The 53908-nt window shown below is 34.6% G+C and overlaps 6 protein-coding genes across 13 annotated transcripts; 4 read left to right on the forward strand and 2 right to left on the reverse strand.

The window, feature by feature from the left end:
* The first annotated feature begins 2353 nt into the window (after positions 1–2353).
* LOC107947304 (methyl-CpG-binding domain-containing protein 13) lies at positions 2354–6538 on the forward strand. Of its 2 annotated transcripts, none has more exons than XM_016881908.2 (6): positions 2354–2908; positions 3853–3978; positions 4096–4191; positions 4271–4417; positions 4669–4849; positions 5054–6538. In XM_016881908.2, exons 1-6 carry the CDS (start codon positions 2825–2827, stop codon positions 6220–6222), a joined length of 1803 nt encoding a protein of 600 aa, XP_016737397.1. In that variant the 5' UTR covers positions 2354–2824; the 3' UTR covers positions 6223–6538. The 2 variants fall into 2 exon arrangements, with proteins under 2 accessions (XP_016737397.1, XP_016737399.1); XM_016881910.2 differs by having other exon boundaries at positions 2360–2908; positions 4316–4417.
* A 1325-nt stretch (positions 6539–7863) lies between these two features.
* Positions 7864–10702, forward strand: LOC107947303 (ADP-ribosylation factor-related protein 1). Its single transcript, XM_016881907.2, has 7 exons — positions 7864–8017; positions 8679–8875; positions 8966–9106; positions 9371–9479; positions 9595–9656; positions 10229–10332; positions 10418–10702. Exons 2-7 carry the CDS (start codon positions 8783–8785, stop codon positions 10518–10520), a joined length of 612 nt encoding a protein of 203 aa, XP_016737396.1. The 5' UTR covers positions 7864–8017; positions 8679–8782; the 3' UTR covers positions 10521–10702.
* A 657-nt stretch (positions 10703–11359) lies between these two features.
* On the reverse strand, positions 11360–13252 carry LOC107936873 (F-box protein SKIP23). Its single transcript, XM_016869650.2, has one exon. It carries the CDS (start codon positions 13250–13252, stop codon positions 11897–11899), a length of 1356 nt encoding a protein of 451 aa, XP_016725139.2. The 3' UTR covers positions 11360–11896.
* A 705-nt stretch (positions 13253–13957) lies between these two features.
* LOC107947302 (3-hexulose-6-phosphate isomerase) lies at positions 13958–17769 on the forward strand. Of its 7 annotated transcripts, none has more exons than XR_001697080.2 (4): positions 14003–14712; positions 16789–17129; positions 17209–17428; positions 17499–17769. XR_001697080.2 is itself a non-coding variant. In XM_016881905.2 (2 exons), exon 1 carries the CDS (start codon positions 14102–14104, stop codon positions 14699–14701), a length of 600 nt encoding a protein of 199 aa, XP_016737394.1. In that variant the 5' UTR covers positions 13958–14101; the 3' UTR covers positions 14702–14712; positions 17499–17769. The 7 variants fall into 7 exon arrangements, 1 of the variants encoding a protein (XP_016737394.1); XR_005921998.1 differs by having other exon boundaries at positions 16855–17129; XR_005921997.1 differs by having other exon boundaries at positions 16444–17428.
* A 544-nt stretch (positions 17770–18313) lies between these two features.
* Positions 18314–20093, reverse strand: LOC107947685 (berberine bridge enzyme-like 28). The gene has a single exon (XM_016882259.2). It carries the CDS (start codon positions 20077–20079, stop codon positions 18433–18435), a length of 1647 nt encoding a protein of 548 aa, XP_016737748.1. The 5' UTR covers positions 20080–20093; the 3' UTR covers positions 18314–18432.
* A 3024-nt stretch (positions 20094–23117) lies between these two features.
* LOC107947301 (cannabidiolic acid synthase-like 1) lies at positions 23118–24885 on the forward strand. The gene has a single exon (XM_016881904.2). The coding sequence runs from the start codon at positions 23141–23143 to the stop codon at positions 24743–24745; it is 1605 nt and encodes a 534-aa protein (XP_016737393.1). The 5' UTR covers positions 23118–23140; the 3' UTR covers positions 24746–24885.
* The last annotated feature ends 29023 nt before the right edge of the window (positions 24886–53908 follow it).

The raw sequence follows: 53908 nt of genomic DNA on the forward strand, positions 1-53908 counted from the left end.
GTATAAGGGTAGAGTAATTAAGGTCCTTTATTGGTACCAAAAATAATACAAAATTACATCTTAAGTTAATAAAGTTTTAGTTCGATTGGCATAGATATTGTTGTTAATGTAAGAGAACGTGGATTTGAGTGTGCTAAAGCATTATTTATGGGTTAGGGAGGAACTATAGATAGTTCTAAATAATGTGCCAAAAAGAACAGATATAATTAGAAAAAATACATGTTAATATCTATATTTGTATCCAAAATATATATTTATTTCATTAGCATAAAAATAAGGAAAATGATAAAATTGTACTTTGATTCTTAAAAAAAATCCTATTTAATCCCTTAAAAAATTATAAAATCATAAAATAATATATCAAATTGTATTTTAATTTCCCAAAAAATTATAATTAAAAAATTAGCTGGTTTCAATATGATAAACCAATTAGAAAATGACATATTGAGTAGGAAATTGTGAAGCTCAAATGCCACATCAAACCGTTGACATTTACGACATAAATAGAAGATGTGAGTCCAACAAATGTATTCTTTGGAAACAAATTCTAAATATTTTATTTATTTATTTCACCAGAAGTCAGCTGAAATCCTTCGTATATATAGGCATTTTCCAACACAAAAAACAAACCTTCTTCCACCATTTTCACCCTTTCACCCTTTCAAGCCTTTTCTTTTTACCATCACCATGAGAACTAAAGAAAACACTTTAGTTATGTTCCTTGTTTTTCTGATCATCCTAGGATTAATGGGTGTTACAAGTTGTCGACATATCAAGCAAGAAACAAGCAGCAACAGAGAGTTAATTGATCAAAGATTAAGGGACAGGTATTCTCCCATGTTCTTAAGAAGCTTCACTGTTATCCATGGTAGGGGCCCTATAGGGAAGCCTAAAACCAGTTCATCAGTCCATGTAGTTTCACATAGACTTGTCCCTGGGGGACCAAACCCACTTCATAATCGATTTGTACCCTTCGGCTGTGTAATAAAAGTTCCATTTATGAAGATGAAGAAGAAGGTGCTCTTTATTGCATTGTTTTTAGTAGTTATGGATGTTTGAGACAGTAAAGATGAATATATTGGATTTCTTTTTTCTTCTTAGGGTTATGTTCTTGTATTAATACGACGCGTATCGTCTTTTGGACTCTTTTAAATCAGGGGTTATTGTTTAAAGTTTTTAACTCATAATTAGGGTTAATTGAATAATTTGAGTCTGTTTTGATTATTTTAATTTTTTGAATAAATTATATTTAAGATTATTGAATTATTAATATATCTTTAAAAAGTACAAAATAATTATTAAACTATTCGAAATTCTTCATTTAGGTTGTTGGACTGTTAATTGTCACTGTATACCTTCTCTGTTCCCATCTCCGACCACTCGTATTCTATAATTTAGTTTTTTTTTCTTATGAAACAATTTTAAACGTCACAATTTAAAATTCAAACAATTTTCTTCTCTGTTCTTCTTCTTGTCTATGGGTATTATTCTGTTGTACCGATTATCGAATCGCTCACCAACCAGATTTAAAAAAAAATTAATAGTCAAATAGCATAAATCAAAATATTCGAATAGTTTAATAACTATTTTTTTTAACTTTTTAAAATTAAATAACTGAAATATAAATTTACTAATAATTTATTGAATGAAATAACTTTCCTTTAAATTATAAACTATAAAGAAATTTATTTTCCTAACTCTTATGTCCATATCTCTTTTAACTAAAAATACTTTTCTTTTTTATATATATAATTAATTATGTAATTCTTGATCAATGAGACGACCTTTCACATAAAATCTACTTTTTATCCAACCTTTATATTTTATTTTATATATATATATAATAAGTAAAAAAAACGATTGAATAAGTAAAAGGGTTGTATTTCTGTAAATAAAAAGAATTTAAGGACTAAACTTGAAAGAGTACAGGGACCAGATAAAATTAAACCATTTCATGAATGGTAAACTAGTGGCCCTATGTAATCGTTTTTGCAATCATAAGAGTTTATTGGGCCAAAGAGGTCCATTCTAAAGACAAAAGCAATAATGAAATTGCGAAACATATAATATGATCACTTGAACAAATAACCACCACACGCTTTAAATAAAATTTTATACTCATTTTTTAAAATGAAAAAAAACCCCTTAGATTTAACTCAAATTCGAATTTAATCCAAAATTCAATATAAATTATACAGTTTTTAAAAGAAATTATAAAATCACAAAATAATATATTGGTAAAGTTACGCTTTAGATCCAAAAATTTATTATTCATTCACGATCAGCATTTTTCTATGAGGAAAACACCGTTTGGTCCAAATATTACATCAACGCACTGTTAGTCCAAAAATTACAACGCACCGAAACCGAAGCCAAGCTGAGCCAAGCACATGTCACGTAAATTTTACCTTCACCTCTTCACTGTTTCTTTTCTTTTTTAAATTTTCTGCAATCAAAGCTAAAGAATTTAATACTAATAAACAACAAAAAGGGAAGTGGCGAAGCAGAATATGCTGTTTATTATTTACTTTCTTATACGAAAACCCAAACCCAAACCCAAAGTGTAGTGCTGTGAAGAACGGGACTCGTCGTTTTTAGTGTATAATAATAATTATTATTATCTTGAATTGGAGCACTGTAAGTTTTATGGCTACACGTGGTTTCTGAAGAAAACCCTCTGTTTGAATTTACACTTTCCCTTTTTTTTTGGGGTTCAACTTGTTAGTGTTACTTCGAGGCTTTGAAACAACACTACTCCTTTTTTCTGTCGCCGGAAAGTTCTTTTTCTTTTTTTATTCCGTCAAGGAGGGTTGAAAAAAAAATAATGGAGGACCAAACAAGTGATGATTGGTTACCACCTGGTTGGAAAGTAGAGGTGAGGCAAAGAAGGAATGGTAAAAAAGATAAGGTATGAGTTAAATTTGATTAATTTTTTCTGTCGATAAAGAACACTTTTTTTTAATTATAAATTTGTAGCTATTTTGTTTGATTTTTCAAGGTTTTAGGTTTAGAAAATGTAAGATCCTTGGTTTGTTTTTACCTAATTTTACTTGTTGGGAATTCAATTTTTTGAGTTTTGACCTAATGTTCTAAGTTTGTATCATGTTAAAGATAAGATCTTTGAACTTCAACTATTATAACTTCTGTATTTAGCTCTTTTATATTTACTGTTTTTTAATATTTATTTATTTTTTCCTCTTTTAGTTGAGTGCTTGTAGGATGTAAGAACTACTCTATCCATTTAGTTTTATAGTTGTTGGAAGGTTGATGATGATGTAGTGACTGAATTGTTTAATGGATAGGTTTTAGTGCATGGTAACTTGTTTAATGTTTGAAGGGAACAAATGGTTCTTATGTAAAGCTGTAGTTGAACTGCGAAATTCTCGAAATTATTTGGTATAAAATTTGTGAGAAATAAGGTTGTGTGTGTTCTCGTAGGGAAGGAAACCATTAGAAAAATTTTCATTTCATACAACTTACATAATATGCATGCCTGAGGGTACGTCTCCATTAACAATTCTAGCAGTGTACTTTCTAATTTTTGGATCTGTTCCGTTTATCTTTGACTTTGTTTGGAGTGGATGCGATGCTGCTTAAGAAGAGGATGCTTTTTTAACTTGTACCCTCACTTTTTCTTCTAAACCGGAGATCGAATAATATTGTCTTTGAATGAGGGAAACACTTGTAGTGGTTGTCTTTGTTTTGGTAATCTTTACTTATAGGTGGTTTGTTATGTATGTTAGACCACTAGCATCGGACCAAACAAATAAAAATGGTCTTGTTGGCAACAACCAATGAATGCTAGATGATTTGTTTTTGAAGCTTACATGACATGTTGGACTTATATTGCAGTGTTACTATGCTCCATGTGGTGAACATAGATTCATTTCCAGGGCAGAAGTGGTTCGTTATCTCAAAAAATGTGGTTCTAAAACAGAAGAGAAGGAAAAAGTTCCGAGCAAACAATCTTCGAAAAATGTCTGTTGATGAAATCTGTTCTTTCCTTTTTTGTTTATAACTTTAAATATATGCTGATTTTTACCATAATTTGTTTGACTAAACAAAAACCTTTTTTTGATTGTTCAAGCAATATAGGTTACAGTCGAGAAGGCCGAGGCAGAAGGGTTACCTCCGGGATGGACTAAGGAAGTTAAGATAACAAAGAAGGGAAATAAAGTTAGAAGAGATCCGGTATTGCAAGTATCCTAGTTTTTGTTGCATTTATGGATGTTGGCTATTTCTACTTTAATTGATATGTATATTTCTGCAGTTTTACACTGATCCTGTGAGTGGATATGTGTTTCGTTCCATGAAGGATGCTCTTCGTTATGTTGAAACCGGGAAGCTTGGAAAGCTTGCTTTCAAGCCTAAGGAGAATGAAAGCAATGAAGAGGATTTGGAAGAAGATGATATCTGTGTATGTATAATTATGTTCGGTTTCTCCAAGCTTCTGTATTTGTATTTCTCGGTTGCTTAGTGTTAGGTTCTCTCATCTCATTTAGTTTCCCTGGTTATGATTATCAGTCATTGGTACCGACGTGCTCACTTTGGGTTTAGAAATCTATGTATCTGATTTATGGTATCCCTAAGTGCTTGAAACAGCATTATCTTGATACGAATTACCCTAAACTTGAACTTGGTTCTTGATTTTTGTTTGCTGTCCCTTAGGAGCCTGTAATTGTCGAGAGCCAGAAGGTAGCTGTGAAAGGAATGACTGATGAAGTAGAGAAACAGACTGCTGAACATGTTTCAAATTCGAGTGGGATAACAAAGGAAGAAGAGATGCTTAATTCTGCCAGTACTGGAGAACAGATGTCCCTTTCTGAACATACTCCAAATCAGCATAAAGGTTTAAAGTTGCAATCCCCCAAAACTTCGGTTAATGTTGTTGTTCTATGGTATTATTAATTATTATAATGAGATATTATAATGTTTAATCCTTGGTAATGGACTGTTTGATGCTGAAAGTTGGGGTGTTGGATTCCGATGTGATGTTCATTGATGGCACGAGATAGGGTAATGGATTTGATTCAATTTATCTTCTGTACCTCAGCTGGAGTAGATGCTGAATCGAGCAGCTTGAACCTGTCAGAAGCTAAGGACTCGGAACAGATGGGACAAAAAGAAGAAAGTGCACATGCTTTGGGTGATGCAGTTGGGATCGGCTTAGATGAACATTGTAGAGACGATGGGATGATGAATGATGAAACTGAAAAAACCCAACAAGGAAGGAGCAAGACCAAGCTTAAGAAAGATGTTAGTGCCCCTCGACGAGCTTCAAAACGACTTGCTGGAGTTGCACTTGATCCAACACCGGAAATAAAAACTAGAGCTCGCCGATCTTCAATTAAGCAATTAAGTGAAGTACTTGATGGAGAGGAGAATTCTTCCCCTGGTAACCTTATCAATAGGGCTTCCAAGCAGCTGGATTTACTTGAGTCTTCTTTGGAAACAAGCTGTGCCCTTGATGCTTCTAAGAGTAAAGAACCAATACTGGGTATGAGTAACACGGTTTCTTCCGTGGACATGCTGGTCGTGAATGGTCATGTTGGAAATTTAGAAACAAAAACTAATGCAGGCGAAGATAAAAGTGTTTTGCCTCTCGGTTCCAGGAAGCTTGAAAGTGATGATAAAGCTAGTGGCGTGCCAGGGTCTCTCATTGATATGCCTATTGCAGATTTATGGACAGATCCATGCATTGCATTTGCCATTCAAACTCTCACCGGAATTCCCTGCGATACTCCAACGATATCAGAGTCAAATAGTGGAAAAAATCCAGTGACTCAAGCTACTCCGGAAGCTCGTGCCGAGAGGGAAGGATGCGGTCTCGATATGCCTCTGACAGACTCAGCTATTTGGAAAGAACATACCGGAAAGGTCGAAAAAGGCCACGATATGCCTGAATCATCCCTCGAAATGCCTTTGGCAGATATCTGGGCAGACCCTTGCATTGAGTTCGCAATAAAAACTCTTACAGGGGCAATTCCGGTTGAATACGGTCTGGACAATCAACATTGCTTTCAGCAGCAACCGAGCTCTGTCCCGAACCAATCTGTTAACCACTTGACATTGCCAGACGTCGGTCTTGATAAATTCTCGCAAACCGAATTCATACGCCGGCAATACGATGTTACAGGTAAGTCAATGTCTAAAGAACACGGTATTAGAAATCCTATATATAATTACAGTCACCATCATCATCGGAGTGGAGAGAGGCCGTGATTGCCGAAGGCTATATCGTCTTTCTAATTTGTATAGTGCAGGAAACTAGCCAGAATTTAGGAAAAAAAAAAAAGAAAGAAAAGAAGACTAGTAACCATGTTGTAACATTTCTCTCTTTTAATGTTTTTTATTTGTTTGACATTTTAAGTATGATTATTGTTTCCCAGTTGGGCACGCATAATGTTAGGATGTGGTTTGCATCATTAAATCCCACCAGTTGTGTTTGGCACTGTTGACACTTTTGTGGAATTTGTAATCAAATCCTTTCTAACTTTATTGTTGGTAGAAATATTAGATAAGATACGATTATATTTTATTGTTGGTAGTATATAATTACATATTACATTTTCGAAAATTGATAACAGCATTTAAACTGAATTTTTTGGTAGCATTATTATCAATTACTTATTTAAATGGTATCACGAATGTACAGAATAATTCTTTTTACACACTCATTAAATACATTAACCTTATGAAAGCAATCTAGATTGCTACTTGCCGCAAATTCCACCCATGTAGATTCATTTGAAAGCCGTCTCCACTTGAAGTGTTGTCCACTTTTATCGTGTAGAGGAATTCAAGCAATTTATTACTCGATAATTCTCATTAAAACAGAATGCAGATCCATTGGACCAGTTAGGCAGCGCTTAAAAAGTATTTTGGCTTCAAAGAAAAGTTATGTAAACAAGCTATTTTTGGCTTGTGGATAGGAGAAATTAAAATTTTTAGCTTTTTCTCTCCCAAGTACTTTTAGTGCTTAATTATTTTTTCACTCATCTAATAATATAGTATTTTTTTTCCTTTTTGGTGCTTAAATACAAATGTGTTAAAATCATTAATTAAAAATAAAAAATTATTTTTTTTAAAATACTAATTACGAATATTTAATGGTTATATTTAAATATTTAAAATATAATTCATATATTCTAATTAAATTTTATAAATAATTAATATTTATTACTTAAAAATATTTAAAATTTATATTTCATATATTAAAATATTAACAAGTTATAATAATTTTTTTATATTCTTACTAAAATATAATAATTGTTACTTACTAATAACATGCCCAAAATACATATTTTATTTCTCAAAAGTGCTTTTTGATAGCAATGCTAAATACTCAAATTTTAAACCAAACTTTTCAAAAGCAATGCCAAACTAATCCTTACAATGAAAAAGTTAAAATTATATTTTATCATTTTTTACTCAAAAAAATAAATAAAATAAATTTTTAATATTAAATCCAAAAATTATTAATACCATATTTAATTATACTTGATTGATGAATTTCGAAATTGACAATATCGAAATTGTGAGCAACAGAGAAGTCTTTTATCAATTATTTATATTTAAGAAACCTAAATATATTAATTTTCTTTCATTTTATAATATAAAAATTTCTAAAATATTCATATGATATTTTTTACTTTTAAATTATTACTTTTTCCTTATTCCGCCCTTCTCTACATTTCCAATTACCGGTTGAATCCGGACGCAATGGTTGCCGTCACCTTCGATTTGTTTGACTATTACGTCCACCCAGAATCTTAAATTTTAACGAACCTCTAGGATTTTGCCACGTAAGCAACTTGGTGTCCACTGACGTGGCCCAAGTGCAGCACTGGAATATAAATAGTTAGGCGCACCGGGGAACCTAGAAAAAAAATGGCAAAAGAATACAGAAAAGAAGATTTCTTTGGAAATTAAAAGCAGTAGCTCTTAATTAATTAATTTTTTTTACAAGGCTCAACGGCAGGAGTAAGCAGAATCCTGCAATCAAATTCCATCCATAGTAAGTATTTCTTTTCAAATTTTTCTTGTTTGATAATGTTTTTTCGTTGGATCTAAGTTTTCGTTATTTTTAATTTTCTTCCTTAAATTTGTGATAGCTTTTCTCACTCTCGATCTGGCAGTTCTTGTCATGGATTCTTTTTTAGTTTTCTTTTTGATCTTGCGAAGCTGTTAGTGTTTTTCTATTTTTATCGCTTCTTCTAATCTGGATTCAGAGTTACTTTTTTAGTTCTGTGAGATGAGATCTCAACCGTATCTTTCCACCGCTTGATTGGATCTATTGTTTTTTCATCGTTTTTGTCAAATTTGATTTGATCTCCTTATTGATTGAAAGTTTGGATTTGAAGCGATACATTCGTGGTTTATGTTCCATTTTATTTGTTAATTTGAGTAAATTTGGCTCGTTAATTTTTTGGTAGGAAATAATGAATGTTGAATGTTTGCATCTTGAGATGTTAGATTGAATCGTAGGAAGAGCTAAAATAGAAGCAAGAGCTGTTTTATTACGGATAATTTGCTGAATAACAGGCTTCTGAAATGATTTTACTGAAATAACTTGAGCGATGAACACTAGGACTTTGAACACTTGACTGGGCTGAGTTATTTGTATTTGACTCGCTCTGTTTGATCTTTTATTTAATTTGACTCACTTCTGATTTTAGGAATCTGGAGTCGGGACTGTAAATTATGAGAACAGTTGACATTCAATTGTATTGGTGAAGACCGGAAGGAACGTGTAATTTATTAGAGAGTAAACAAGACAGAGATGTTCTCACTCTTTTATGGACTTTATAAGTACCTATTTAGCAAGACAGAGTTTCATGTACTCATTCTTGGAATCGACAAGGCTGGGAAAACAGTGATTACAATAAACTCATTTCTCTCATAGATTTCATTTATATTGAAATATTAATTTCAGTGCTGATCATTTTTGTTTTTTCTGGACTAGACTTTGTTGGAGAAATTGAAATCCGTATACTCAAACTTGGAAGGTCTACCACCTGATCGAATTGTTCCAACTGTTGGGCTTAATATTGGTCGCGTCGAAGTTCTAAATACAAAACTTGTGTTCTGGGACTTGGGAGGCCAGGTAAGTGGATGCTGAATCAAAAGCTTTGGGTCTATTCACTCATTTTGCTGCAATGTGTTCGATATAACTTCTCAGAGCACTCTGCTCGGTTTTTATTGAAATGTATATAAGGGAGATAGACTGGAAATATGTAGTTGCAGTGTTTGAACTTTGATGGCAAAAGCTTGGCATTTTTTTATAATATATTTTCTGTCGTGCATGGTGTAATGTCCAAAGCAAGTTCAGTGTGTGACACTAATTTATCCCCCTTGTTACCTTTATCAGCCTGGTCTTCGCTCAATTTGGGAGAAATACTATGAAGAGGCACATGCTGTGGTATTCGTAATTGATGCTGCTTGCCCTTCACGTTTTGAAGATTCAAAATCGGCACTTGGTAAGTAATTTCCAATTGTTTAATGAAATGGGTTTCTACTAGTACAGTACTAGGGTATTGTATACAGTTGTATAACTTTACCATAGTTTACTAATATCTTTTACTTTTTGTCCAGAGAAAGTTCTTAGACATGAGGATCTTCAGGGAGCCCCTCTCTTGATATTAGCAAACAAACAGGTATCCTTAGTCCTTACCAAAATCCTAACTATTTGTATTAAAAGTGGACAATGAAAATTCTATCATTTCTTCTTTAAAGCTTCTATGAGCGATCCTTGTTCTATATCATATCTCTCTTAGTACTGCCCTAATTTGTCTGCATCTAATGCTGTATTTTTGGCAGTTTGGACTTGGAAGCATTTGGTTTCATATGAACCTTAGGATGTGTTAAGTTGAGTGAAAAAACAATAGAATGGATAAAAGAAGTTGGAGAAGTGAAAAGAAAATATTTAGTATGCTTAGTAAGAGATAGTAGTGAGAGGAAAGAAAATAGAAAAATGACCATTTTAACTCGTATATACAAACACAAATCATTCCAAATTGGAACAATAAAAGAAGAGAAAATGATAGATGTAACTTAGGCATGCATATTTACAAAGATTATCCATCATTTTTAAAATCGTCTTAATTTACAAAGGATGTAATGGTAAATTAATATGATTTTCATTTTTCTTGAGCTTAGTAATTGTTATATGTTTTCCTTTTGTTCTTTATGATAAACAGTGAGGTCAACATTTGTGGCTTTGATGCAGGATCTTTCTGAAGCTGTAACAGCTGAAGAACTCGCCCGATATCTAGACCTTAAAAAATTGGATGAAAGGGTTTACATGTTTGAGGCTGTTTCTGGTTTTGATGGGTAAGTTCTGTTTATTCATAAAAATCTTGTCTCCTTGACTTAAATTTAGAGAAGATATAAACATTAAAGTCTACTTTTACCGCAGAACGGGGATTAAAGAAGGCGCGGAGTGGTTAGTGGAGGTAATGGAGAGAAGCAAGAGAACCGAAATGTTGAGAAATCGTGCAGGTATGACCGGTCCTACTTAGACCCTAGAGGGAGGAAAGATACCTTGTTAAAGTTGCTTTTACCCTGCTTTTGTAGCTCTCCTGTAAATAAATTCAGGGTTTTCACATTAGATTTTCATATTGATTAACAGTTGATCAAGTTTTGTTCTTTTCTTGTTTTGATCGTGTGTGAAATTTAGATGATACTAATGTCTTGCAAGTTATCACCCTTCGAAATGGTTTCTCAATTTCCATTCAAACTAATAATTGTAAAAGATGCTCTTTTATATGAGAAAGAATTCAAATTTGATAGTTCTTATAAAATTATACAGTCCAAGGTTCGTACTTGGTATTTGTTCAATTAAAATGGTTTTATTGTTCAAGTTGATTTAATTATGCCCCAGTCCTTGTACTCTTAGGATTTTTGAACATGTCCCTTCTAAATTTCAAGAATTTAATCCCTCTATTGTTTAATATATAAAGTAAAGTTCCATTGAGGGATTAGAAAAAAGAAGAAGACTATTTTTGAAAGTCTGAAGAATACACAGATTTGGAGCACTTTTGGGATTAGCATTTCCTTGGAAGACATCAAATTTAGACTTCAAACACTATTATCCAAAAAAAATTCCTAGTGTCTGACTGATTAAATAATTAGATAAATGTGTTTCATAATTAATTTTAATTAGTATAATAATAATTTTAATTATTGATGTTTATATATTCTCTTTAAATGCTGTAGACTATATTTGTTTAATAAAGAATAATTTGATAGAATGTATAATTTTTAGTTAATTTTTTTGTTAAATTCACTAGAGTGACATTTTGAAAGAAAAAAATACTCATTTAATAATCATATAACAAATAAATAGTATTATAATGAACCTTCATTAATATAAATAATAATACTAGTAATTGAGCTTCTATTTTTAATTCTTCCAAATTGTTATACTATTTGTCGATAATGGTAATAATAATGATCGCAAAGCAGTAAAAAAAATGCATATTTTACATGAAAAATCTTTATCAAGAAAAACCACGGATATGAGAGAAGAAATTCACTAATGTTAAAAAATAATTATACAAGAGTTAAACAACCCTATTATAATTAATATCTAATAGAAAAAATACATTCCTATGGTGCATGAATTGGATCAAACAGGATTCATATAACACAAACAATGAAAGTAAAAAGATTATACATTATGTTATATTCTTATCATCGTAATTAATGTTATTATTCTAACGAGAACATGGCAGAGACATCAACCAACAAGAAAAGCAGCCAAAATTAAAATCATACAAATATAAACAAAAATAGAATCAAAGGAATTTATATATTCACATCTAATGAAAAAAAATTACATTCAAAACAAAAATAGAATAAAAAGAATTTATATTCATATCTGATGAAAAAAAAATTAGTTACAGCCCGGCAAGCTTGCAACACATTGTCCAAGCTGGGATTCTAGCATAGCTGATGGGATGATCCAACAAGGTGGTGGTTGAATCTTGTCTGAAGAAAACTCATAAATTGGCTTGAAACTTTCATCTTTAATGTTATATATGCCCGTATCATGACCACCATAATTATAATCTTCTTCCATTTTCTCCCAACAATCATCGGTGAAGTAAATAGAATTTGTTTCGCAGTTTGGAAAAGATTGAACGGAGACAGAGACAGATTGATTCCCGCCCAAGAACAAAGCTCGATCGTTTAAAGATTCGACTTCCACCCATTTTAGTTCATCGAAATCCAGTTTATAAACATGGAAGAAACATGTTCTGTAAGGACAAATTTTGGGTTGGGTGCAGGTTTCAGTTAAAAGATCCCACTCAGTAAGTAATGTTCCATCAAAATCCACATAATCTCCAATGAATCTCACAATAAGGAGAAGATCATCACATGATTCGACCAAATAGAACTTGCTGGTACCAAAACCTCTTACAGAATTTCCTTTGGTATGTGACTTGTCGGGAAAGGGAAGAACGATATCGGACTTATTGACGATCCGGCCAACGTAGTCCCTGCCGCCTAAATCCCATACTTCGATACTGTTGTTATCACTCAATGCGTAGAGATGGTTTTTATGGCAGATTATGTCTCGGTAAGGTGGATGGCTAACATCAATGACGGTCCAAGAATTGTATCCACGTTGATGATAAGCAATCTCTTCACGATTGTTACATAACAAAACCACACCGAAGTTTTCATTACAATCTGGTTTTCCAGACAGGATTGCCTTCTGAATAAAACATTCTCGTACTTGTTGTTTCCCGCAGACCTTGAAAAAGAACCTTTGATTCTTTTTAAGATAATCAAGTTCATACTCACCATCTTCGTTTCTTTCCATCTTTTTTAACCCTAAAAGATAATCAACAGAAGGGAGGTGTATTTTGATTTGCTTGAAAGGGTTGAATAAAAAGGGGACTGCCTTGTGTTCCAAGAAAACTAACCATCCATTCGATGAACCAATACAGCAGCTTTCCCTGAATTCCATTGGCGTGGTTTTCAAGTTATAAACCCTGTTTTCACACAGATTGAAAAACCCATTGTAGCCATTGTTGTTAACAAAAGCACCGTCTCCTTCTTCAACTTCTTTCTTCGAAGGAAGCATTAGCCATGGCATCTTTGAAACGAACTCTTCTGCGGCTAAATTCCAAGACGAACAAACAGCTTTGGCTTGAAGCAGATCTATGAAACTTAACTTGTTGAAGATAGACCAAAAGATTTCAGTGGGAACTTGGTCAGCAAGGCTTTTTCTTCTTTTCGCCATTACGAGAGTAGCAATAGAGAACGGATTATGGACGCTTATATCGGCAAAAAGAAAAAAAACTTTTTTATCTATGTCGGCTATTAATTCAGCTATTTTTCTTATTTTTGGCCTTTTTATGGTGAGAATCGTAAAACTGGCCAAAACTGTTAAATAGTCTCTTTGACCCAACAAAGCTATTAAATTAAAAAATTTTAAAAAATTTAAATTATTAAAAAAACATAAAATTTAATTGATTTTTTAATCTATTTCAACTTTTTTTTTCTTTCCGAGAAACAATCTATGTAGTATGAATTTAATAAGATTAGATTGAATTTAACTGAACAAGGTTTTGAAATTATTTTTTATAATAATGTAGATTTTTAATTAAATTTAAATATTATAATAATTAAATGATTTATTGTAATATTGTCTCTACTTTTAAATTTTTATTTCAGTTTCAATAGTATATTTAATTGCAAAAATAGCAATAAACTTAAAAAATTATTTTTAAACAATTTTAAAATTTACAGTTTACATATAAGTTGGAAATTATTGGATATAAATACATTAAAAAAAGTAAAAATGCAAAATAAAATATCAAATTAAAAGCTGTAAGTAAAAAAAATAATTATTTTATAATTTTTATAATTGGATAATTATTTATCTAATTTTTAAAAAAGGTTAATGAGTAAAATTATTATTGTATTAATTTGTAATTTCACATTTTGGCAACTTCACACCCCTTATCCAAATTCCAAATCCTCCACCGATAAAATAAACCGCTCGAGGACCCGTCAGCAAATATATATGCCAGAGATAGTCTTCTCAACTCGGCTGACTCCAGTTCAATAGCCCTGAAACTCGGTTACCATGGACACGGGTAACGCTTCAATGGCAAGCTTAGCCTCACAAATATGCAACCATATAGCCTCCATCTTCTCCAAACCCAGTATCCACCCACCAGCTTTGGACCTAATGGTAGCAGAATTGGCCTCCACAGTGTCCCAAAAGGGTCGCGTTTTTCTCTATGGTGTAGGCCGAGAGGGTTTAATGTTGAAGGCCCTCTGTATGCGCCTTGCTCATTTGGGTCTCTCTGCTCACTTCGTCTTCGACATGACTACTCCACCAATTACTTCCAAAGACCTTCTCGTAGCATCAGCTGGCCCTGGAGGGTTCTCCACTGTCGATGCTATTTGCTCGGTGGCACGGTCCCATGGTGGTAGAGTTTTGTTGCTGACTGCCCAGCCTGAAACGGGATCCAGTGTGAGGCATGCAAATGTGGTAGCGTATGTTGCAGCCCAGACTATGGCTGATGATGGCGGTGGGGAGAAATCAAGGACATTGCTGCCTATGGGGAGTGTCTATGAGGGGGCCATGTTTGTGTTGTTTGAGATGGTGGTTTACAAATTGGGTGAGGTTTTGGGAGAGAGTCCTGAGGCCATCCGAGCTCGACATACCAATCTTGAGTGACAAAATCCCTGGTAGGTTCCGTATCTCCAATATATATATATTCCTTTTGAAGATCTGGTAGCTTTAGTTCTTGCTGTTGTTGGTTTTGTTGTAATGGTCCTAGGTTGTTCTGCATTTTTCTGCAAAACTTAAATCAATTGAAGGTGTATATCTATATATAATCATATAAGATTGTACTTTAATTTAGTATATACATTGCCTGGTATAAAACTTGAAACAATTAAGACTATTGCAACTTGCTTTCATGAGTTATGGGTAGCTATTGTGATGGAACCTTGTATTTTGGATAATAAATGATATATAAGCTTTCTGAAGACCCTCAAAAATACATTAGAAGTCTTCTCTCAGTCACCAGTTACTGATTCATTTACAAATATTCTGTGAACAAGTTTCGATGCTCTAAATCCTATGTTACTTGGACTTGAGTGTGAATATCGGATATATGCATATGTTCAATATTTTTTTTAATATATTGGGAATGTACTTGGAGGGTCATATCCAGATATGTATTGTGCAGCATGGGTACTTTAGGGAGAACCATAGTTCAAGTCAATTATCCTGATCTTAATCATGTTTAATAAAAAAAGAAACCTATGCTCTAACGAAATAGGTCATTTTGGGAATTTTTATAGTAGGTAGCAGAGTAAGATCTAGCCTAAGATCAGACTTGACTGTTCATCAGCCATCTCAAATTCCTAACACTTGCCAATAGTATATTTCTTCCTAAGAAAAAACTTTTAATCATGGTTGATTACCAATGTTCTTGAGGTTACTGAAATTCACACTTTCATCAGCAATTGAAGTCTAATAAAAAGCTTTGTAGATACATTGATTACTTTAATGCTGTCCTAATTGACTTCTTACTAATTCAGGCATTAATAGCTGTCTCACCCCCAAGAAACTCCAGGAGGCTTCTGTTAGGCCATTAGATAGGGATCTTAAGAGTGCTTGTGTTGAGCTTTGGATGTTGAAGGTTTATAATTTGACATGAATTTTACATGTAGGCATAATGGACCTATCATGTGGCATAAATCTTGCATCGTAACCATAAAACAACCTATCACAAATAGATGAACAAATAGGACAGCTTGCTTTGATACCATGTTTGAAGATTAAGAGAATAAGAACAATGAATCCTCAATATATTACAAGCTGGTAATATGTATAGCCACAACCGATTCTTCAGTAATGAAAGAGTCAAATGCAAGTTAAATAATAAAAACTATCCCTTTTTTTATTTTTTTTGTGCTAGCATCTATTAATTGCTTTTGAGTTGGGATATACGGAAAAGATTTACGCCCTTCTTCTAGCTTTTCTTAGATGAAGTGCCGGTCTACTTCAATGTGCTTTGTCCTGTCATGTTGAACCAGGTTAAGCTATACTGATAGCAGCCTTTAGGTCTGAGCAATTTCTCAAACCATAGCAATCATCTACCAGGTATTCCCTTCAAGTATTTAAGGATCCCATGAGTGACTGACCCTTGAGCACATGAGTTGACTGAAACTATGATAGTTCAACATGATAACTCATAATTATTTTTTAGAGTTTAGACTTCAATTTTGTTTCTTTGGTATTGAACTATATTTGTCATCAATTAGTCAAATATTGGATTAGATTAAAAGGAAAAAGGAAACCTTGGTTGAAACTATGAGAGTTTAGCTTTAATATAGTCGATCATTCATCAATAGAGAACTTGCCAAAAAAATCTATATTTGATCTTACAAGTTTCCATTATGATTAAGGTTGCTCTAGTATGCTCCCTTCTTTAACAATCACAAAAGAGGAGGGATGCTCTGTTCGTGCCTGAAGAAGTTTTGGGACCAAGTTTTGTCGTTATATGCACCGACCTGTTGAAGTTGTTCTTAAAATATTTAAGACCCCAAATCCTAGCTTGTGCATAGTTTCCTTTGTGGTTGTTAAATTTATTAACCCCAATATCAAGATCTCTGTAATTAATATATATTTCTCGTGGAGATTTTGTGATGAATGGAGTCATGTAATTGTAAACTGTCCTCATCCAACTCATGAACTTTTCAGAGTTTATATTTTCTTTTTCTTCCAAATCCACCATGTATAAAATGACGAAGATGTTACCAGCTCTGTGAGGATGAGGAGTTTCAGTCTCAGGAATTTCATTCATTTTCCCTCCTTAGGCTACAAATACCATAGCCGTGGATTTGCTTCTCTGGAATAGGCTGTTTTACAAAGTCAGATTTTGCTTTGAAGAAAGATTTCGAAAGAGCAGACTTGTGATTCCTACCAAGTAAAGTTTCCAATGGTGCCCCGATTGGAAACTGTTCAAAGTAGAGATCAGATTCGGCCCAACTCATTTCCAAGCAATCTTCTTTCATTAGTCCAAGTTGAGGGAATTTCTCTTCCATCAATTGAAGAAGCTTGTCGGTGCCTCCAAGAAACATGGAACTAAAACGTGCTTGAATTGTCATCTTATCCTCATCTTTACTTGATTTCACCCTTTCTCATGTGGATGCTCATGTGTATTTCTTTAGGAAACTTGTGTGCAACATACTGCCACTGATGAATTAGTTGCGTTTTGATCCAACATTCTGTGAACTCTGAAAACGGTGACATTAGCTGGAACTGGCACCGAGTTTGTTTTCCAAGCTAAGACTACCCCAAAGCTACCTCCACCACCTCCTCGAATGGCCCAAAACATATCTTCTCCAATGGATTTTTATCAAGAATTCTTCCATTAACATCAATTGAGCTGTATGAAACCAAAAATAATATACTTCACAGGTTTCAGTTCACTAATCACTAATGTGCACTTTTCCTGCAGGTTTCGAGTTTGAGTGGATTTACGCGCGCAGGTATATTTAGTCAAACAGCATGGTAGTTGTTTGAAGAGATTCGATATTGTTGTTGAGACTTGAAAATTAGAATAGAGTTAGCGAGGGGATGTTGCAAGCTTGTTGTATTAGATATCACCTTTGATCCAATTGGAGAACCGCTAGCAAATGTCACAATCTGTACTTAGCTGTTGGCTATTGCAGCTGAAATCATACAAAACGTAAATAGTAACACCAGGTACTCAAATGTTTTTGATTCTACTTTCATTCCATTAGCATTTTCTTATAACGATATACGTACCAGTGTATACGCGTTGGTTAAATGTATTGTCCTTTTTGAATATCCATAAATGGTTACTTGAACTTTATACAAAATCAGGTGGAAAGTCCATGAATAATTTTATGTCTCCTCGAAGAAGACATTATTAACCTATAGATGCTAAATGAGGCCATACAAAATAAAATAAAGAAAGCAGTATGAAGGGTGAATCATCAAAATAAGTGCGAGTCTTATTATTTAAGATTAGGAGAAAAAAAAATCAGTAATTTATTTATTTATACCTCTCTTCAATCATTCACCAAAAGTCTTTGTTTATGGAGATTTTTGAAACAATGTTCGAAAATTAGTATACTAATGAACTCAAAGAACAAATCATAGGCCATGTGACCTGTTGTTTAACTTATCTTATTGGAAGCAGCGGGCAGCGATTAAAATTTTAAATTACAAATTACATTATTTTAATTTTCGAATCACTTTGAAAGTTAAATAATTTAATTTATAATTTCAAAATGTTCCTGAATATATGACAATAGCTGTTTTTATTTTTATTTTTAGTATTGTAATATGATATCAACAAGGATTTAAGCAATACAAGTATAATTCATCAACAAAAAACCTTGGCCGAGAAACAATATGATCTGATCTTACAAGCTTCCCAAGCTGTTCGAGTTTGCTTCCTTCTTCAACAAACATGGAAGAGGAGGGACACTTTGTTCATGCCTAAAGAAATTTTCAGGATCAATCATTGTTTTTACATGCACTAACCTGTCAAAATTGTTTTTAAAGTATTTAATACCCCAAATCTTGGCTTGTTCGTGGCTATTTTCTTTGTCATTAATTTCATTAGTCCCAATATCAAGGTCTCTGAAATTAACATACACTTCTCGCGGAGATTTTGAAACATATGGCGTCATGTAATTGTGGATTCTCCTTATCCAACTCATGAACTTCTCAGAGTTTTTATTTTCCTCTTCTTCCCAATCCACCACGTATGATATGCTGTAGAGGTTGCCAGCTCTGTGAGGAAATGGAGTTTCAGTCTCGAGAATCTCATCCATCTTCCCTCCATAAGCCACAAATACCATAATTGCTGATTTCGCTTCTTCCTTGTAAAACTTGGGCCACCATCCTTCAAATGTTGTTTCAGGAATAGGCTGTTTTACATAATCAGATTTTGCTTTAAAGAACAATTTTGAAAGAATTGACTTACGGTTCCTATTGAGTAAAGTTTCCAATGGTACTCCGATTGGAAATTGGGTAGAGTAAAGATTAGATTCAGCCCAACCCATTTCAAAGCAATCTTCTTTCACTATTCCGAGTTGAGGGAATTTCTCTTCCATCAATGGAAGAAGCTCATCAATTCTTCCAAGAAATACAGCTCTAAAACTTGCTTGAATTGTCGTCTTCTCATTTTCATTTGATTTCACCCTTGATATACCGATGCTCATGTGGATTTCTTTGGGAAGCTTGTGCGCAATATACTGCCATCGATGAACAAGTTTGGTCGCATTTTGCTCTAACGTTTTGCTCACTGTAAAAACAGTAACAATAGCTGGAACTGCGACTAATTTCAATTTCCAAGCAAGGACTACCCCAAAGCTACCCCCACCACCACCTCGAATGGCCCAAAACAAATCTTCTCCCATTGATTTTCTATCAAGAATTCTCTCTTTAACATCAATGAAACGAGCATCGATTACATTATCAGCAGCAAGACCATATTTTCGAAATAATAAGCCAAAGCCACCTCCACTCAAATGCCCACCAACACCCACGGTGTGTCCAATACCAGCAGGAAAGGCAAGCGTTCTACTTCTCTTAGCAATTTCATAGTACAATTCACCAACTGTTGCACCGGATTCAACCCATGCTGTACCTTTTTCAACATTAATCCGAACGGATCGAAGGTTCAACAAATCGATCACCACAAACGGAACTTCATAAGTTGTAGTATAAGAAAGACCCTCAAAATCATGACCCCCACTTCGAATACTGAGTTGCAGTCCATGTTTTTTGCAACAATGAACTGTTGCTTGGATGTGGGATGCGTGGAGTGGTGTTATGATGACCAAAGGTGTAGGCGTAGATGGTGTTGATAACCTGAAATTTTGAGCTGATGACTTCAAAACAGAGGAGTATGATGAATTATGTTGTGTGTAAACGAGTTCTGATATGGAAGAAGAGTTGTGAAAATGAAGGGAAAGGCAATGAAGAAATTCCTCAGCTGGCTGAGTTGAATCACTAATTTTCCATGACAAGGAAAATAAAACAACAATAAGAACTGGGAACATGTTATTAGTAACCAAGTAAGATAAACTAAAGTTGGTTTCTGGGTCTAGTTATGTTTAGAGTGTAATGAAATGTGTAATTTAATAATGCCATAATACATACTTTTTTTAAATTATAAAACTAAGAATCACCATAAAGACAATTCCAATACAAACAACAAACTTAAATTAAATTAGGAGATTAAACAACATATAAATACATGCAATATGATAGCATCAAACACTAAATTTTCCACAATTTTCAAGTAATTAAATAACATGTTAACAACGTTTATATAAAATAATAAAGGATTGGCCGTGCGAGCCAACTGTGTTTCAGGCTGCCCCTCCCTTAGCTGTAGGGGTCACGGAGGGTCTTTTGCTATCTTTATTTCAAGCTCTTTTGTTTAATCTAAACTTAATTATAGGTTGGGCCACTTGTCTAGACTTAAGGATCCGTTAAAAAATAAAAAAATTTTGAACAAAAATATAAGTCCAAAAAATGAGTTTAGATAAGAAAATAAAACCCGTTTTCTAAACGAGCCGGACCTTAAGTTAGAGTTTTTCGTTCGGGCCTAACTTGGTCTGAATTTGCCTAAATTTTGTTCATTGTTGCTATTTTGTTATTATATTAGTACTATTTTATTGTTATTATTTGAATATTGTATAACTCTTATTTTATTATTAATTTTGCTATTACCTTAGAGGCATTTGTTTGTTAACTTGCAACTATATTAGTGTTATTTAAGTATAAAGATTTTTTTATTGTATTTTTAATTTGTTGAGAAACATTTATTTTAATTTTTTTAGTGTATTTTATGTATTATATTTTTTAAAATTATTTTTATAAAAGTATAATATAAAAAATTAATATAGATAAACTAGGCTCAAATTTAACATCTTTTATCTGAATTAAGCTTAGATAAAATTTTAAGTCCATTTTTTGTATGCACTTGGCCGAGCCTAGAAAATAGTGATGAAATATATATATAATATATTTATAATGACTTACATTACTGTTGGATGTTTTGACTTACATTACTAGGGTAGAAAAATGTTTTGATAGATGAAAGTCCACTTTTGACTTTTTTCTTAAAGGAATGATCATATCATGGACAAGTGTTAAATAACATCTTTATTACATTATTTCTAATGAAAGTAGAGTTTATGACATGTTTTGATGTCATAATTCATACATAATGGATGTAGAAATTTATTTCATGACTTGAAATATTTTTTTTCTAAAAAAACAAAAATATTCCAAAGCTACAAAGATATTTTTCCATGAAAGAGAAAGCTCAGGAGCAAAAAGTGTTTAGAAAACATATTTAGATTACAACAAAAAATAATTAAAGGAGTATATAGATCGAGTTATAATAATGTAACACTTTAAGCTTATAATTAATGTATTTTTAATATTAAATTAATATATTTTTGTTTATTATGATTGTATATGCACATACATTTTTTAAATTTATTTACAATAAGAAGATCTTTATAAGATATTATTGTGACCATGATGTAATACGTATGTTACTTAAAAATCTATCATATTGAGTTATAATGTTATTGCAGTATATGAATTAAACTATATACAACCGCCATAACTCACATTTGCAATTCACGATGGTATTGTAATCTTGATGAATATTATATTTTATTACGTACCCCAATGTTTATTTTATCAAATTAAGTTAAATGGGAAAGTGTAAAATTTTAGCGTGGTTAAATTATAACTAAAATAAAGTCATCTAGTGATTAATTGCCTAATTTAAAGTAATTAAATCATTTACTTTAGTAGAAATTAAGTCACATCAATTCATTTAGTTGTTTGATGAACCTACCAAATTACAAGTTGATCATATACATAAAATGCACTATAAACAAATTGTCATATATTGATGGCTAAAATTTCATCGCTAAAAAAATTATTCATAAATTTAGATATGATATAGCAGTCAAAAAAGCTATTCCGATGGAAAATAATCGACGGCACATGTAACGCTACTGACGAAAAATGTAGCTGTCGGAATAGGTTTAAAAACAATGGAAAAGAAAAAGATGTTAATTATAATTAAATTTTAAAACTTGGATCTATGAAATTAACTTTTTTTTTAAAGAGAGGGTGAAAAAAATATTTTATAACTTAATTGAAAATTGAGCTTTAAAAGAAAAGAAAGAGAATCAATTTTCCTTACTTCCTCCTGCCTTAGTTAAAAATTCAACACAAACAAAAGGAAAGGATTAGAGATGATAATGGAGTGGGGCAGGGACAGATAACTCTTCATCTCTTGTCTCGCTCTACTATCGACGTATTATTTTGAAAATTATTATCACCTCTATAGATGTTAGATGCATCCATCATCATCCCATACCATCTCTCTTCGCTTCAATTTAATTTTTGCTATTATCTTTAATACTTTTAATCTTTTTAAAGTCAAGTAAATATGTAATCATAATTCTTTAAAAAATATTTTTTTTAAATTATGTTAATATATTTTTATTTTTTAATAGTTTATATATACAATGATAAAAAGATAATTTCATATACTGAAGCAGGTCGGGACATAGTAAATAATTACCATAATCGTTTCATATTTATTATCCAAAAGAAAAAAAATCAACTTAACCTGTCTCACACATCCACTTTTCAAAAAAAAAAAACTCTATTAAAACCAAATTGAAGGATTCGGATTTCACCTTAGAAAAACAATCTTTTTCCTTTCCTTTCCCCTTCCGTAGTCCAATCTAAACGCAGAGTAAGATTTTTAGTTGCCGACTTGCTTGTCCACTTAGAAAATGAAGGTTTTGGTGGAGGCAGGCACGGTCCATTTTACAAGAAATTATATTTTATCTTGCCCAGCTTTAACATAATTACTTCAACTTAGTTTCTAGTCAACCATTTTCAAGTGTAAAGGAAGAAATGATTTCATTCTATCAGAAATGTTAGTGGCTAAGTGCTAGTGGAGTCTCTCATTTGTGCCAGATGACTTTGTTGACCAAATTAGCATTATAAATAATGTAACACATTTGATAAATATCCACAAACGAAATTAGTCAAATTTCTCACTTCATCACTAACAATATGTTCCCTTCTCTTTTTGTTATTCTCCTTTCTGTGTCATGGAAAAGTAGTACTTTAGCTTATCCTTCTGAGGGGTTTCTTCATTGCCTTTCCCTTCATTTCGCTAACTCCACTTCCATTTCAAAGCTCGTTTACACACAACGTAATTCTTCATTCTCCTCTGTTTTGAAGTCATCTGCTCAAAATTTCAGGTTCACAACACCATCTACTCCCGCACCTTTGTTCATTATAACACCACTGCAGCCATCCCACATCCAAGCAGCAATTTATTGCTCCAGGATACATGGACTGCATGTCAGAACTCGAAGTGGGGGTCATGACTTTGAGGGTCTTTCTTATACTACAGCAAATTATATAGTTCCATTTGTTGTGATTGATTTGGTGAATCTTCGATCGGTTCAGGTTGACGTTGAAAAAGCTACAGCCTGGGTTGAATCTGGTGCAACTATTGGTGAATTGTACTATGGAATTGCTCAGAAAAGTAGAACTCTTGCCTTTCCGGCTGGTCTTTTCTACACTGTGGGTGTTGGTGGACAATTCAGTGGGGGTGGCTATGGACCATTGTTTCGAAAATATGGTCTTGCAGCAGATAATGTAATTGATGCTCGTTTAATTGACGCCAAAGGGAGAATTCTTGATAGAAAATCCATGGGAGAAGATTTGTTTTGGGCCATTCGAGGAGGTGGTGGGGGTAGCTTTGGGATAGTCCTTGCTTGGAAATTGAAATTGGTCGCAGTTCCAGCTATTGTTACTGTTTTTACAGTGAGCAAAACGTTAGAGCAAAATGCGACCAAACTTGTTCATCGGTGGCAGTCTATTGCGCACAAGTTTCCCAAAGAATTACTCATGTCCATTTTCATATCAAGTGTGAAATCAAGTGAAGCTGATAAGAAGATCACAATTAAGGCTAATTTTAGTTCCATGTTTCTTGGAAGCATTGATGAGCTTGTTCCATTGATGGAAGAAAGATTCCCTGAATTTGGACTAGTGAGAGACGATTGCTTGGAAATGAGTTGGGTTGAAGCCATCCTTTCAACCCAAGGAGGAGTACAGTTGGAAACTTTACTTGAAAGACATCAAAAAACGGGTGTTTCTCAGACATTCTTTAAGGCAAAATTTGATTGTGTAAAACAGCCTATTCCTGAAATGGGGTTGGAAGGATTGTGGCCTATGTTTTATGAGGAAGAAGCAAAGATGGCAAATATATTCCTTGTGGCTTATGGAGGGAAAATGGATGAGATTCCCGAGACTGAAATTCCATTTCCTCATAGGGCTGGCATCATCTACAGCATCATATACGTGGTGGATTGGGATGAAAATGAAAATAAAAATTCCAAAAGGTTCTTGAATTGGATAAGGAGAGTTTATGATTATATGACACCCTACGTGTCAAATTCTCCAAGAGAAGCATATGTTAATTACAAAGATCTCCAAATTGGATCAAATAATATGTTCAGTTGTAAAGGGAGCTATGCACAAGCCAAGATTTGGGGTCGTAAATATTTCAAAAACAACTTCGATAGGTTGGTATATGTAAAGACGAAGGTTGATCCAGAAAACTTCTTTAGGCATGAACAGAGCATTCCCCCTCTTTCATGTTTCTGATACAATTTCTTTGTCAAGCTTTCTAGTGATGAATAATGAGTTAGTGATAAAACAATTATAATCATGTACAACACCTCAATATAAATTTAGAATGATGAATAAGCTCATAGTCAAACTTCAATAAATATTAAAACCATGCATGAGCTTTGATCCAATGTGTAGTGTCATATATGAACTTCGATTTTGGGTCATTTTACATATGAAAATCACTAATAATATTATCGAATTAGTATAATTTTATGTTAATATATTACATCACAAATAACTATATTAATCTAATATGAAAATAAATGTATATGCATTTCTTTAAATATATATAATTGGATCAAAATCAAAGTTTCATTTATACATATGGACCACGATTTAAGTTTCATGAATATAATTGCACCAAATAAAAAAAAATTTATGAGTATAATTGCACCAAATCAAAGTTCTGGTATCAAATTTTATATTTATTTCAAAATTTTAAAGTATTCATTAAAAAAATCATTATCAAGTCTCGGTCTTCTAATAAATTAGGAGATTAAACAACATGCCTATCATCATTACCAACAGTAAGTACTATTAAAATTGTTATAACCCACTTGAGCTAGACACGTGGCACTCCCAAAAGGCACCATGTGGATGCCTAAAGACGATTCTCCTCCCGTCAATTGAGTTGTCCTTGATTGCCCATCGACCTTTAAAAATGTGACCTTCAACCTTTAAAAATGTGACCTTTAACCTTTAAAAAATATGCTATGTCAACATGAAGTACATATGAACTGCCAAGCGGGTTGCCACACCAATATCGTTAAAAATTAATGTTTTAGTCATCATTTTCATTAAAAAAAGTAATCTGGCTCTTTTTGAAAGGTTAATAGTTAAATTTAACTAAAAAAAGAATAATTATAACACCTCTAACCCGTATCCGTCGCCAGAACAGGGTTACAGAGCATTACCGAAATATATAGATTAAATACAGACATTTCAGATTGTTTAATATTCATGTCAGCAATTATTCATAAAGTCACTTATATGAGCCCTTGAGACTCAAAACATGTATTAGAATCAAGTCAGGACTAAACTGGGTACTCAGAAAATTTTAACTAGGTACAAGGGACACGCGGCCGTGTGGTCAGGCCATGTGGCTCATACAGTCAAGAACATGTTTTAGCTTGTATTGATTGCTTGGTTGGGATATATCAGTGTATGTGAATGTTGAGTACAGGTTAATGCATGTCAAAATGGGTGAGAAAAGTGGCCTTAAAATGACCTATTTTCGTTCACACGGGTAGAGACACGGGCATGTGTCCCTACTTCTAAGAATTTTTTTGAAGTTTTGGGAAAAATTCCCTGAGTACCCGGTTTAGTCCCGATTCACTTCTAAGGTGAATACTGGGCCTCGAAGGTCCATCTAAAGGACAATATGAGTGTTATATAATTCATTCTTAATATGTGTAACAAAAGTTGGAAAATGTTCGTATTTAATTCGTAAAGTTTGGTAATGCTCCGTAACCCTGTTCCAGTAATGGATAAGGGTTAGGAGTGTTACAATCACAATCGATCGGGATGCTCTGAAGAGTTATTAACGGGAAGCTCGAGAGGGCCAAATATCAGGATGCTCATGAGAGCTAATAACAGGACTTGTTCATTTTGTTGTGTTAGGTATGTTATTAGGTAAAGACTTGTTCATTTTGTTGTTGTTATCTATTATATGTAATGGCATTATGCCTTCTGGATTTGTTAATGAAAATATCAGCTCTTTTCATTCAAAATACTCTCTCTCAATTTCTTTTGTTTTTCCATTCGCATGTGTTTCTGTTCTTGCTTCTGAGTTTGTTTCTTCAGCAAGGCTCGAGGCTTGCTATACAAGCAAGATTGAAAACAGTCTGTTGTTGCCTCTTGCACCAACAATTGGTATCTAGAGCTTCATTCTTAGTGGACCTGTTTTATCAAACTAAGAAAGCTGAATGTCTTCTTCAAGTTTTTCACCAGTAGCCCCACCAGTCTTCAATGGAGAAGGCTTCCACATATGGCTGGTCAAGATGAAGACTTACCTACAGGCCTTTGATCTGTGGGAAGTTATCAACACAGATGCTGAGCCAGCACCACTGAGGGCCAATCCCACAGTAGCTCAGATTAGGCAACATGATGATGAGAGGACCAAAAGGCACAAAGCCATGTCCTGCATTCAGAATTGTGTGTCAGATGTCATCTTCACCAGAATTATGGCCTGTGAGACTCCAAAACAGGCATGGGATAAGCTTAAGGAGGAGTTTCAAGGCACTGAGAGAACAAGGCAACAGCAGCTATTGAATTTGAAAAGGGATTTTGAGAACCTGAAGATGAAGGAAGAAGAAACAGTGAAGCAGTATGCAGATAGAATCATGGCAGTGGTTAACAGTATAAGGCTCCTTGGTGAGCACTTTGATGAGGCAAGGATAGTAGAGAAAGTTCTCTCCACTTTGCCTGAGAGATATGAGGCCAAGATATCCTCTCTTGAGGACTCAAGAGACCTTGCTACCATCTCTTTGACTGAGCTAATCAACACTTTCTATGCTCAGGAACAAAGGAGAGCTAGCAGAGCTGAAGACCACCAGGAAGGTGCATTCAATGCCAAGGCCAGAGAAGCCTCGAGCATCAATGCTCCGAGAGGTAAAAAGCCTTGGAAAAGCAGGCCTAAGCCTGATACTGCAAGGAGCAATGACCAGCCCTGCAGACATTGCAAGAGGCCAGGTCATCCAGAAGACAGATGCTGGTTCAGGCCAGATGCAGTATGCCAACACTGCAAGAAGAAAGGCCATGTTGAAAGGGTTTGCAAAAATAGAACCAAGTCAAGGCAGAGTCAATTTCAACAACCAAAGGTTGAAGCTCGAGTAGCTGAGGACAGTAGTGATCAAGAAGAGCAGGTCTTTGCTGTTTCTTGCTTAGCTGCTGAGAAGAATGCTCAAAAGACTGGTTATTGGACAGTGGTTGCACTAACCACATGTCACCAGATGCCTCCTTATTTAAAACCTTGGATAGAAGTTGCAAAACCAAGGTCAAGGTTGGAAATGGTCAGTTCATAAGGGCTGAAGGAAGAGGAGAGGTGCTGATATGTACCCCCACAGGCAACAAGATCATTCCAAATGTGCTGTTAGTGCCAGAAATCGACAGAAACCTTCTCAGCATAGCTCAATTGCTCGAGAAAGGCTATTCTGTTGTGTTCAAGAACAAACAGTGCCACATTGCTGATCCAAGTGGATCAAGCCTTATGACAGTCACAATGACTGACAAATGCTTTGAGGTACACTGGCCAAATGACTCAAAGTCTGCATATACAGCCTCTGTTGATGATTCCAAGCTTTGGCATCAAAGGCTTGGGCATGCCAACTTTAGATCATTGGCTCGAATGGCCAAAGAAGGCTTGGCAGAGAACTTTACTAGCTCAGTGGAGCATGATGATGTGTGTGAAGTTTGCCAGATGGGGAAACAGGCAAGACTGCCATTTCCTACAAATTCAGCTTTGAGAGCTACTGGAAAACTGCAGCTGGTGCACTCTGATGTATGTGGCCCGATGAGGACTGAATCACTCAGTAAAAATAGGTATTTCATCCTCTTCATTGATGATTTTACAAGGTTTTGCTGGATTTTCTTCTTAAAATACAAGTCTGAGGTAGCTCAAGTGTTTGTGAAGTTTAAAACTGCTGTAGAGACAGAAACAGGTTGCAAGCTGAAATTGATAAGGTCAGACAATGGCACTGAGTACACTTCAACTCAGTTTCAAGCCATTTGCAATGATGCTGGTATCAAACACCAGCTTACAAATGTCTACACACCTCAGCAGAATGGGGTATCAGAAAGAAAGAACAGAAGCTTGATGGATATGGCCAGGTGCCTGCTGTTTGAGAAGAAACTGCCCAAGACCATGTGGGCTGAGGCAGTAAACACTGCTGTCTACCTTCAAAATAGGCTTCCTACCAAAGCTCTTGCATCCAAAACACCTTTCGATGCTTGGTCCGGTTTCAAGCCTTCCTTGGCACATCTGAAGGTGTTTGGTTGCCTGTGTTATGCACAAATACCAGCAGCAAAGAGAGACAAGCTCTCTGAAAGGGCTCAACCAGGTGTTCTAGTAGGCTATAGCTCAGTTAAGAAGGGCTACAGGGTGCTGGATCCTTTGACAAACATAGTTCAAGTGAGCAGAGATGTCATCTTCGATGAGAAGGCTTGCTGGAATTGGGAAAAGAATGAACCAGAAGCTGCTTCAGAAGACCTGGTGCCTAATCAAGCTGAACTTGAGCAGCTAAGACCTGAAATGGATGTTGATGATGTGCCTGTGAGAGGCACAAGGCCCCTAGATGATATTTATGAAAGGGCACAAGTTGCAATAGCAGAACCTAGCAGTTTTGAAGAGGCTGAGGCAGATGAAGGCTAGAAACTAGCTATGGTCGATGAAATCAACATGATTGAGAAGAACCAGACATGGGAGCTAGTTGATAAACCTACTGGAAAGAAGAACATTGGAGTAAAATGGGTCTATCGAGCAAAACAGAATGCAGATGGCAGTCTGAACAAGCTAAAAGCCAGGCTTGTTGTAAAAGGTTTTAGCCAAAGGTATGGTCTGGACTATCTGGAGACATTTGCACCAGTAGCCAGGCTTGACACAGTTAGAATGATAGTTGCCTTGGCTGCTCAACATCAGTGGACCATTCATCAGCTTGATGTTAAGTCTGCATTTCTCAATGGTTTCCTGGAAGAAGAGATCTACATCGAACAGCCTCAAGGATTTGTGGTCACTGGCAAAGAACACAAGGTGTACAGACTGAAAAAGGCTTTGTATGGCCTGAAACAGGCTCCTCGAGCCTGGTATGCTCGAATTGATTCTTACTTGCTCAGTTTGGAATTCGAGAGAAGTCTCAGTGAACCAACACTGTATGTGAAGAAGAACCAAGCTGAAACTCAGCTTATCCTCTCACTCTATGTTGATGATTTATTGGTGACTGGAGGAGATAGAAGAATGCTGGAAGATTTCAAAAGAAAAATGATGGAAATGTTTGAAATGTCTGATTTAGGCAGAATGAACTACTTCCTTGGAATGGAAGTGAAGCAAACAGCAAAGGGAATCTTTCTTAGTCAGAGTTCTTTTACTATGAAGATCCTGGATAAGTTCTCTATGAAGAACTGCAAGCCAACAAGCACACCAATGGCTGTTGGAGTGAAGCTTTCGAGGCAAGGGAGTGGTGAACCAATTTGCGAGACTATGTACAAAAGTCTCATTGGTAGTCTGTTGTATTTGACTGCAACAAGATCCGATATCATGTTTGCTGTTAGTGTGCTATCCAGATACATGAATTGCTGCAATGATCAGCACTTTCTGTAACACCCCTTACCCGAGACCGTTTCCGGAGTCGAGCACGAGGCATTACTTAGCTTATCTTACCAATTCGGAGCATAAAAACTAGGTTTGAAAATTTATTTCACTATTTACAGCAAATCTGTCCAATCGCGCAGCAATTGCTAAATTAATTATAACTTGAGCTACAGAATTCTAAATTTAATTCCGTAAATTTTCCCTGAAACTAGACTCATATATCTACTCACCATAAAATTTTTAGAATTTTTGGTTCAGCCAATTAGTACAGTTTATTAGTTAAAGTCTCCCCTGTTTCACCATTCGACTATTCTGACCTCTTGTTACTAAAAATAAGTTTTCTCACTGTAGGATTTTCATATGAAGTTCTTACTTGTTTCTACAGAAAATAGACTCATTAAGGAATCTAAGCATGTAAATTTCAACTCATAAAAATTTTTGTACAATTTGTAATTATTTTCTAAACTCAGAACAGGGGACTCCAAAAACAGTTCTGACCCTATCTTACTAAAATTCACATATCTTAAAATATAAATTTCCTTTTTCTACACCGTTATTTTTCCATGAAAATAGACTCAACAAGATTTGATTCCATATATCATTCACCCTCTAATTCATTTTATAATATCTTGGGTGATTTTTCAAATTCACGTCACTGTGCTGCCTGAATTCTGTTTCTTTGCAAAATTTTATCCTTTCATGATTTCCATGCATAATTTATCACCTAATCTTTCATAACAACAAACACCTTCACCCTTAACCATTTTAATGACCATACATCATCAAATACATACACATCACTCATTAGCAAAATCATCATTACAAACATACAAAATAACTAAATCCCTATACATGCCATAACTCAAACGTGTTTCGATATAAAATACCGAGCAGTTGTAGTTGATAGTGTGGACGATCTCCGACTTCTTTAGGATCCTTGAAGTAGCTTTGCAATACTATAAGAGAAAGAGAAATAAAAGAAGTAAGCATAAAGCTTAGTAAGTTTACTAGCAAGTAAATAACAATATTTAACTTAAATAATTAAACTCAATGTTTATATCTCTAGTTTACTCTTTAGTTAATCTCATACTAGTTCTCTTACTTGTTTACTTAGAATACTTGTGTGCATAACTTACTCAATCCTTGCTGCATCGTTGAACATCAATTGATAGTATAATAAGTTCTTAAGTCTCACAACTTACCTGAGCTTGCCATTTATGCTTTAAACTGAACTTTCATGAACATGATTCATTTACAAGCCCGTTGAGCTACATTGAAATAATAAGGATACTCGGGTCTCTTCTGATAATAACATGCCAAAGCCATGTCCCAGACATGGTCTTACATGGGATGTTCTCATGTTGGTGCCCATGCCATGTCCCAGACATGGTCTTATAGGGGACCTCTCATCTCGGTGCCAACGCCATGTCCCAGACATGGTCTTACATGGGACCTCTCATCTCGGTGCCAATGCCATGTCCCAGACATGGTCTTACATGGGACCTCTCATCTTGGTGCCAATGCCATGTCCCAGACATGGTCTTACATGGGACCTCTTTACCCAAATGTCATGACATTCGTATCCAGTACCATCCTTATGTATCAACGAGACTTTTTAATTTTAATTCTCTATCATTTCATGCTTAGATCATCATCAAATAAATTCATAAAATAAATTCATAGTTGCTGGAAAATAACAGCATTGATAATAAATATTGAAATATTGCATTTATTTACCGTAAACTTACATCGGTACCAATTATAGCCAAATTCACCAACTTAGTCTTCAACTTTATTCTTCCCTTTGTCTAACCTCGAGTTTCGTACTTCTTGATCTAAAATAGTAAATTTAAATTATTTAATAATCACATTCATCAAAACAGCCCTCCACTCTAACTTTTTCAAAATTACAATTTTGCCCCTAAACTTTTACATAATTACTTTTTTGCCCCAAGGCTCGGAAATTAAACTTCATCTCTTATTCTTATGTTTTATAAAATTCTGAACATTTTTCCCTTCTATGGCAACATCAAATTCCCACTCTAACATGTACTTATGAACATTAGGTATTTTTACCGATTATGTTGTTTTACTCGTTTTCACTTAAAATCGCTTAGCAAAAGTTGTTTAACATAATTTCTAGCTTCATATTCTATCATAAAACATCAAAATAAACACTTTTCACCTATGAGTATTTTTTCAAATATAAACCCTAGGTTAAATTATTGCTAGAATAAGCTAAATTAAGCTACCGGGACTCCAAAAACGTAAAAAACATTAAAAACGGGACTTGGGATCACTTACTATGGAGCTTGGAAGCTTGAAAACCCTAACTATGGCTTCCCCCCTTACTGATTTCGTCCTAATGAAGAAGATGATGATTTTTGCCATCTTTTTCCCTTTTAATTCATTTTAATTACTAGATTACCAAATTGCCCCTAACTTAAAAATTTTCTATTTCACTTATCTCATGTCCATTTTTGTCTACCAAGTTACCAATGGTATAATTACCATATAAGGACCTCCAATTTAAAGTTTCATAACAATTGGACACCTCTAACATGTAGAACTCAACTTTTGCACTTTTTACAATTTAGTCCTTTTGACTAAATTGAGTGCCCAAACGTCGAAATTTTTGAACGAAATTTTCACGAAATCATTTTGTGAAATTGTAGACCATAAAAATATAAGAAAAATAAAATTTTTCTCATCGGATTTGTGGTCCCGAAACCACTGTTCCGATAACCTCAAATTTGGGCCATTACAACTCTCCCCCCCTTTTTAGGATTTTCGTCCTCGAAAATCTTACCAGTAAAGAGATTCGGGTATTGCTTCCTCATTGTCTCTTCCGGTTCCCATGTTGCTTCCTCAATCCCGTGCTTTTGCCATAGCACTTTCACTAGATTTACCTTTTTGTTTCTAAGTTCATTTGTTTCTCGTACTAATACTTTAACCGGTTCTTCATTATAAGTCATATCCGGCTGAATTTCTACTTCTGTTGGAGTAATAACATGTGAAGGATCTGATAGATACCGTCGTAGCATAGATACATGAAATACATTATGAATTTTGTCGAGTTCCGGTGGTAAAGCCAATCGGTAAGCAACTGGTCCAATTCTTTCTATAATCTCATATGGTCCGATAAATCTTGGACTCAATTTACCCTTTCGACCGAACCGGAGAACTTTCTTCCAAGGAGACACTTTTAAGAATACTTTATCACCCACCTGAAATTCAATCTCCCTTCGTTTAAGATCGACGTATGACTTCTGACGATCGGAAGCTGCTTTTAAACTATCTCGAATCAGCCTTACTTTTTCTTCTGTTTCCCGGATCAAATCAACCCCGTGTGTCTTCTTTTCACTGAGCTCTGTCCAATATAATGGTGTTCTACATTTTCTACCATACAAAGCTTCATACGGAGCCATTTTAATACTGGACTGATAACTGTTATTATAAGCAAATTCAATTAAAGGTAGATACCTTTCCCAATTACCTTGAAATTCTAATACACAACATCGGAGCATATCTTCCAATACCTGAATTACACGCTCAGATTGGCCATCTGTCTGAAGATGAAATGCAGTACTGAAATGCAACTGAGTACCCAAAGCTTCTTGCAATTTGTTCCAGAAACGAGACGTAAATCGGGGGTCTCTATCTGATATAATGGAGACAGGCACTCCATGTAGTCTAACAATCTCAGATATATACAGTTCAGCTAATTTATCTAGAGAATAATCCATACGTACCGGGATAAAATGTGCTGATTTTGTTAATCGATCAACGATCACCCAAATGGCATCTTTCTTCTTCGGAGACAATGGTAATCCGGACACAAAATCCATAGTAATTCTTTCCCATTTCCATTCTGGTATAGTAATTGGCTGAAGCAACCCCGAAGGTACCTGATGTTCAGCTTTAACCTGTTGACATACCAAACATCTTGATACAAATTCAGAGATATCACGTTTCATACCTGGCCACCAATACATCTTTTTCAAGTCATTATACATTTTATTACCTCCCGGATGTACGGACATAATACCACTGTGTGCTTCGTGTAAAATCTTCTGTACAAGTTCTGAATTCTTCGGTACACATACTCTGCCTCTGAATAATAAACAACCATCAGTTCTAATCTGAAATTCTGAATCATTACCTGACTCACAATGCACCCGTTTAGCCTGTAATTTCTCATCATTCCTCTGAGCTTCACATATTTGTTGACGAAATGTCGATTTAGCTCTCAATTCAGCTATGATTGAATCATCATTAGACAGTGACAACCGGGTATTCATAGCTCGTAAAGCAAATAGAGATTTTCGGCTCAAAGCATCAGCTACCACGTTAGCCCTACCCGGATGGTAATCAATAACCAAATCATAATCCTTTATCAATTCAAGCTACCTGCGTTGTCTCAAATTCAAATCTTTCTGTGTCATCAAATATTTCAAGCTTTTGTGATCAGTATAAATATGACACTTCTCACCATACAAATAATGCCGCCATATTTTCAATGCAAATACAATAGCAGCTAACTCGAGATCATGTACCGGGTAGTTTCTTTCATGTGGCTTAAGTTGTCTTGAAGCATAGGCTATTACTTTATCTTCTTGCATCAAGACATAACCCAAACCATTTAATGATGCATCACTATAAATAATAAATTCCTTACCCGATTCAGGCTGTACCAACACAGGTGCTTTCGTCAACAACTCCTTCAATCGGTTGAAACTTTGCTGGCATTTTTCTGTCCATTCAAATTTAACATCTTTCTGTAATAAACGGGTCATTGGAGAAGCTATCATAGAAAACCCTTGTACAAATCTCCGATAATAACCAGCTAAACCCAAGAAACTTCTAACTTCAGATACATTCTTCGGTGGACTCCAATTGACAATAGCTGAAATTTTACTCAGATCTACCCTGATGCCTTCTGCGGATACAATATGTCCGAGAAAACCTACCTCTCGAAGCCAAAATTCACATTTACTGAATTTAGCATAAAGTTTCTTTTCACGCAGAATTTGCAACACTATTTTCAAATGTTCTGCATGCTCAGTTTCATCCCGAGAATAAACTAAAATGTCATCAATAAAAACTACTACAAACCTATCTAGATACGGTCTGAATATCCGGTTCATCAAATCCATGAATACTGCAGGTACATTAGTCAACCCAAACGGCATAACCAGAAACTCATAATGCCCATACCTGGTTCTGAAAGCTGTCTTTGGCACATCTGGCTCTTTTACCCGTAACTGATAATAACCCGATCGGAGATCAATCTTTGGAAATACTGTGGCACCTTTCAGTTGATCAAATAAGTCATCAATTCGAGGTAACGGGTACTTATTCTTTATAGTTACCTTATTAAGCTGCCGATAGTCAATACACAATCTCAATGACCCGTCTTTCTTTTTCACAAACAGAACTGGAGCACCCCAAGGTGAATGACTCGGACGAACAAAACCTCTGTCAACAAGTTCCTGTAACTGTGCCTTTAACTCTTTTAATTCTGTAGGAGCCATACGATATGGAGCCATACGATACGGAGTTATGGAAATTGGGGCAGTTCCCGGAATCAAATCTATACAAAATTCCACTTCTCTTTCTGGTGGCAACCCTGGTAATTCCTCTGGAAACACATCAGAAAATTCACATACAACTGGCACTGCCTGTATCTTTAACTCAGATACTTTAGTATCCAACACATACGCCAAATAAACATCATACCCTTTTCTAATACACCTCTGAGCTGTCATAACTGAAATCGTATCGGATAATCCCTCTGTCTGATTAGATTTAACCCAAAGTAATTCTCCATTTTGGCATTTCAACACAACATATTTTTGTCTACAGTTTACTACTGCATCATGCTGAGTTAACCAATCCATGCCCAATATCACATCAAACTCATCAAAAGGCAATAACATCAAGTCAACCGGGAAACAAATACCTTTTACCATCAGTGGACAATTTTTACAAACTTTATCCACTATCACAAACTGGCCCAGGGGGTTCGAGACTTTAACCATAAATTCAGTAGGCTCAACAGACAAATTTTTAACAAATGCTAATTTTGTGCATATATATGAATGTGTAGAGCCAGGATCAATTAATGCAATAACAGTAGTATCATAGAGAGAAAATGTACCCGCAATTACATCAGGAGAGAACGCCTCTTCATGAGCTCGAATAGCATATGATCTTGCAGGTGCTCTAACATCTGATCTAACCGCTGAATCTCTGGATGCACCCCTATTACTCGCCCCCACTCCTGGGTTTCTCTGCGGTCTATCTCTAGTAGGAGCATTACCTGATCTCGCACTCGTTATTTCTTCTCTTTTAGTTGTTTCAGGACAATCCCGAATAAAGTGATCGGATGCTCCACATCTAAAACAAACATTTTCACCTGCTCTACACTCTCCGGGGTGGCGTCTCCCACATTGAGAACATTCAGGCCTAGGAGGTCGAGTACTGCCTGTACTTGCAACTGTAGTGGTTTGAGCTCTAAAACCCTCGAATCTTCTACTTCTGCTTCGGCCAGAATATATATGTGGAAAATGTGATCCGCTAGAGAGCTCCCTAGGCCTCTTAGATGTAGACTGAAATGATTTACTCATTTGCCTCTTCTTTGTATCCTGTGCTCCAGCTTCAGCTTTGCTCTTCTCTTTTTCTTTTAACAAGTCTTCTACTTTACAAGCTCTTTCTACCAGAACAACAAACTCTCTGATTTCCAATACACCCACTGATAGTCGGATGTCATCATTAAGCCCATCTTCAAATCTCTTGCACATGTTGGCTTTGGTGGATACAAATTTCCGAGCATACTTACTAAGTCTGACAAATTCGCGTTCATATTCAGTCACGGACATCTTACCTTGTTTTAGCTCAAGAAACTCCTTCCTTTTCTGATCTATAAATCTCTGGCTGATGTACTTCTTTCGAAACTCCTCCTGAAAGAAATCCCAAGTAACCCTCTCACTCGGTACGATAGACACGAGAGTCTTCCACCAATGATAAGCGGAATCTCTGAGAAGTGAGACCACACACTTCATACATTCTTCCGGTGTACAAGATAATTCTTCAAAAACCCTGATGGTATTCTCAAGCCAGAATTCTGCTTTTTCTGCATCGTCATCTTTGGTAGCCCGAAATTCTTCAGCCCCTTGCTTCCTAATCTTATCAACAGGTGGTCTCTCCCTGATAAATATACCTGCAGCTGGGGAAGCTACATGGGGAACCTGTGAATCTTGAGGGGGTGGAGGTCTTACAGCCGGATTCGTACGAACGAACTCGACAAACCAATCATTCATGGCTTGGAAGAAGGCTTCTCTAGCTCCTCCTCCCTGTCTAACTGATGCAGGCCTTTCACTAACATTAACATCTAGTGGCGTCGTCCCTTCTGCGGAAGCAAGCGCATTACTTTCTACTTCATCTGTACTAGCTCGTTCAGGATCCATAACTATAAAAGAAAACATTTTAAAATCGTCAGGAGTCGTCACACTATCAAAATATATAAGTATGGCATGTATAGGTAGACACTTATTCATACCGAGTATTTCCAAGAACCGACTAAACCTGCTCTGATACCAACAAAATGTAACACCCCTTACCCGAGACCGTTTCCGGAGTCGAGCACGAGGCATTACTTAGCTTATCTTACCAATTCGGAGCATAAAAACTAGGTTTGAAAATTTATTTCACTATTTACAGCAAATCTGTCCAATCGCGCAGAAGTTGCTAAATTAATTATAACTTGAGCTACAGAATTCGAAATTTAATTCTGTAAATTTTCCCTGAAACTAGACTCATATATCTACTCACCATAAAATTTTTAGAATTTTTGGTTCAGCCAATTAGTATAGTTTATTAGTTAAAGTCTCCCCTATTTCACCATTCGACTATTCTGACCTCTTGTTACTAAAAATAAATTTTCTCACTGTAGGATTTTCATATGAAGTTCTTACTTGTTTCTAAAGAAAATAGACTCATTAAGGAATCTAAGCATGTAAATTTCAAATCATAACCATTTTTTTACAATTTGTAATTATTTTCTAAACTCAGAACAGGGGACACCAAAAACAGTTCTGACCCTATCTTACTAAAATTCACATATCTTAAAATATAAATTTCCTTTTTCTACACCGTTATTTTTCCATGAAAATAGACTCAACAAGATTTAATTCCATATATCATTCACCCTCTAATTCATTTTATACTATCTTGGGTGATTTTTCAAATTCACGTCACTGTGCTGCCTGAATTCTGTTTCTTTGCAAAATTTTATCCTTTCATGATTTCCATGCATAATTTATCACCTAATCTTTCATAACAACAAACACCTTCACCCTTAACCATTTTAATGACCATACATCATCAAATACTTACACATCACTCATTAGCAAAATCATCATTACAAACATACAAAATAACTAAATCCCTATACATGCCATAACTCAAACGTGTTTCGATATAAAATACCGAGCAGTTGTAGTTGATAGTGTGGACGATCTCCGACTTCTTTAGGATCCTTGAAGTAGCTTTGCAATACTATAAGAGAAAGAGAAATAAAAGAAGTAAGCATAAAGCTTAGTAAGTTCACTAGCAAATAAATAACAATATTTAACTTAAATAATTAAACTCAATGTTTATATCTCTAGTTTACTCTTTAGTTAATATCATACTAGTTCTCTTACTTGTTTACTTAGAATACTTGTGTGCATAACTTACTCAATCCTTGCTGCATCGTTGAACATCAATTGATAGTATAATAAGTTCTTAAGTCTCACAACTTACCTGAGCTTGCCATTTATGCTTTAAACTGAACTTTCATGAACATGATTCATTTACAAGCCCGTTGAGCTACATTGGAATAATAAGGATACTCGGGTCTCTTCTGATAATAACATGCCAAAGCCATGTCCCAGACATGGTCTTACATGGGATGTTCTCATGTTGGTGCCCATGCCATGTCCCAGACATGGTCTTATAGGGGACCTCTCATCTCGGTGCCAACGCCATGTCCCAGACATGGTCTTACATGAGACCTCTCATCTCGGTGCCAATGCCATGTCCCAGACATGGTCTTACATGGGACCTCTCATCTCGGTGCCAATGCCATGTCCCAGACATGGTCTTACATGGGACCTCTTTACCCAAATGTCATGACATTCGTATCCAGTACCATCCTTATGTATCAACGGGACTTTTTAATTTTAATTCTCTATCATTTCATGCTTAGATCATCATCAAATAAATTCATAAAATAAATTCATAGTTGCTGGAAAATAACAGCATTGATAATAAATATTGAAATATTGCATTTATTTACCGTAAACTTACCTCGGTACCAATTATAGCCAAATTCACCAACTTAGTCTTCAACTTTATTCTTTCCTTTGTCTAACCTCGAGTTTCGTACTTCTTGATCTAAAATAGTAAATTTAAATTATTTAATAATCACATTCATCAAAACAGCCATCGACTCTAACTTTTCAAAATTACAATTTTGCCCCTAAACTTTTACATAATTACATTTTTTCCCCAAGGCTCGGAAATTAAACTTCATCTCTTATTCTTATGTTTTATAACATTCTGAACATTTTTCCTTTCTATGGCAACATCAAATTCCCACTCTAACATGTACTTATGAACATTAGGTATTTTTACCGATTATGTCGTTTTACTCGTTTTCACTTAAAATCGCTTAGCAAAAGTTGTTTAACATAATTTCTAGCTTCATATTCTATCATAAAACATCAAAATAAACACTTTTCACCTATGGGTATTTTTCCAAATATAAACCCTAGGTTAAATTATTGCTAGAATAAGCTAAATTAAGCTACCGGGACTCCAAAAACGTAAAAAACATTAAAAACGGGACTTGGGATCACTTACTATGGAGCTTGGAAGCTTGAAAACCCTAACTATGGCTTCCCCCCTTGCTGATTTCGTCCTAATGAAGAAGATGATGATTTTTGCCATCTTTTTCCCTTTTAATTCATTTTAATTACTAGATTACCAAATTGCCCCTAACTTAAAAATTTTCTATTTCACTTATCTCATGTCCATTTTTGTCTACCAAGTTACCAATGGTATAATTACCATATAAGGACCTCCAATTTAAAGTTTCATGACAATTGGACACCTCTAACATGTAGAACTCAACTTTTGCACTTTTTACAATTTAGTCCTTTTGACTAAATTGAGTGCCCAAACGTCGAAATTTTCGAATGAAATTTTCACGAAATCATTTTGTGAAATTGTAGACCATAAAAATATAAGAAAAATAAAATTTTTCTCATCGGATTTGTGGTCCCGAAACCACTGTTCCGATAACCTCAAATTTGGGCCATTACATTTTCAAGCAGCTAAAAGAGTGCTTAGATACACCAAAGGCACTATTGATCATGGTGTATTGTTCAAAAGGGCTGAAAACATGAAGCTGATAGGCTATGTTGATAGTGACTGGGCTGGATCTTGTGATGACATGAGAAGCACATCTGGATATGCCTTTAGTCTTGGCTCAGGCATGTTTTGCTGAAGTTCTAAAAAGCAAAGTCTGGTAGCACAGTCAACAGTAGAAGCTGAATATGTTGCTGCTGCATCTGCTATAAATCAAGCCATATGGCTTAGGAAAATCCTAGCTGATTTAAATCAAAATCAAGGAAAGGCAACAGAGATTTACTGTGACAACAAATCTGCTGTTGCAATTGCAAAGAATCCTATCTTTCATGGTAGAACAAAGCACTTTAACATCAAGCTACATGTCATAAGGGAGATGGAGCAAGCTCATGAAATCGAGCTGGTTCATTGCAATTCAGAAGAGCAAATTGCTGATATCTTTACAAAGGCACTCAATGTGTCTAAATTTGTTAAATTAAGAAGGCAATTAGGTGTCACTAGCATGGAAACTAAGGAGGAGTGTTGAATTTAGTTCCCATGCAAGACATGCAAAGGTGGCCATGCAAGGAGAAGTGGCAGCAAGCAGTCGAGCTATGAAGTGCAGAAACTGGAGCTTGAAGTTGCCTAACTACTTGCTATGTTTTGATTGTATTTTTAATTATTATTTTGTAATCTAGTTCATGTTGAACTAAGTTGGTAAACCTTATGATGTTTTTTTTTTGTTGATTGATTGACTGAAAAATCAGCAAAGAAACTTAAGCAAGCTGATTAACAATTTCCAATGTAAATTTAGTGGTGTTAGGTAAAGACTTGTTCATTTTGTTGTTGTTATCTATTATATGTAATGGCATTATGCCTTCTGGATTTGTTAATGAAAATATCAGCTCTTTTCATTCAAAATACTCTCTCTCAATTTCTTTTGTTTTTCCATTCGCATGTGTTTCTGTTCTTGCTTCTGAGTTTGTTTCTTCAGCAAGGCTCGAGGCTTGCTATACAAGCAAGATTGAAAACAGTCTGTTGTTGCCTCTTGCACCAACAGGTGAATCTTCGATCGGTTCAGGTTAACGTTGAAAAAGCTACAGCATGGGTTGAATCTGGTGCAATTGTTGGTGAACTGTACGATAAAATTGTTCGGAAAAGTAAAACTCTTGGCTTTCCAGCTGGTATTTGCCCAACCCTGGGTGTCGGTGGACATTTGAGTGGAGGAGGCTATGGCTTATTGTTTCGAAAATATGGACTTGGTGCAAATAATGTAATCGATGCTCGTTTAATTGATGTTAAAGGGAGGATTCTTGATAAAAAATCGATGGGAGAAGATTTGTTTTGGGCCATTCGTGGAGGTGGTGGTGGTACCTTTGGGATAGTCCTTGCTTGGAAATTGAAATTGGTCGCAGTTCCAGCTAATGTTACTGTTTTTACAGTGAGGAAAACGTTAGAGCAAAATGCGACCAAACTTGTTCATCGGTGGCAGTCTATTGCGCACAAGTTTCCCAAAGAAATGTACCCGAGCATTGCCATAGCAAGGGTGAATTCAAGTGAAGATGAGGAGAAGATGACAATTCAAGCAAGTTTTACTTCCGTGTTTCTTGGAAGTATTGAGGAGCTTATTCCATTGATGGAAGAGAAATTCCCTGAACTTGGACTAGTGAAAGAAGATTGCTTGGAGATGAGTTGGGCTGAATCTAATCTCTACTCTTTCCTATATGTACTCAGATCACCATCGGAAACTTTACTTAATAGGAATCAAAAGTCATCTATTTCAAAAACATTCTTCAAAGAAAAATCTGACTTCGTAAAACAGCCCATTCCTGAATCGGCATTTGAAGGATTGTGGTCCAAATTTTACGAGGATGAAGCAAAATCTGCAAGTATGCTATTTGTGGGTTTTGGAGGCAAAATGGATGAGATTCTCGAGACCGAATATCCATATCCTCACAGGGCTGGTAACCTCTACACCATCTTATACACAGTAGATTGGGAAGAAAAGGAAAATATAAACTCTGAAAAGTTCATGAGTTGGATGCGGAGAGTTTACAATTACATGACTCCATACGTTTCAAAATCTCCACGAGAAGCATATATTAATTACAGAGATCTTGACATTGGGACGACCAAAATTAACAACAGCAAGAGAAGCTATGCAAAAGCTAGAGTTTGGGGGGTTAAATATTTTAAGAACAACTTCAATAGGTTAGTGAAAGTAAAGACAATAGTTGATCCACAAAACTTCTTCAGACATGATCAAAGCATCCCTCCTCTTTTGTTATTGTGGAAACGGAGCGACCTTAAAAATCACTTAAGCTCATAGAATTTTTAAAAGATTCATACTTCTCATGTTATTATAGATAAAATAAGATTTATCTGTGAAGTACTTTTATAGTGCTGAATTATAAGTCATCTACATCAAATACAAATTTATAATAAACTATTATAGTGTTATCTAATCCCCAGTTTCACTAATTGGTAACTATACTATTGAATTTATATTTGATATGTTAATTACACATCGATACTATTATCTTTCTGTAAGTCCTTGATAGGGACGTGCTTAGAGTTCCAAATTTTTCTGGGATTGCAATTAAGTAGTATTTATTTCTTTGCTTTTCTTTTCTCAATTCACTTATATAACTTATCCAAAATCATTAATTATCTTTTATGCCCGTTTTATAATACATAAAGATTAACTTTTTTGGGATTTGTGATCATCAAGGGTGAAGTTAAAAGTTTTTTGTAGAGGAGTCGAAATTAAATTGTAATTTTTACGATAGTAAAAGTGAAATTTCACAATTTGAATATTCTATATTTTTATAATTTTTAAAAGATTAAATTGAAATTTATTATTTTTAGGGGGCAAAGTACAGTTTTACTTTTACTAATTTAAAATTTTAAAAATTGTAAAAGACCTAAATAGAAAAGTTTCCCTGAGATCAATCCCTACCAAACCCCCTAATTACACCCCTGATGACCATCATTCTCAATAATCTCTTCTTCAGGATATAAATTTCAATTCTCAACATTGGTTAACAAGTGATGGGGTTTGTGAAAAAACTGCCATTGAAAGTTTGAACATGAGGGGTTTCAACAAGAAAACATAATTGAAAGCCTAATCTCTCTGCATATGCAGGAAACGTGGCAACATGGTTCACAATTCGCTATGTTTATCTAAAAACATCGCTGAGTTTATAAAATATATATCTTATTATTCTTAGTTTTAGTGGTTTTTTTTTAAATAATTTCATTATAGATCCTGATCGTATTTGCTCTTTTTGATATAATACCTAAAATTATTCATAGCCCCCCATCCCGTAAATAAGAGGATAATGTGCTTCAGCGTATTCAAACCCACGTCTTCCTGCATTTATAATAATACTCATACGAATCAAATTAAGACTCACTGGACAGTTTTAATGACTTTTTTAAAGTGCTTCTAAATGTACTATTTGCAGTACTTCTATAAATGCCGTAAACGGTTTATAAGCGCCACTAAAAATGTGCAAATGTTGCTAACATCTTTTGAGATGCTTTTGGTGGTGCTTTTGTAAGCGCCGCTAAGTTTGTTTTTTTTGGTGATGTTTAGAAACGTCACTATAAGATAAAAATATGTCACTATATTCATTTTACTATAACGTCACTACACTCAACCATTATTGGTCTTCAATATTCTTTTTAATATAATATACTTTTTCCTTTAGACTTTAGTTTTATTAGAATTTATTTACGAATTATATTTAATTTTAGTATTTCATATTTTATACTTTATAGTTCGTTAATACGAAGCAGCGATCACTTTGTGTTGTATTATGTTAAATATTTAGGATACCAAAGATTTAAATGTGTATAATTGAATAAAAATTAAAATTATATATATAATTGAATTAAAATTAAATTTTTTTTGAGTATAATTATATTTCATATTATAATTTATTTATAAAATTAATATATTTTTAAATATAGTTAAATAAATAAATTATTATCAATTATATTTTTCGAGAAATAGATACATGTTAATATAAGTATATGATACAACTTATTTAATGATAATTTTCATTGTCAACCGGAATTAGGTTTTTTTCTTTAATCCGGTGTTTGGAGCTACGTTGATAGCAGCCATGTCGATGTATTATGCAAATAGAGGGTTAAATATTTTCATATATATATAGACAATCCTCTTTATAAACAATCATCCTTTATAACAATATTTCATTATTAGAATCAATAAACTTGATTCTCTATAACTGTCTCTTGTCTCAAATTTTAGTAAAATTAGTTCTATTCATTATTGGAACTCTTGCCTTTCCCGCTGGTAACGGCCACACTGTAGGTCTGGGAAGACATTTGAGTGGAGGAGGCTTCGGTGTATTGTTTCGAAAGTATGGTCTTGCTGCGGATAATGTAATCGATGCTCGTTTCATTGATGTTAAAGGGAGAGTTCTTGATAGAAAATCCATGGGAGAAGATTTGTTTTGGGCCATTCGAGGAGGTGGTGGGGGTAGCTTTGGGATTGTCCTTGCCTGGAAACTGAAATTGGTCCCAGTCCCAGCTAATTTACTTACTGTTTATACAGTGAGCACAACGTTAGAGCAAAATACGACCAAACTTGTTTATCGGTGGCAGTCTATTGCGCACAAGTTTCCCAAAGAAATGCACTCGAGCATTGCCATATCAAGGGTGAATTCAAGTGAAGAGAAAGGGAAGATGACGATACAAGCAAGTTATAGTATTTGTGGCTTATGGAGGGAAAATGGACGAGATTCTTGAGATTGAATATCCATATCCTCACAGGGCTGATAACCTTTACAGCATTTTATACGTAGTGAATTGAGAAGAAGAGGAGAAAAAAAAACTCTCAAAAGTTAATGAATTTACAATTACATGACTCCCTATGTTTCAAGATATCCACAAGAAGCATATATTAATTACAGAGAAATTGACATTAGGACTAATAAAATTAACAACGAAAAAGTAAACTACGCATAAATCAAGATTTCTGGTCTTAAATATTTTAAGAACTACTTCAATGGATTGATGCATATAAAGACAAAGGTTGGTCCCCAAAACTTGCATCCCTCCTCTCTCGTGATTGAGGAAACCTGAGAGCAACATTAAAATCATCGAAGCTTGTACAATTTCTAAAAAAATCAAACTTCTCATGTTATTATAAATCATATAGGATTTTTTTATCAAATACTTTTATAATGTTGAATTCTGAATCATTCATAAACTTCTTCAAGCTCGAACAAAGCAAATCTCCTCTTTCGTAATTGTAGAAAGGAGAACAATCTTAAAAATCACTAAAACTCAATAGAATTTCTCCATCAAATGCTTTTATAATAAACTAAATTATTTTTAGGTCAATTTTTTTTATCTAATCCCTTATTTGACTAATTGGCAACTGTAGTATTCTCTTAGAAAAAAGAGTGTACTATATTGTAGATTTTTTTTCTTTCCTATAATTACCTATAGTCCCTCCTTAATTCATAAATAGGAAGATAATGCTTTTCAGCGCGCTCAAACCCATGTTCTCCTACATTAACAATAATACACATATCAATCGAACTAAGACTCAATCAACTATATTATAGAATTTTTAATTAAAATAATAAGACATTGATATATATTTTTGTTGTCATTTGGTACATATTCTTATTCGAATTCGATACTTGGAGCTTCAAGCTACGAAAAACATAAGATTAGAGTTCGACAAACAAATTTATCTAATGCAATAAATTGAAAGACTATAAAAATCCAAGAGCCCACACATTAAGCATGGAGAAAATCTTGGGATAAATCTCAAATGGGCGGCTATGAAGTTGACCTTGCCTTGTGGTTGCTTCTTCAACATAATTCTAGCGTGTATAAAAATATATATTTTAAATCTCTAGAAAACCCAAGCCTTTAGAGAAAGATAGTACTTGTAAGGATTAACAACATAATATGATATTGTAATTTAGTATTATTATAAGACTCGCATGATAATGATACTGTATTCTTTATTTTATTTTGAATAAATTAAGATTTAGTTTACCTAGAGAATAGTTTAGTAAAACTTTGGTTTCATATCTAGCAGACTGTCCACCAATCTTAGCATTATTAATAATGTGATTGCTAGCAACATATTGCAATGCCCACATAACATAGATAAATTCAAAGATGAAATTAATTATCCCAATTCATTGCCAATAATATGTTTCCATTTCTTCTTATTGTTCTCCTCCTTGACATGGAGAATTAGTGCTTCAGCTCAGCCTGCTCAGGAATTTCTTCATTGTCTTTCCCTTCGTTTTCACAACTCTTCTTCCTTTGCCAAACTCGTTTACACCCAACATAATTCATCATACTCCTCTGTTTTGAAGTCATCTGCTCAAAATTTGAGGTTCACGACACCATCTACGCCTACGCCTTTGGCCATTGTAACACCACTGCATGCATCCCACATCCAAGCCGCAGTTCATTGTTGCAGAAAACATGGACTGCAAGTCAAGACTCGAAGTGGGGGTCATGACTTTGAGGGCCTTTCTTATACTACCGCTTATAAAGTTCCTTGTGTTGTGATCGATTTGGTGAATCTTCGATCGGTTCAGGTTAACGTTGAAAAAGCTACGGTATAGGTTGAATCTGGTGCAACTATTGGAGAATTGTACTATGAAATTGCTCGAAAAAGTTGAACTCTTGCCTTTCCGGCAGGTATCGGTCGCACCGTAGGTCTCGGTGGACATTTGAGTGGAGGAGGATATGGCGTATTGTTTCGAAAATATGGACTTGGTGCAGATAATGTAATCGATGCTTGTTTAATTGATGTTAAAGGGAGAATTCTTGATAAAAAATCTATGGGAGAAGATTTATTTTGGGCCATTCGAGGAGGTGGTGGGGGTAGCTTTGGGATAGTCCTTGCTTGGAAGCTGAAATTAGTGCCAGTTCTAGCTAATGTTACTGTTTTTACAGTGAGTAAAACGTTAGAACAAAATGCGACCAAGCTTGTTCACCAGTGTCAGTATATTGCACACAAGCTTCCCAAAGAAATACACATGAGCATCATCATTTCAAGGGTGAATTCAAGTGAAAATGAAAAGATTACGGTTCAAGCAAGTTTTACGGGCATATTTCTAGGAAGCACCGATGAGCTTGTTCCCCTGATGGAAGAAAAATTCCCTCAACTTGGAATAGTGAAAGAAGATTGCTTTGAAATGAGTTGGGCTGAATCTAATCTTTGTGCTACTTGTTAAGCCACATGTTTAAGCTGCTGCCACTCATCTATTTTTCTATTTTTGTTTGAATAATTCTCTTTGATTTTAGGAGATAGTTACTAGATTTCTTGGCTTATTTTTAGATCTAATCTCTATTTTTAGTTATGGATACTAGTATATAAGTGTCGGAGTATTCAATAATAAAGTGTATTCAGTCTTCAAGTTTCATTCTAATCTAGAGCTTTCTTCTCTCTTCAATATTTTTTTTAAAAAATTACCAACAAATTTAGTGTGTAAACACCAACAAATTGGTATCAGAGCTTCTTTCTTGAAGGATCTGTGAGGTTATTCGAGTGATTTAATGGAAGGAGAGTTCAATTTTTCAGCCATGGCACCACCAGCCTTCGATGGAGACAATTACCAGATGTGGGCAATGCGCAAGGAGACTTACCTGGAAGCTTTGGATCTTTGGGAAGTTGTAGAAGAGGACTACGATATTCTATCACTTCCAACAAATCCTACAATGGCACGGATTAAAACGCAGAAGGAAAAGAAGACGAGAAAGTCAAAGGTAAAAGCTTGCCTATTTGCAGCCGTGTCTCATATGATATTTACAAGGATAATGTCCTTGAAGTCAGCAAAAGCAATCTGGGATTACCTCAAGGTAGAGTATGTAGGAGATGAGAGGATTCGGGGAATGCAAGTGCTGAATCTAATTAGGGACTTCGAATTATAGAAAATGAATTAGTCAGAATCAGTAAAAAAGTACTCTGACAGACTTCTTAGTATTGCCAACAAGGTGAGGTTGCTTGGATCCGAGTTGAGTGACTCGAAAATAGTGGAAAAGCTGCTTATAACTGTTCGAGAGAAGTTTGAAGCCACTATAACCGCTTTGGAAATTACAAAAGACCTGTTGAATATCTCTCTTGCAGAGCTCTTAAATGCTTTGCAAGCACAAGAGCAAAAAAGGGCCATGAGACAAGAGGGAGTGGTAGAAGGTGCCTTACCTGCCAAGCATCAAGATAACTGTAACAGCCTGATTTTGGGCCTAGTCGGAATAATGGTTTCGGGACCACAAATTCGACGAGAAAAAATTAATTTTTTATTATATTTTTATGGTCTACAATTTCACAAAATGATTTTGTGAAAATTTCGTTCAAAAACTTCGACATTTGGGCACTCAATTTAGCCAAAAGAACTAAATTGTAAAAAGTGCAAAAGTTGAGTTCTACATGTTAGAAGTGTCCAATTGTTATGAAATTTTAAATTGGAGGTCCTTAAATGGTAACTAGACCATTGGTTACATTGTAGACAAAAATGGACATGAGATAAGTGAAATAGGAAATTTTAAAGTTAGGGGCATTTTGGTAATTTATTAATTAAAATGTATTAAAAAGATAAAACAGGCCAAAAACCATCATCTTCAACCCCATGGCCGAATTTAACAAGGGGTAAACCATGGCTAGGGTTTTTCAAGTTTCCAAGCTCGATTGTAAGTCCGTTCTAACCCTATTTTTAATGATTTTTACATTTTTAAAATCCCCGTAGCTCGGTTTACCTATTTTTACTGTTGTTTTGAGCTAGGGTTTATGTTTAAAAATTTACCCATGGATTATATGCATGTATTTTGATGTTTTATGGAAGAATATGAATGTTTGGAGTGTGATAAACGACTTGAACTAAGTGATTTTCGATAAAAATACCTAAAAGGGTTAATTTGTAAAAGTTATGAAATATGTCATAAGTGTGTAAATAAATGAAAATTTTGGATTTCTATAATCATATAATGGTTCGGCTAGGCCTAAAATGCAAAGAAATTGAATAAAAGTAATTTTACTAGCCTAGGGGCAAAATCATAATTTTGTGAAACTTTAGGGGCAAAAATATAATTTTTCCAAAGTGTGATTTTAGGAGTAGATTGAATAATTTGAGTGTTAAATAAGTTAAATGTGATATTATAAATCAAGAAAGATGAGAAATTGACCTTGAAAGCATGATGGTAAGTTTGTATGTGAATAATACATTGTTTTAATTTTATTTAATATATTATTGAGATATGATTGAATATAGAATAAATATTTGATGTAGATTACAAAATGTGGATAAATTGGAAAAGTTGGTAAAATGTTGTAAAGTAAGGTTCCCGATTGAACACTCGGATTAGACCGGGATTCTTTGAATGTAAGGGGTTGCTAAGTGTAGATTCCCCGAATCATTGATCAAAAAGGGGTTGCTAAGTGCAGATTCCCCAGATTATTGATTATAAAGGTGGTTGCTAAGTGCTGATTCCACCGTATCCTTGATTGTGAAAGGGGTTGCTAAGTGTTGACTCCACCGAGATCCTTTGAACATGAGGTGGTTGCTAAGTGCTGATTCCATCGGGATCCTTTGAACATGAGGTGGTTGCTAAATGCTAATTCCACCGGGATCCTTTGAACATGAGGTGGTTGCTAAGTGCTGATTCCACCGTGTAACGATTAATATTCCGAAGTGTTCATCGAGGAAATTGGATAAGTGAAAATATATGTGAATCGAATAAGGTTTCATGATGAATATTGAGCTCGATATTTAATCGACCCTTGAGTAAGATGAAAAGAAGTAATGAAACTATTAAAGAGCAAATTTAGAAATAAAATAGTTTTGAATAGCAATAGTTGTGTGATTTTGAAAAATCACCAAAAATGGTGGAAATAGAATTAGAAGTTAAACGAGATATGAGATTAAATCTTATTGAGTCTATTTTCATATAAAGAAACAGAGCAAGCAAAAGAGTTATATATTTTGAGATATTTTAATTTTAGTGAGACAGGGTTAGAATGATTTAAGAATCCCCTGTTCTGAGTTTGGAAAATTGTCAAAATTTGTAAAAAAATAATTATGGGCTAAAATTTATATTTTAGAATCTTTAGTAAATCTATTTTTAAGAGAAATAAGCAGAAATAATATCAGAATTCTGTACAATGAGATGATTAATTTTTAGTGAAGAGAGGTCAGAACTGTTGAGCAGTGAAATGGGGGAAACTTTAAAGAATAAACTTTACTATTTGGCTAAACCAAAAATTTTTAAAATTTTACGGTAAGAAGATATGTGAATCTAGTGTCGGGGAAAATTAACGGTTCTTATTTTGGAGATCTGTAGGTCTAGGTAAAAATAATTTAGTGACTCTGACTCGGAGAGATAGTTTTAAGTATACATGTAATGAATAGTAAAACTATAGAAAATGTTATTTCTAAGAGTGTTATGTACACTAAGGATGTGGAATGGGGAGGAGGAGGAAAATAAAATATATGAATGATTTGTGTACAATTAGTCATATGCTCGATTATAAACGATAAACGATGAAATAGAAGTGATGCTTATATTTGTGTATTATTGGTTATGGTTTAAACTCATATGGGAAAATAAAGTTTGATATGTGTGTGTGTGTGTGGTATATTTGGTATATGATTTGTTATGAAGTAAGGCCATGAATGGTTTATGGATTAACTCATTTTGGCAAGTTTGATACATCAATAAATATTGAACTCGACCATACTTATAATGCTTATGCTATATGTTTATTTGGCTAACATGTGTGGTGTATACGCTTAGGCTTTGGCCAAGTTATGGTTGAATTATGCCACGTTAAATTTATAAGTTATGCATTGAAATGGTAAGTGCCTATATGGGTATATGCTTGTGATCATGAAAGGGTGGTAAGGTTTAGATTATGTAATCTTTATTGAAATGGTTTATCATGTGGTTAATTCCAAAAAAGATTTATGTTTAAATGTACTAGCTTGTGACTATGGTTGAATGATATGTTATTGTTTTGTGTGATATTCGTAGGAAATGGGTGTAGAAAGGAAATGAAATACTAAGTTCATACTTGAAGAATAAAATGACGAAAAAGGGGATGATAAGTTGATTTGATGTTGTTATTTAAGCTTAAGTGATGTTTTCATTGCAATACTAAGAATTTAATAAATGTGTTATTGAATGGTATAATCGATAAACGTTGAGTTAAATGGTGAATACGTCTTAGTATTGAACTTAACGATATTGAATTGTACATGAATTAAATGGAAGTTTCTAGTGATATGGTTTGAATTAAAAGAATTATTGTGGTATTGAAATATATATTGGATTGAGAAATTGATTTGAATTGTGAACATGAGAAATTGTGAATTGAATGAAATGGAAATGAAGCATTGAATTACATAAGTATCGGGTCTTGTAGGTCCTATTTATTATGAATATAATATTTCGAGGATATGTTGTGAAGAATTATAAAAGTATGTTAATAATTTGAAATTTTTAATTTAGTTGAAATTTTGTAACTCGGTTTAATACGTATGCAAATGTATGTCTTCTAGTAATGCCTCGTACCCTATTCCGACGTCAAATACGGGTAAGAAGTGTTACAATGTGACATCGCCAGATTCAGTCATAACGTTTAGACTGGGTTTGGGGTGTTACAATAACAGCAAGTATAAAAAGAAGAAGAACTTGAAGAACCAGCCAACAAATGTAGAGAATTCATTCAGCAATTACCAAAAGGGAAAAAGAAGAGACTTAAGAAAACTTATCCACCCTGCCAACACTGTGGAAAGAAAGGCCATTCACCATTCAAATGTTGGAGAAGACCTGATGCCAAATGTTCCAAATGCTACCAACTTGGACATGAAACAGTGATATGCAAAAACAAAAATCAGGTGCAAGAGGCAGGTGCTCAAGTTGTTGACCAAGAAGCGGAAGATCGATTGTTCATGGTCACTTGTTTCTCAAGTAGAGAATCAAGTGAGAGTTGGTCGATTGACAGTGGTTGCACTAACCACATGACATATAACAAGGAACTCTTCGAGGAATTGAGAACTACCGAGATTAAAAGGGTGATGATTGACAATGGTGAACACTTGGCAGTGAAAGGAAAACTCACTGTAGCTATCACAAGCTATGAAGGTACAAAAACCATTACAGATGTTCTTTTTGTGCCATAGATTGATTAAAATCTTTTGAGTGTTGGTCAATTGTTGGAAAAATGCTATAAAGTGCTGTTTGAAAATAAACGGTGCTTAATCAGGGATGCTGATGGCAGAGATTTGTTCAAAATTGAAATGAAGGGAAAAATTTTTGCTCTCAATCCAATAGAGGATGAGCAAATGGCCTTTAAATCCAAATGTAGTCAAAGAAGCTAGTGGAAGGGCTTACTGATCTTGAAAATGATCTGTTCTACTGTCGAGCATGCAAATTTGGGAAACAACATAGGCAAACATTTCCTAAATAAGCCTGGAGAGCTTCGAAGAAGTTGTAGCTTGTTCATATTGATCTTTGCAGGCCTCAAAGAATGCCATCATTAAATGGTAACCTCTATTATATAGCCTTTATTGATGATCTAACAAGAATGTGTTGGATTTTCTTTTTGAATCAAAAATCTAGAGTTGCTGGTGTATTTTGGAAATTCAAGGCCAGGGTAGAAAATGAAAGTGGCCGCATAATTCAGATTTTAAGATCTGATAATGGCAAAGAGTATACTTCAAAAACTTTCAATCGGTTTTGCGAAGAGGCTGGAATCGAGCATCAATTAACAGCACCGTACACTCCACAAAAAAATAGAGTCAGTGAGAGGAGAAATAGATTCATAATAGAGATGACTCATTGCATGCTTCACGAGAAGAATCTTCCAAAGAGTTTTTGGGCAGAAGCAGCAAACACTGTTGTGTTTTTGCAAAACCGAATTCCAACAAAGCCTGTGAAAGATCAAACGCCATTTGAAGCTTGGTATGGATATAAAATATCTCTAAAATTTCTTAAAGTGTTTGGTTGCCTGTGTTTCACTTACATTCCACAGATCAAGCGTGATAAGCTTGACAAGAAGACAGCAGCTGGCATTTTTATTGGCTATAGTACTGTCTCCAAGGCTTATAGTGTGTTTCAACCACAAACTAGTTGCATTATTGTGAGCAGAGATGTTCACTTTGTGGAAGATGAGCAGTGGAGTTGGGAAGACTCAAAAAAGGCAAATCAGACTTCAAGTGTGCCAAAACACTTGACCACTGTCAGTATGCTAAAGGAACTTGAAGATGAGGAATTGCAGGATGCAGTAACATATGATACACCTGTTAGAGGTACAAGGCTGCTCTCTGATATATACCAGAGATGTAATGTGCTATTTGTGAGCCTGCAGGGTACCATGATGCAAAAAACAATCGACATTGGATGGCTGCAATGAAGGAGGAGCTCTCAATGATTGA

Source organism: Gossypium hirsutum, chromosome D12, assembly GCF_007990345.1.
Source record: "Gossypium hirsutum isolate 1008001.06 chromosome D12, Gossypium_hirsutum_v2.1, whole genome shotgun sequence".
NCBI classification, from domain to species: Eukaryota; Viridiplantae; Streptophyta; class Magnoliopsida; order Malvales; family Malvaceae; genus Gossypium; species Gossypium hirsutum.

What these genes read in the sequence shown, in the direction of transcription:
- LOC107947302 (XM_016881905.2), top strand. Translation starts at nt 14,102, where the DNA reads ATGGACACGGGTAACGCTTCAATGGCAAGCTTAGCCTCACAAATATGC.
- LOC107936873 (XM_016869650.2), bottom strand. Translation starts at nt 13,252, where the DNA reads ATGGCGAAAAGAAGAAAAAGCCTTGCTGACCAAGTTCCCACTGAAATC.
- LOC107947304 (XM_016881908.2), top strand. Translation starts at nt 2,825, where the DNA reads ATGGAGGACCAAACAAGTGATGATTGGTTACCACCTGGTTGGAAAGTA. An exon ending in ATAAAGTTAGAAGAGATCCG is followed by an intron (nt 4,192 to 4,270) that starts GTATTGCAAGTA and finishes ATATTTCTGCAG; the next exon opens with TTTTACACTGATCCTGTGAG. An exon ending in TGGAAGAAGATGATATCTGT is followed by an intron (nt 4,418 to 4,668) that starts GTATGTATAATT and finishes GCTGTCCCTTAG; the next exon opens with GAGCCTGTAATTGTCGAGAG.
- LOC107947685 (XM_016882259.2), bottom strand. Translation starts at nt 20,079, where the DNA reads ATGTTCCCAGTTCTTATTGTTGTTTTATTTTCCTTGTCATGGAAAATT.
- LOC107947301 (XM_016881904.2), top strand. Translation starts at nt 23,141, where the DNA reads ATGTTCCCTTCTCTTTTTGTTATTCTCCTTTCTGTGTCATGGAAAAGT.
- LOC107947303 (XM_016881907.2), top strand. Translation starts at nt 8,783, where the DNA reads ATGTTCTCACTCTTTTATGGACTTTATAAGTACCTATTTAGCAAGACA. An exon ending in TCGACAAGGCTGGGAAAACA is followed by an intron (nt 8,876 to 8,965) that starts GTGATTACAATA and finishes TTTCTGGACTAG; the next exon opens with ACTTTGTTGGAGAAATTGAA. An exon ending in GCTGTTTCTGGTTTTGATGG is followed by an intron (nt 10,333 to 10,417) that starts GTAAGTTCTGTT and finishes CTTTTACCGCAG; the next exon opens with AACGGGGATTAAAGAAGGCG.